We start from the raw sequence: 52,475 nt of genomic DNA, 5'->3' as shown, positions 1-52,475 counted from the left end.
GTTGACTTGTTAATGGGATGGAACTCACAACCTTCTGGTTGAAAGACGACTGCACTCCCTCGCAGCCACAGCCCCCACATTAGGCTTTGCTCTATCTTAGAATAACACAATGTAAAGATCCAGCTTAATTCAAAAGAATATAATGTGAAACTAACTTGTTTGCCAGTAGGCTGTATCTTGTGATTCCAAGCAGGTAAGACACCAGTCACCTCCCTAACCCTTTAACACATACGGTAACTGCCTGTGCTAACACCTGCAGTATTAACTCAGTGGGCTTGTGTGTCAGTGCCAAAAACACTAGCGGGAAACCATCTCTTGATATTTCCCTTACTGGGGGTGACAAGCCATCTCTGCAGTCCTTTGAGTCCCGGGATGCAAAACCTATTTTCCCCTAGCGGGACGCCACTTCTCTCCCTTTCATCCGCCTCGCTCTGGAAATTAGAATGACGTTCCACTAGTGAGGGGAAAGAATTCCCCGCCTTGGCGAGTGAGAGGTGCAACGCCGAGAGCCAATTGCCTAAATGAAATTCCAGTAGGCTGCGAGATGAGTGGGAAGTGTTGGGGAGCCAGGCTTCTGCAGCTGCAGGCCTGTGTCCTGTCCAAACCCTGAAAGACACTATCGCTTCTTTTTCTCTAGTCTGGATGGAGATATAGATCAAGGATGTTGTCTCAGTTGACTGCAACTGATGCTGTGCTCTGATACAGGTTGTTGTCGTGTGAGTGTGTATTATTGTCTACCCACATCTAGATCCAAACACCTACAGCAATTTCTTACTTACATAATCAGACTGTCCATCTCAAGCAAACAAAGGCGATTTCATTCAAACAGCCTGGAAGGGGAACTCTGCAGCAGATTTGTGAATATCCAGAGGAAGTGCACGAGACTGTGTGTTTCATGTTTGGATCTCACAGGAATAGACCTATTACTCAAAGGTAAGGTAGGTCCCTTGTTGTCAGAGTGATAATGTATTTTCCTGCCTGGCTGGAAGATGAAGGCACTTTTATCTGTGCAACCACTGGAAAGCTCATTTCCTGGTCCAGTTTTCTTTCCAGAGCCTCGGTCCACTCACCGGCCTGGCCGCCAGAGCTGAGTCTACAGGGAGAGGTAAAGAAAACTGAGGGAGGGACACAAAGTGGGGGGGATGGAGAAGATTGGAAGCAGAATTAAAGGGGGGAAGATCGTTTTGTTTTTGAGACACTACAGGTCACCAATACACTTTTTTTAGTGTGTTTATCCAAAAATGTTATATTGCAGAGCAGAAATTATTTCCCACTAAGTACAGGTGCTGAAACAGTTTGTGGGATTATGTGCCGGACAACCTGTGACAAACAATCCAAAACTTAGTCTCACAAGGTTTAGGTTCTCATGCCTCTTATATTACTCACCTTGCAAATATCTTTCCCCAAACACTTCACAGCTGCTTTCCGTTTAGACACACTTTCTTAATGTTGTCTCTAATGTCAAAACCTGGCTGATAGCAAAAACCATGCATGGTTGAACAGGAGGAACAAGGTCAGAGCTGTCTCAATTCAATTTTTCTGTACTTTTACTTTGAAAAAACCCCATTGCTAACTAGCCAAATCGCCATTTCCAAAAACAGCTTTTGTTTTGGATTTGTTCTCAAAAATAGCAACACGTCATTTATTTCATAGTGTACACAGTATAAAGTATAGCCTTCTACATTAAAGTGTTCTTTGGGAATTATCCACACTTAGCATTGGAGTCTACAGCCACACAGCATGGAAAAAACTGAAACGTTGATATTTAACTAACTGCATTAGTTCAATATCTAAACTAATGCAGTTATGTGACATTTGTTGACATACATTTTGTAAGTCAACGTTTCAGTTTTTTCAGTGTAGGGGGCTCTGCGAGGGCGACTTGTACTATGCATTAGCATGCTAACATGCACATACAGTAATGACAATGCTAAGATTATTATGTTAAACTGCTCTGTTTATATAGTCACCCTAGTAGCTTAATGTGTAAGCATTTGCTTATAAGACCAAATACAGAGCCGTCCCTAGAGCCATGACACTAGCATGGCTAACACAAGAGAACCAGGTAGGAAGTTTCGTCTACACATATCAAAAAGCACTTCATGCTTCTGAGGACCTACTATGGGAGTGAATGCAAGTGATAAATCCTAGATTTGCTCTGCGGTAAAGTGTCCAGGTTAATGAAAGCAATAGAGAGCAATATCAGAATCCCCAAATGTCTGTGTGTTTTCAGAGCAACAAAGAGCTGATGACAGGTCACATCTTTCACAGTGAGCTCATCTGTTGTTCAGAAATAGGCCTACTGCCAAGCAGAGGAGCTCAAAAAGAACATGCACGGACATGCATTACTATAATTAACATGTGGCTTATTTATTTATTAATTATTACTATGGAGAGGCATACATACATTACAGTGCAAACCATTCTTTGGCATACGTACAATACAATTGTCATGATAGGTACTAATATATATCCACATAGACCACTGGCTAAGGGACAGTGTAGGTAAAGCATGTTCAGTCTTGCAGAGCAGTGCATCCATTGATACTTTCTTGGGAGGAATAAAAAAAACAAGGGAACTATGATGAAAACAGAAGAGAAAAAAAAAGAACTAATACAACAGATATGTGACTACGCTGACAGGTAACATGAAAGCTCACAGTGCTTTGACAGCCAAAACATGGGACACTTGCCAAAATGCATTTAGCCTGACAGCCATTCATACACGTTTATGGATATAAATGAAAAATACTAAATTCATTAACATTTGAGCACAAGATGTGTTTTAGAGAGAAAATCAGAAAGTGATTGAGAGAGGAAAACAGATTTTAAAGGCTGTAAACACAAACCTGACCAGTACATTTCAACATTGATATGATAACAGTTCACCAGTGCTGCTGCCAGCCCAGTAATCCATGTGGAATCCTGCAGGGAAGATTCCAGAGAGCATTATCCCTGTTTAGTGACAGATGCTCGCTCAGGACATTACTCGGAAAGAAAACAATGGAAAGGAACCCTGCAGCCACTTCTCCAGAATTATGAGCGGATAAAAACAGGAAAACAAAAAGGTGACGCAGGCTTCACTGAGTGGCCAGTGCACGGCGTACAAAGGGTGTACAGTCTAAGTACAGTCCATGTGGGCGGTCAGTGGAATACATTTCACAATAGCAGGATGGTGGAGTCATGTTTTGATTGACACTGTATCCCAATCATGAGTGCCCCTCCCCCTACACTACCCTTGCTTCCCCTCTCATATGGCTTCCATTAGAGCGGAATGAGGGTCAGAGCGCTGGAGAAGGCTGCGCTCAACACATGCTCTGCTGAATGACGTCACCCCGGTCTCAAAATCTTCAACATGGCAGAGAAACATGAGCAGGACGAGCATTCCTAACCTATATCAACACTGAAGACGGTGCTCACAGGGGAAATCTGAACACACATGAGAAGAAACTTAGAAAAGGGAAAAGATTGAGTCAAAGCGGAGGCCTGAGAAAGGAATGCGTGCAAGCGTGTCCTTGTCTAAACTGGAGCTGCAGGTCCAGCACAGCGGAGAGGAACAGTCAACAGTTAATGTATGGTAGCAGTCCTTCAATAGTGTGTAGTCTGTGGACAAAACACTATACATGAATAACAACAATCTGTGACCAGGCCCAAAGGAGAATACTGCTGTGGTAGAGCTAGCAGTACCAAATCCTGACCTCATTACAACATTTGTACAGAGTATCATAGATAGACATGTGCTATTAATTTCATTTTAGAAGTAACTTAATCACGCATTTGAGACCGAAGAGAATACTGGGACATAGTTCTTGAGATTGCAGTGGTAAAAAAAAGGGATTTTCTCTTACTGCTTTCTGAAAGCAAAATGAAAGTTGGAAAGGAGCACAAATGTGCAAGAGCTGGTTTTGAGTGTCCTGCAATGGGGAGTGCTACACGGCTCCACCTCACTCAAGTTCAGGACAGCCGACAGGTTGTCCAGGTATAGAGGAGCAGTGATCAGTAGACATCTCTTTTGCGTTACAAACATTTTCCTAGGGCTTCACATTATCTTCATATGTAAGCATTTTAATATAAAAAGAGAGGGAAAAACATATTAATAACATGATATAAAGCACCTTGGATTAAAAGATGAAATCTCTATTTATAGAAAGTCTCAGTTTGAATGAAACCATCCTCTCATTTGTGATTTATTATAAAAAAAGGCATATACTCAGTGTATAAAGGTTGCTTTGTATACAAAAACAATACTTTTAAGGTTTGTATTTAGTGATTAAATCATGAATAAAAAAGGGGAAATAGCACCAGTTTTCGGCATCTAACCTGAGAAACTTGGGAGACAACAAGATGGCTGCCGCTTTTCAATCTACTTCCCTTTCCTGCTGGTCGACGGCGAGTGGCCCTGTGTTTTGTCACAAGTGTTATTGGCAGGAGAACAAACACAGCGGCTGTTTGTTACACTGAGCACAGGAGGAGAGGTTTGTCCGTCGTGTTTACAATCCACCCATTCATCCATCGGTTCAGGAAATAGATCCATTTAGTGATCTCTGGCCGGCTGCCAGACCATTTCAAACCGAGCCTCAGGCTGCTGGCCCTGGTGGGGGCAACAATCCAAACATTTAAATATAGTCACCCCCTTCCCCCATCAACGGAAATAATAATACAAAATGAAAAAACAAAACAAAAACTGAGGCTATTGGGTCAATTGAGGATATTGGTGGCAGTGGGTTGGCACACCTTCATGAGTCCCATCCTCTCTCTGTATGTCTGTGTGTGACTCTCAGCCACTAGAGTGTTGGCGGGTGGGTGGGGGGGGGGTCCTGAGGGTTTATTCGTGGCGGGTGTCTGCTTCTTGCCGCTTCTTAACATCAGCCTGTGGAAAGCACAGAGGGCAGCAGGCTCCTTTTAGCTTGACAGGCTGCTTGCACTCGGTCGGTGGACAGGACTCCACAAAGCAGGTCACCTGGATGCCCTGCAGTGGGGAGGGGGGGAGAGAGGGACAACAGGTCAATTACCTTATTAGATTAGACTGGAAGGAATGTCCCTGATTTGACCAGCTGCTGATACAAGATGTTAAAAAAAAAAAAACATTAAACATGACTAAAGCAAATGGAAACTGTTATACATAGCAAAACAAAAATATTGAATCACATGTATATATATATGTTCAAAAGGGGTTGTCACAGGCATACATAATGCAATTGTAAATGAATGATCTCAATAAAGTCACAAGCTGGCACTGTCTTGTGCATTGGTTTGGCACCGAGTTACAGAAAGTAAACGTTTCGCCTCTTGTAGATGACATAGCTGGACTGAACAATTAAGTGCTTTGTTTCAGAGCAACACCACAATGTTTTGAAGCAAAAACGATTCTTTCCCACACAGTCCTTATCACTGTGCAGATGCCTGGCAAATTCAATTAGAACAAAAAAAACCTCTAATCACAGTGAGGAGTGGAGGGGGGAAAGGGATAGTTATGTGGGGGCCAAGGCGAAAGAGAGAAACATAAAAGATAAAGTGATGTGGTTAGCAGAATAAAGGGCAACAAAATGTAAGTGAGGGAAAGGAGGGCATTCAGGTTTGGCATACAGAAAGTGAAGATAAGAATAGGAGAAGTAGCCTTGATAGAGGAGGTGAAACACTGGCAAGGAGAAACTGGGGCATTTTAATTGGGCTGACCATGTCCTCTATGAGAAACAGGGAGAATCCTAAACATAATCAGCACTTAGAGTGAAAACGAGTGCATTAGGGACTGTGCACGTGGTTATGTAAACCATTTGAACTCCATATTGATTTATATGTTGGACATACTCTGCATTCACATGTGGTGCAAGAGTCCTTTTTCCACCGATCTCCATCGGTCCGATCACGTCCCTCACTGTCAGTGCAGTCAGTCTTGCTCAGACGGCCCTCCAGCTTTTTAATCTGCAAAGACACAAGGACACATATACTCAGAGGAGCACGGCCACAAATACCTACTTCCAGCTACACATTTCACATGTTACAATATTTGAGTAAAATATACATCAAAGTGTCAATCCTGCAGGAGTACAACATCTACGATCAAGTGGAAAATATGACATATCTTTAATCAAACTTCTTATCAAAAACCCACCTTATCAATAACACAGTAATTCAGCACCCTCTAAAAGACTTTCTATACATCATGTCCCTTCACTTTAAAGTCTGCTGCTGACCAGAAGATGAAGTCAGGGTGCTGGGCCCCATCCTGAGGAATTAACTGTACCGCGGACACGTTAATGAAAAACATGTCTGTCTGGGGCTCTGAATGTGTCCATGAACTAGACTACAGCACAGCTTCAGTGCAGGCATTCAGCATATCAGAGATGAGACGAATAATGTGTGTGTGTATGTGTGTGTGTGACACTCACCTGCTTTCGTAAACTTGTGATCGTCTTCTGCATATCGGTAACAAAGCCCTGGAAGTCGTTCATTGATGGTTCAGTGCTTTTTTTGGAGGTCTCATCTACCTTCACAGGACTTTCTACAGCTTCCTCCAACAGTCTATAAAGAAAAACGTACATACATTAAGTCAGGTTCAATCTCACCCATCATTTCTCTATATGTCCTCTAGGACAGACAGTCTTAAAGCTCACCGAGAAAAGTAAGCTACATCTTATGAAAATAGTTTTTTTTTAACCGTCTGGGTGTCATGGTTGGGTGTAGCATAGATGTGTTGTTTTGAATATTTAATCAACTTCAAACTCAAACTTAGTTGGGTTTTGTTGGACATGTTTTGGTACTGGTAGAAGTGCCTGAAAATTGGAGTGCGACGATGGCGACGTAAAAAAACTGCTTTATGAACACTCAGCCTACTTAAATAATTATATTTGAGGCTTTTGATTTTGAGTTTTTTTTAGGGGGTTCGATGGTCTGTGATTTTTTATAGGGCAAGTGGTCCTTTGTTTGAAAACGTGTGAGAAACACTGCTGTTGGACTCAGTGGCGTTTTTATATGTACAAAAGTGGTGGGGCACGAACCACTTAGATGTGTATAAGGAAAACACAGACACTCATCACCGAGGTCACAATATCAATCGATCCAGCAGAGCAATAGCCTATAGGCAAAACACAGAAGATCAACAAAAGATATGACATAAAATGAACTTACCAAAGCTGAAGTAGATTCAACTTCATTCATTTTCTTTCCGTTTTACTGATTTGAATCGCTATACGCTGCTCTCTCTCGTCTCCTCTTTACAAACAACTACTATTTTTGCGGCACACGTACTTACAGCCAATCAGCTCTCTGAATTATGAGATGATGTTTGGTAGGTATGTCAGCACAGTGCCCCTATGGTGATTATTTTTTTGCCGCACACATTGAATAGAAAAACACTTGCGCAGTGTAATTTTTACAGCAACCATTCACTTTCACAGTGAGAGATAGAGGCTAGATCGGGGCTTGACCCACATCGCTCAAAGCGGCTCAATAGGCACACTGTAGACACTAATTAGAAGAACAGACTAAAACAGCAATTTACAGACGAATCAGATGACTAAATATGATCTTAAAATATATTTTAAGATGTATTTGTTTTGCATTTATTTGCATTTTTTGGGAACTATTATTTGAATGACTTTCTGCTGACACTAGGTGGGGCTGCCCCTAATGACCAGTCGCCACTGGTTGGACTATATTAACTACAGACTAACTTCTGATTTATTGCTGAAAAATCACAGTTATAGCTGCCATGCTGAATTCATGTCACACAGAGACAGGCTTCAGATTCAGAGTAGTATTCCAGTTTATAGTCACACCTTGAGACCAAAAAATATTCTTTCCAAACATTTCTTGTCCTTAAACCAATCCTTAATAACTAGAGTTTGTTATGCTGAGTGACTTCACCTGGTTTCCTGGACGCTGTCTGCGGGTGCCTCCTCTTTGTAGCTGTGCTCAGCTGACCGGCGTCCTCTGAAGTGGTACGACAGGGCGTTGAACTGACCCTTAGTTCTGCAGTCTGTTGGGGTCAAACATAATACAACATGCAGTGATTCACTAACAGAGACCAAATCAATAAGTGACATTTGCACGGAAATACATCTTAATTGTTAACTTTTCAGGATCAAGATATCACTTCTTATTCAATACGATAAAATAGCAACAATAAGCAACTCAGTGACCACACAGAATAAAGAATACTTGCGCAGGGCGATCAGGTTAATAATTGTTTGCTTATGCACAAACACCCATTCACATGCATACATTCTCAAAACAGTAAACCATGACTACTGATGCCACTTTCCTGCTGCTTCAGAGTGCTGATATATAACTCTAAGGCTTATTGTATTACCACGACCCACTGCTAGCTGTACTACTGTACCCAGATCAAAGAGAGTAAGAGGCACACACACAAGCCTGCTCGTGCCCTAGTACACACCCGGGGCATGCTGAGCACGAGTGAAGAGGAACAAGAGACAGTCCCTAATAAATTGGGGGGAGGACAGATGAATGGGATCAGGCCCTGTAGTCAGGAGGACTTCACCTCTATCTGTAAGAGTTTAGAGGCGGCTGCTCAGCCTCAGAGGGCTTTGATTTACCAGACAACAGTCAGTAAAAGACAAGGACTATCTTAACACAACAAGGCTTCCTATCTCATGCTGATGAGACACGCATGAGCACACAGATGCACACTCATCCCCTGCTGCCACACACACACACACACACCACACACACACACACACACACACACACACACACACAACACAAACACACACACACACACACACACACACACACACACACACACACACACACACACACACACACACACACACACACACACACACACACACACACACACACACACACACACACACACACATCACACCACACACACACCACACACACACACACACACACACACACACACACACACACACACACACACACACACACACACACACCTTACTGACAGTCAAGTGTGGTAACTTCCTCCCTCCCTCTTCTTTCTGGCAGGATATCGTGTTGTTTATTAGCTTAGCTTTTCCCTTGTACATTATGTCAAGCAAGGGTGAACACCGGGGTCAGAATCTGGGATGAAAGGAGAATAATTAAGTGGCACCATGTGCTGCTTATTAAAATGTTGTTTAAGGAAAATAATCCCTGTACGCTGTAGCTTGTTCCTCAAAGACAATGAATTGATGAGTGGGCTTCATTTCAGTTTAGTGTAGTCTTTTGTAAGTTGAAACCTTAAACTAGACCTACAATACATCTATCACATCATGGAAATTAATATTGCCTCTTAAAGAGTGTACTGAAACCCATTTCTTCGATCTTTTTAAAATACCAGAAATACCAAAGCAAAATTCTGAATTGAGAAAAAGTCCAACAGCCTCCAGATGATGACAGACATTCTGATGTGTTGACATATACACATTCTAACACACAAAACAAAACATGTTTTTTTCCATGAACCCAGTAACTTACAACTTGGCCTACTCAGGAAACAGGAATGACTCATCTTTTTTAATACTTCAAGCTCATTCAATTAAGTTCATAATTATGATTGTTCATATCAAACAGATAAATGACACAAGGAAAACAATCATTAAAAACCATAATGCACTTTGTCAGCTGCACATGGGTGGACTGTTTAAACAGGAAGTACAATCTCTTCCTCTGTACAATTACTGGGAGCAGTGTGTGAAAAAGACAACATTGGTTATGTCATGAGATTCAGAAAGAGGAGTTTAATGTTCCACTGAGGCTGTGATCCAGCGAGTAGCAACAGCATGACATTTCATGGCATTTGATTTGAAACGCTGTTTTACGCTGCTTTCACAACAAGACCAAATCTACATCTGACAGAGAAAGTTTGAGACAGAGGAATTATCCCAGACGCTGTATGTCTACAGTCAGATCCCTTTCCATTATGAGGTCCTGAAGCTGGAACAATGATTGTTATTCCCCTTTTCATGTTTTCCTCCAAGTATCAAACACGGTCCAGTGAAATTAACACAAATAAATGTATTTGAAATGAGCTGTACAGACAGCCAGGCCTGCCCCTCCCTACACCCAGATCATGCAGACTGCGTGGGGCCTCATCTTGCGGAGGGGGCCTCATCTTGCGGAGGGATCCTCATCTGATGCGGAATTTAAGCGCTGCAATTGTGCCTCATCACATAACTTTGCGTGGGGCCACAAGTTGGCCAGGGGCAGCCCTGCAGACAGCAGTGCTTTCACGTAAATTGCATTCAAAGAATAACGTTATTCCTTTCAAAGGGGTTGGTCTTAACTGATTATTGGGAAGCCAGGCTGCCTTGAGCACGATGTTATCAAAGGGAAACAGGAAAGAGGATATTGTCCAGCTTTTTATTTGACAAAAACCAAAATGAAATGAAAATGCCTCAACATATAAGTCACTAGTCCAGCATCTAGGCCCTAGATGCTGGACTAGTGACTTATATGTTGAGGCATTTTCTATGCTGTTACACTATTGCTCTCACCTTCACAGCAGTCCTGCCACATGCGCAGGTCGATCTGAGGGACGTCCTCACAGCTGCCGTAGCCGTGGGGCAGCTCGGCCACCCTGAAGACGTCGTGCTGGACGCGTGTGATGTTGTCCCCGTTGTCACACAGCACCCGTGTCAGAGAGGCCTGCTTCAACTGTGTCAGTTGGGCAGGAGAGAACACGCCCGCGTTTTCATACCAGAACCTGAACAAATTAAACAGAGGAAATGGTAGTGATGGAGAAACACCTGGTGAAGATGTCGTTATCTTTTATTTGAAAGATTCCTAAAATAAATAATGTCAGAGATGTAGTACTAAAGGTGCTGATCATGATTTTTTATCACAATACGATATTATACTGTCGGAGAAAGAAGCATTGGGATTGGATAAAGTGCAGCGGACCTTGAGATGATCAACGTGATTTTCTGACCCCAAAGCCAGATGGGAGCTAAGCTAACCAAGCTAGGACCTAAGGCTATTGTTTTACACAGACTGCTCCTGGTTGATGTGTGATCGTTGGAATATAAGGATGTAATGATTTTATTTATTTTACAGTGACCTGGCTGCATCGTGGTATTCTGGATCAAGCTATTGGACTTGATGGGATGACCAAAGAAAAGAGCGCAGGACTCCGGAGGGACAAGAGGAGGTGGATCAAAGTTGATGGAGATTGTTTCCCTGAATTTTTTCAAAGGATTCAACTCTTTGTTGCTGCTGTTTACTTTTCTCCCGAGGAACATGAATGCTCTACTGTTTTTGTCTGGTTTGGTTCTGTTTTTCTTGTGTAGCATAATCAAGTAAATAACTAAAAACTGCATTTCCTTGTGCAACCAAGTTTTACAGAATGACAAAACATGATATTCAAATTCTTTCAATGGTGAGGTGAGATGTTGCTGTACCTGTCTCCATCCCGTAGGCGCTTGAATTGAGTTGTCAGCAAACACATGAGGGTGGGCCCCAGTCTACTGCCAGGGACCAGATCTTCAGCCATCAGTGCAGGGAACAGATCGATGTTCAGAGGAGTGCCATATAGCCTGCCGCACAGGGAGGATCATTATTATAATGATATATTAATAATATTATCGTTGTTAAGTTGTCTCAAGAAAATGTATAGATAATTCCAACAACTATGAATAATCATCTTGAGTTTATAATTACCTCTGCAGTTTCTCTCTGACAGTAGGATTCTTAATCTCATTCCTAAGGTCATCAAACGTTTGTGCTGAGGTTAGGTTACAGAAGGTCCTGTAATCATTGTACGGTGGTATACCGTGATCCCTCCCTCTCTGAATATTCATAGCAGCCAGATCCAGAGCCACAGCGTGGACCATGGAGAACAACCTCTCCGTCAGCTCTGTATTCACCAGCTGAGTGGAAACCCTCATTTTACCAGCGACACCAAAGAGCCCGCGAAGGAGTGGGTCGATTCCGCCCTCATTCACGATGCGGAACGGAGAGAAGAAGGCCCGGTGCAGGGAGATGTGTCCCTGGGGGATGGGCTGGAAGTCCTCGTCTAACCTGTACAGTATTGGGTTGATGAGGGTGTGCCCGAAGCGGAAAGCAGCAGTGGCGAAAGCATTTAGGATGCCGGTGTTAATATTTGGGTTGTAACCGGTGTATGTGTCCATCAACTTCATGCCTGCATCACCCAGGATCTAGGAAAAGGAATGTAATAGTCACACTTCTTATCATTATCTTTAAAAATGCCCTTATATTTTTTATTTTTAAACAAAAGGCTGTAAAAATATCATAACAGAAAACCAATAAGATGACAGCTGTTACCTTTGGCAACCAGTGACTGTAGGTGATGTGCTGCATCTGGGCCCCCACTATCTTCCTGGCCTCGTGGTAGATGGTGTCTCCGTCCCAGTGGGGGTTCAGTCTCAGGAGCTCTGTGGCTATGCGGTTGTGTTCTCTGAACCACACCGTGTGCATGGCGGTCAGACCGAGCTGCTCATTGGCTCGGTGATCTCCAGCTAAGAAACATGGAATTGGACTCTCATTTTCGTCCTTCATGCACTCGGTGGGTGGTCCAGAAGCAAATGGAAGAAGAGGCTTCCCTGTTCGCTGGATGATACCTTGCCGGAGCAGACCCCTTTGGCTTGCCAAATCGCGGATTTCCTCTGACTCGTGCCGTGAACTGCCGTAGACATTTGAGGCGTCGATGTAAGAGGTCAGCTGGTTGATTTGCTCTCTCGGGTAAACGCTGTTCATGAGAAGGGAAGTCATCCCGCTGCCACACACAGGGCTGGATCGGACAAAGAACATGCAGCGGGCGCCACTCCGCAGCTGCCGAGGGTCATTGGGTGGAAACTGGATTGGGTAGCAGGGCGGGTCATTGGTGCAGACCTGCGTACACAGCTGGCCGTCAGAGAACCGCGACTGGCTGAGGGCTGCCACTGTCGAGTCCATATCGTGGTCTAGAAACTGACCCCATTGCATGAGCATGTGGGTGTATCGGTCATCAGGGGTGATGGTCTCTGTGCCCATCATGAAGGTGGAAACCAGCCTGGGCAGAGGCAGACTGTGTCCATTATGCAGCTGCCCAGTAGCACCTCTCGGCAGGTTGAAACCATTATCATAGACAGACTTCAGCAGGCGCACAAAGGCTGTGAGTGAAGCGCCCCACATGGGGTGCTGCAGGTTGTTGCAGGTCCCGTCGTGGCTGCGGTACTTCTGGTGGAAACAAATGTCAGAGCAGTTGTTGAAGCGACGGTGGGCCGTGCAGCCGGACAGGTTGGCAATGACCTCCAGGAAGTGAGGGGACACCAGGTCGTTGTAGCGAAATGCTGTGGGAGAGAACACATAAAGAGCAGTGTTAAAAAGCTTCAGAATTGTGACACTAAATTCACGTGAGACTTGCAAATATTTGGATTAAAATACATCATCCAAGCCATCAATTAGCAGCAACTGGTTTCAGGTAATATAATTCACAGACATGTATCAAATGTTTTTATAGTAGTCATAGAGTAGAAAGAACCTCTTGTCCCGGGGGCACAGGTTGCAGTATTTTCCTAACCTGCCCATACTGGCTTTGATATGCGAGCACTCCTCTGTTAAAGCTCCAATGTACTGCAGTGCATGTGTAGGTCTGTGATGTGTTAGCAATGTGCGGTCACGGTTATGCATGAGAACAAGTGTTAAGTGTGAGCGGCCAACCTCAATGAGGGTAAGGTGAGACTTCCTGTCTAACATTAATGGCAGAACCTACTTCTAGCTTCAAGCCTTCCCACCTCTTTTTATTATCATTGTATTGGTTTGTCGCGTGTGGTTCTGTATGTAAATGTGTGTGAAAACAAAAAGGGAAACCGTGGTGCTGCCATCTCAGATAGAATAAGAACGGTATGTGTGTTTCTGCTGACGGGCAAAAAACTGTTGGCTTGTTTTGGTGCCAATGCAACAATGAACACTTGATTGTTGGCATAAGTAAAGATAACACTGTCTCTCTCTCACTTTCTTTATATTTCACAGAGCTCAATTTCTCTTCACCTACCTCTTTTACTCAACCTTGCAACATTTTTTACATTGCCCAAGTTCACTCTTTTTATATTTTTTTAATCTGTTCTTTTTCTTTGAAATAGAAACATATGAGACACCATCCCCCAAAACACAGACTCTGTACACAATCAGCCATTTTGACTTTTGTGTTACTTTAACCCTCCATTACAATGAGTACCTTCATGTACCATACATAACTTTGTCCATGCTTATGTGAATGCAAATAAATAAGGCAAATCAGCCCATGCTTTCCCAATTTCCCCACACACATGTATAATTGAGACAATCGGTGTTCACCAACACACATCATTTTAAAATGTGTCCTGTGCTCGGCAGTGATTGCAGGTTAAGTGTTGTTGGGTGTGACAAACTGGAGGGCTTATAAAACTGTTTACAGGCTCCTTGTCAAATGCTCCATGATTATGACTCTACGCCTTGGGTCATGCTTAAGAGGAAATGGCATACAGATGGGGGTCCATCCACAGCCAAGTGTTGCTCATAATAACGTGGTCATTCACAGACTGGTTGAGAATTGAAATACTGGTTAAATAAGATTTTGCTTAGGAAGCTGAATGGGAGCTTCTCACTAAATCGAGAGTAAGATTAAAGTACAATGTTGCATGTCCAATGACAAAAATGCATATCTGTGTCAAGTTAGTCTTTTTAACGTGATTATAAAACAACATATAAAGAACATATACTAAGTTGACATACTTATTCACTCAAGCTTTTTAAAGACTTTGAAAGCCACAGATTGAATGAATCTTTTAAACAAACTGAATCTATATTATACATTTGTACTGATTTCCACCTTTATTGTGAGAGCAGGATGTTTGTCTTGATGACTTCAAACTCATTCAAATGTAAACACCTATTAATCATTTTTTCCAAACATAAATTATTTCCAGTAATTACTCCACTACAGCATATTTAACAACGATGGTGGGCCAAAGGCTCCGCCCTGCGACAGGACTGAACCGGAGAGCAGACTCCCAGAGGCCCTCTCAGGTTGTTCACGCCCTGATGCAGAGGTACTTGTCTTTATACAGCTACAGAGTGACACCTGATGCGATCAGGTATAAAGTAACAGCAGCAGCAGAACAGATATTTGGTTATCAGACTCACCGGTGCCGTTGGTGTCCACCATGAGACCCTGGTTGACGTGGTTCTGGATGAGCAGAAGCGTCTGCTCGAAGATCTCCCCGGCACGCGCCCGCTCCACTGTGTAGGGGTCTCGTGGATACCGGAAAAGGGCAAGCAGCTCTCCTGGGGTACGAGGCTGACTGGAGGGATGAGGGATAGAGAGATGATGTAGAGAAAGCAGGGGGACGAAGAAGAGTCAAAAAGAGATGCACGTGATGTTGTTTGTAGAGGAAAGATCAATTTAAATAGCATTCTGCCGGAAACTTGATTTCACTTTTTCTGAGGGGAGGAAAAGCAGACAGAGCTTTTCTCAGACAGGTCAGAGAGTTCAAACATAAGAAGCCCAAAATATGCACAACCATCATATTCATTTTACTTTAGTTATATCTTGTCAATCATTATTGAGTTTGTGCGCATGACTGTTTTTTTTGTACCAAAGTCTAATGGACTGGTTTACTTAAGCTGCTCTTATTAACAAGCAGTAACTTGTGAATCATTCAAATACAAACCGAATCCACAGGTTTACACAAAAAAAACATTCATTTTCTCATTTGTTAAGAACATTTCGAGCATGACATAATGCACATGTAAGCCAAGTTACTTTTAAAATATGAACACTTTATTTGACATCTTAATGTGTTTTCTTTTTGTTGGAACAAAAAGAGCTACGCTGCTTTTTATTGGATCTCTGCTACAGCAGCAACACTCTCCAAACGCATGTATTCTGTGAAAAACAACATAAATCACATGCAGGATACATTATTTGTGTTGTTAATGACATTTTTCGTCCTCCTACAGCTGCACACAATAACATTGGTGTGCAGCCGACGGATCGAAGGTGTTTTAACACTATTCTTTCATGTGGGAAAATGGCTGCCTTAAATCCAGTTTGGTTTGATAACTTGAAAAAGCTGGCAACACAGATGCAATTAGTTTCTATAATGAACAGCTGCTGCCATCAACAAACAACATGCGAGGTCTAACGGTCTGAGAGTTAGCAGCAACACCGCCAATATGCTTTATGATCCGAGTAACAAGTGCTACTACCTTCGATCCAGATGCGATCTCCGCCTCCAATGTCATTCTGTTTTTTTTGGTGTTATTTCTAAACCATGTTTAAAAAGTCTGGTGCCAACAGCCAAGGAGGAGGCTGCCTCTTAATCTGTGATAGTCATTAAAGAGAGCTGGAAATCCCCTCATCTGTGTGATCATGTGAGCCTTTCTCTTCTTTATGTGTCTATGCCTCTATGCGTTTGTGCCTGCATCTGTGCGCAAAGTGCGTGTGTGTGTGTGTGTGTGTGTACATGCGAATAAAAAACACAGCTGCTAACCACATCATTCAACAGGATGGAAACACTTATGAGAGATATTAAGGTCACTTACTGTACAACTCTAACAGGGACCGAGTGCAATGAAAGAAGCAGTGGTTAGACAAAGACTACATCATTTCCTTCATCATCCCAACAATGAGTATAATGATGCACTGATGTAATAGAGCTTTAAAAAACTGTAAACAAGCAGTCACAAATATTGACTGCAGCTGTCAGAATAACTGGCTGAATAAATGCCCGCCCCCAAGGCACCGTTTTTTAATTCAGGTGTTCTGATTTACAATTTTAAAACTGCAAAGTTCATTTTCCACTGAAAGAGGAAAGAGCAGTAATATCAGCAGCTCTTCTGAATGGCCACAGTCTTTCCCTGAAGGCTCTGACTCAGACTCAGAACTTGCAAGTCATGTGCCAAGCTGATGTGAGACAAGCCATTTCTGTATCCTAACTTAGGCCCCATGAGCTTGAGCTCTGGGCTGAGTCTGTACAGGGGAAATAGTTCACTAAGTCCAAATGTATAATGACTAATGATAAAAATGTTGAAGATTGTTGCTCTAATTTGCATAGGTAAATCTATATCAAAGATGCAATTATTTTTAAGATAATTTATGTTTTTGAAATGCTCTTTGCATAAAGAAATATTAAAAGCATGCTTGTTAGCTAGCCTTCTCACAGTGCAGATGCTTTTCTGCTTGCTCTTGCCTCTGCTTACTTTTTTATGCTGATTTTTCTATTTTTCTTTTCTGAAAACTTCGAGCAGCGGCTCCTGGACATTAACTTATCACTGGGACAGTTATTCTTCGTAAATAGACGGAGGGTTTCAGCCATATTTCAACATTTTTACGACGACCTCAGTCTTACAGTAGCGTGGCCTAGCAACATCTAAAGCCTGGTACTGCATGCTATTTAGCTTAAGCTAGTTAGCAGCAAAATGCCTCCGTTCTCTACAGATGACTTCCACAAACTTCTACAGAAGATGGCCGTGTTGGAAATGAAAATGCAACGGTTGGAAGTTAACGTGGAAGTGAATGGACTAGGTTGGAATGCCACCACTTTACCAGTGTTGCAAAAGAATGGACAAAGGCATGCTAACTCAAAGCTAGTTAGCAGCTACAAGGATTCCAAGGAACAGGAGGGCTGTGTACCGGGTAATATATCTACAAGTGGTAGTCCTCCCTGGAAATGTCTGGGTGCAAGGCCTAAGAGTAAATCATTTCCATGGGATTTGGGAGGACGAACAACAGGCAGAGCCCAGCGCTCTGAAATCTATGATGCGACCGGCTGGCCTGCATTGTTATCACCCAGGAAGAACCCCTATTCATACTAGGAAACAGCTGTGGACAGCTGCTAAAGGGAGAACTACAAACAACCCTCCTAAACCACTGAGTGTGCCAATCCAGAACAGATACGCTCTGCTGACCCAGAACCGGAGATCTCTTTCTGATGACCTGGATAACCTGGATAACCTGTCCTCTTCACACAGCAGGGTAAGGACCAATAGCTACTCCAAAAGTAAAAGGCTAGAGGGAAAGCTAACGACTGGGCCTGAAACTCTGATTGTGGGTGACTGCTGTAAGAGATGTAAAAAGTCTGTGTAGTAAGAACAACACCAAAGTACTCTGTTTTGCCAAGGATATGGTCTCTGACTTGGCTGAGAAGATCCTGCATATTGGGGCTAAACATCTGACTGTGAAAAATGTGGTACTGCATATTGGAACAAATGATGTTGTGAAACAACAGTCAGAAGTGCTGAAAGAAGACTTTAAATGTTTGTTGGAAACTGTCAGCTCTCTAAATGCAGAGGTGTTCATCAGTGGCCCCAGGGCCGTCCCTCCCTACAGGCCGATCATGCAGGCTGCATGGGGTCTCGGCTTATGAGCTCGGCTTGTGCGCAGTTCTCAGCGCAGTTCTTCGCGCACCCCCCCCCCCCCCCTCGCGGGAATGAGAGTGAGAGGTACCAAGGGGAGCACGTGTGTAGTTGTTGATACATTTGAATACAGTTTTGTCTTGACTATATTACAACTATATTATAATAAAATAATATAGTATTTATATTATTGAATTGATTATGATTATGATTATTAGTAGAAGTAGTTTATTTGCATTCATTATATTTTAATCTTTTTGAGGCTAGTATTTGGCAGGAAATGCAGACGTATTCACCTGTAAACGCATACTGAACGACATACATGCACATTTACCATTTACCTCACTGTATAAAAAAGTAACTGTGTTGATAATAATAATAAACAGGAATTATATTTGCAAAGTACTTTGTTCCCAAACATTTATTTTTCCCTCCTGTCGGTTGGGGGGGGCCTCATCTCACAATGTCGCTTGGGGCCCCAAGTTGGCCAGGGACGGCCCTGAGTGGCCCTCTACCGCCAATCAGAAGAGGAGTGGAGAGATACAGCAGATTGTTTGCACTGAACACCTGGCTTTCAACTGCCTGTACTGACCATTCTGTCAATTTTATTGACAACTTTAACTTTTTCTGGGGCCGCAGACATATTTTTAAGGCAAATGGAGCAAATGGAACAAGTCAGGAGTGAAATTGTTTATCTCTAACATATTCAACTGCCTGCGTCATCAATCTGTTCCCTCTGCCAAGGACAAGCAACAAGAGGAATCAAAACAAGAGAAAGACACAACACATCGCTCAGAAAACATTGAAAATATATCACTGCACCCGCCTGAGGAATGTCTTGATTATGGGAGACAAATGGAGGAGTCATAGAGTTATAGATGCCATTGCTCCAACTAAGGTAAAGGAAGTGACTGGCAAGAAAATATCTCCATGGAGAAAGGCCATGACCGTGAAAACAGAAAAAAGAGAGTGTCGAAAAGCTGAACGTAGGTGGCGAAAAACAAATCTCCAGGTTCATTTTGAAATCTATAAAGAGAGACTTGGCCTTTATAATTTGGAATTGAAAAATGCACGACAGTCTTTCTTTTCTGACATCATTACCAAAAACAAAAACAACGCACGTGCCTTGTTTGCTACCGTCGACAGACTAACTAACCCCCCAGTGTCAGTAGCCTCTGAATTTCTATCCACCAGGGCCTGCAATGACTTTGCCTCCTTCTTCAGACAAAATTCAGAAAATTAGACAAGCAGTCAGTGCCTCTGCATCAGGTACAGCAAATGTTTTGTCCCTGTGTCCACCTAATATCAATTCAAACACCATGACACAATTCCATCAGATTAATGATAAAAACCTAGAGGACATTATTCAACTTCTGAAATCCTCCTCCTGCTGCCTTGATATTATTCCATCAGGATTTTTCAAAGATGTTTTTCATTGCATGGCCTCAGATCTACTTCACATAGTAAACAAGTCTCTTTACTCAGGTGTTTTTCCACAGGCCCTGAAAACTGCAGTCATTAAACCGCTCTTAAAAAAAGAATAATCTAGATGCTTCGGTAATGAACAACTACAGGCCAATATCAAACCTGCCATTTCTAGGTAAAATCATTGAAAAAGTTGTTTTTCAACAGTTGAGTAATTACTTGCATTTAAATAACTGTTTCAATGTGCTCCAATCAGGCTTTCGACCAAACCACAGCACTGAGACTGCTCTTGTAAAGGTCTTCAATGACATCCACTTAAACACAGACAGTGGCAGAACTTCAGTGTTAGTATTATTAGATCTCAGTGCTGCGTTTGAGACTGTTGACCACAACATATTACTCGACCGACTACAAAACTGGGTGGGACTTTCGGAAACAGTTCTAAATTGGTTTGTATCCTACTTAAAGGTGGGGTAGGTAATTTTGGAGAAACCAGATCGAGTGCGCTAGAATTTGAAAATACACAACCAGAAAAAATCTGCCACTTCCTTACAGAGCCCCTCCTCCAACACACACGCGCACATGACCAATGAGGGCACGAGATAAGTTTGTGCACAGATGGAAGGCTGACAGGCAGGTAGGCCATCCAGTTATTTTAGCCGGGCCGGCTAAAATGATTGGTCGTGCTTTTTACAGCGCCACGGCTTCCACAGATGACATTTTTTAATGTATTTATTGTCAAAGCATTTAATATATTCATTGCTATCGGGATGTTAAGAGCATTCCATGGAATATAACAAAAAGTGTTTCTGAAATAAATTACATACCCCACCTTTAAAGGACAGAAAAAACGTTGTTTCTATAAGTAAATACACATCTGAGTTGACAAATATGACATGTGGGGTACCTCAAGGCTCCATCTTGGGGCCTCTTCTCTTTAACATCTACATGCTACCACTGGCTCAGATAATGAAAAACAACAAAATAAGTTACCATAGCTATGCGGATGACACACAAATGTACGTAACCATTTCACCAGGAGATTATGCTCCAACTCAAACACTGAGTAAGTGCATTGAACAAATCAATGACTGGATGTGTCAGAACTTTCTCCAATCAAACAAAGATAAAACTGAGGTAATGGTTTTTGGAGCCAAGGCAGAACGTATAAAAGTTAGCGCTGAGCTTCAGTCTGCAATGTTCAAAACAACAGATAGAGCCAGAAATCTAGGTGTAGTCATGGACTCTGACCTGAGTTTCAACAGTCACATTAAAACAGTTACTAAATCAGCCTACTATCACCTAAAGAACATATCTAGGATTAAAAGACTAATGTCACAGCAGGATTTGGAAAAACTTGTCCATGCTTTTATCTTCAGTAGACTCGACTACTGTAATGGTGTCTTTACAGGTCTTACTAAAAAATCTATTAGAAAGCTGCAGCTAATTCAGAACGCCGCTGCTCGAGTGCTCACTAACACTAAGAAAGTGGATCACATCACTCCTGTTCTGAAGTCCTTACACTTGCTTCCTGTGTGTCAGAGAATTGATTTCAAAAATATTGCTGCTGGTTTATAAAGCTTTCAATGGTTTAGGCCCAAAATACATTTCTGACCTACTGCTAAATTATGAACCATCCAGAACTCTCAGGTCTTCAGGGACTGGTCAGCTTTCTGTCCCCAGAGTCAGAACTAAACATGGAGAAGCAGCGTTCAGTTATTATGCTCCGAATATCTGGAACAAACTCCCAGAAACCTGCAGGTTCGCTGCAACTCTGACTACTTTTAAATCCAGGCTGAAGACTTTTCTTTTTGCCGCTGCTTTTAATTGAACTATTCACATCTTAAACGGCACTGTAACTTTTATCCATGTTTATTTTATTATCTTTTCTTTTTAATGACTGATTTTAAATGCCATTTTCTTAATGTCTTTCATTTTTTGTAAAGCACTTACAATTGCCTTGTGTTGAAAGGTGCTATATAAATAAACTTGCCTTGCCTTGTTTGCTCATACTATGAACACCATACACCAGCCTTATTCCTTACAGCTGAGACATAATGAACAGCATGGCGTTCCCATCACTTAAGAGACTTGAGTGTAAAGAGGCTGTGTGTTTGTTGTATGAGTTTCTCATAACTTACCCATCAAAGAGCCGTCTTCTTGTCGACTCAATAGCGCTGTCCACACTACGGATGGCTTGTTCGATGGAAGTGCTCACAAAGGTGTCTCCCTCTCTGCTGACTGCAGGAACTGCCGCACAGAGACAGATAGGAAAGCAGATTAGAACCAGGTAAAAATATCTAAAATGGTTTGACTTGCGAACGCATTAGTGCATACAAGGATGCTCCGCCTAACTAACAAAGCATTTCTTTTCCATTACTTTAACAGTTTAATCAAACTAAGTTTGATTAAACTGTTAAAGTAATGTTTAAAAAACAAGTATTTTTGCTATTTAAACCAGTGCTACTTGATTCTATGCTCTAACAAACCTCAAGTAAACGGAGATCAAAATGCATTTAAGTGATAAAACAAAAGATAGGATATAGAGCTAAGGCTACTGTAGTTTGACTTGAAGGTGCTGCACTTCAGCACAACACATTTCTGGAACACTCTTTCGCCTAAGTTTTCCATGAAATAGAGGGAGATTGTGACGTGAGGACTAAGAGTCCTACAACATCAAAGCGCATTGATACAGTTTATTGTTCACCAACAGAGTACTGAGGTCTGAGCTGAGGAGTCTCAGGAGGAAATATCAACTCACACAGTGAAAAGCTTACAAGTCACACAGCTTACAAAATATGTTCACTTGTTCTGCTTTCTATTCCCTTCCTTTTGCATGGTTATGTGCTGTTTGCATGAGATGTTTTTTACCTGTCACAGTGAGCACCATGCTGGCCACTTGGTAGCCGATTGGATTGCGGGCGACACATTCATAGCGTCCGGCATCAGCAGTGCCCACGTCCTTCACCTCTAGAAAACCTTCAGGGCTGATGTGGAACTTGCCGCTCTCTGTCACCTGTATACCATCCTGGAAAGAGGGTAGGGGGTGGGACAAGGCTGGAGTTCAGGACCCTGGGAGATAGCATGCTTAGGTGTGTATCAAACTACAAGACACCGATTAAGAGCCTTGCAGATGGGACCTGTTGTGTGGGCTGGTTCCTTTATACAAGACGTTTTTGGACGGAAATGTCAGCTTAAACTTAACCTTATTAATCAATGAGTCACTTAATAGTCATTATTTGCAATACAATACACAATATTTTAAGTTCTGCCACTAGGAGTCTCTCAAAACAATGTCAGAGAAGCCTTGGATGATGAGAGCTTGTCATTGCAGTTAGCATCTCCGGTTGATTGTTCAATCGTTCAAAAGGTTTCGCGGAGGTCTCCTCCTCTATAAACTTGTCCTAAGCCCATGAACTCTGTGGTGGTGAGGTGATAAGCACCTTACCCAGCCCAGAGGACCTTTATCATCTAACCTTGTTCCAGGTGAGCACAGGTTGAGGCTGGCCCTGAGCGCTGCAGGGAATCTGGACGTCCTGGCCAGACTCTGTCGTCAGGTCCCTTGGAGCATTTGTGAAAACAGGCGTTACTGAATGAGTTAAAACATACACACACATATGCATGTGTTAATGATTATGCACCAGTGATCAAAGTATGTACATTTCATTTCATCACACATTCATCAATCACAGCAGAAACTCTAAGACTTAATCTAGGCATTTGACTGTCTGCGTAGGCTATGAGATCATTCACATACACACTTCTTTCGTCTATTACAGGGAGCAGAACATTAAACATCTTAAAGTCAGCTTACAGATCAAAGAGAATGAAGACAATCTGTATTCTAAAACCAAATGATACATCTCTTTACACGGCAGCAAATAATGTAATGAGCAGTTGGAACATATTTTTCTGTAATTCATCAATTCATTTTCTATTTTTTCCCTTTTGACTTTTGTGTAAGTCTTTTACATGATAATGTTAACCAAACACATATATACGTTTTTTCTGACTACAGGGACAATGTACGTGAAAAGAGCTGTTTTTCCAGGGATTAAGTTGGTCAGCAATCACAAACCACTTAACTACCCCCCAACACACACATACACAGTTTTGAGCATTGTTACAGTGAGTCACTCTGTTATACTGTTTAAGATTCATAGCAGCTGAATCCCCCCCCCCCCCCCCCCCCACACACACACACACTATGATCAAATGCCTTCAAGGTTCCCATGTAGCAGGCAGCAGTCAGCCTGGGAAATCCCCTCAAGTTTTAGAAACACACGGTGGGATGGGAGGCAGTTTCCTAGCAGTCTGACACTAATTAACTGCTTTTAAACAAAGTTGAACTTTTTTTAAATACAGGGTTCACAGCATCAAAGCACAGATAAATCTGGGATGTGAACACAGCCATATTGAAAAAGTATTATTGGTATTTTAAGCATTTTCACCTTTAATGGACAGTTAAAGATCCACTACTGGTGAAGTTATGGTCATTTGGCATGTGCTGTAAATGTTCAGCTACCAAGTCCGTATCGAAACATCTTTTAATAAACTTAAAATCACTGTGGAATGGAAACAAGCTTTACTCCAAGAAAGGTAAAAAACCAGCCTTTCACTTTCTCCTGCACGTCGCTCTCAGAATAAGGCATCTATCACACACTGGCTGTGGGCTTGTTCTGTGCTTTAACAGTGTGGGGGCATTATGCAACGTGTACTTTGTGCCATGTTAACAGCCATTACTACATGGAAAAACATGGTGTCATCTCAGGATTACAGAGTGCCATGCTTTCCTGTGTCAAGCCTGTAATTTCAGCTACACACACACATATACACAGACACACACAACACAGCCATGTGCACAAAAGAAAGAAGCAGTGAGACACAGCAACTTAACTTAACAAAAACATGCACACACAAATGCACATGCAGTGTGTTAAGTTAACCACACAGGTAACTAAAGATGCATTACCTGCATTGTAAAAGTTCAATTGAAGCTTTGTGTGTGAACAAGTTGGCTTTGAATAGAGTTCTGCACAACTCATTTTGTCACCTACCACTTCCCTTCTACTCATCATGCAGTGTTGGAAGAGGGTCTTTTAGCAGTCACCCTAGCCTGTGTATGACAGCAATTCTATAGCCACCTGCCTTATGCCAAATGTGCACCTGGGGAGTGCTGCCCGCGGTGAGCCGCTGATTTACTGCTCATCAGCTTCAACTGCAACTACTTTTGTTCTACTGCAAAGTGTAGCCAAACTAAAAGTGACTACCATGCACTGCAGTGCACTATAACCAGCAGCTAAATGGCTCCTTCTTCTCTCCCACTTAAAGTGAACTGCACATTACATAATGTTGACCTGAAGCATTGTTTACATTCATTGTAAAGCCTCACCCTCCATCCTTACCTCTCTGCTGGATGCCGAGCTGCACGGCGGTGCGCACAGTCCCCACAGGGCTGACTGCCTGACACTCATACTGGCCCTCGTCATGGGCGGCCACTCGAGTGATGCGGAGAGTACCGGAAGACAGGACCACATGGCGGCGATCTATGGGTAATGGACTGCCCCCACGCGTCCAGGCAATCACCGGCTGGGGGTAACCACTTGCCTCACAGGGGAAGTCCACTGTGTGACCCTCCAGTGCTGATTGGTCCTGCGGCGTGACCGTGAACTGTGGGATTGCTGGGGGCAGAAGACAAAAAAAACGTTATTTCAAATAATTAATGCTGAAAATATACGACCAGGGATAAGTGGATTAATCAGTAGGAGAACATCTGACTGGTAACACGAGCCAAGAAAACATTCATTTTGTCAATATGAAATCTGAAACTGATGACACACTAATAGACACATTCATAATCAAACATGTTAGGTATATAAAGGCTATCAAATAAAAAGGTCCATACAAATTGCAAAAGGAAATTCATCACATTTGAGTGGCATGGAGATGCTTCTGTCATAGAACACTGTCCTTGCCGTGAGATGAGATAATGCAAGCGGAGTAGAGTCTTGAATTCTTATGACTTTGGATTGGGTAACATGAACTGAGGTGATTGGTCCGGATGTCTTAAAAGATCATGTGTGATTCTGTAAGATGCACTTTATTTGAATAAATACAAATTGGTTTAGATTGTTAATGGCTTTTAAAGAGTCCCAAGTTGCCGTTTCCTAAAGCATTTGAAGGAAAGTAAAACAGTCTCCACAGAAGAAGAAATCTGGTTCCTACCTTGTACGATGATATATGCTGTCGCGTGTATGGTATCAACATTATTGGAGGCAAAACAGGTATACTGTCCCCCATCCTCCTGGACCACTTTCTGGATAAAAAGCCCTCCAGAGGGTGTGATGTTGATGCGAGCGTCGTTGGGCAGCGGGGTCCGATCGCCCTTTGTCCAAGAAACACGGGGCTGCGGCTGGCCGGTGGCGCTGCATTCCAGGGTCACACTCTCTCCCACCAGCACCTCCGTGTTTTGCGGCTGGATCACAAAACTTGGCCGTGCTGAAAGAGAAGGGGGAGGGGAAAACGTGGGAACTGGGTTAGATCAATTAGGCGAGAGGTTATTTTTCATCTGGGTCTCTGGTTTAGTGTTTACACATTGATGAAAATAAAGCAATTGAGAAATGTGCATTTGAAGGGCCAGTTTATGCACAAAGATCATCTTTGTATATTTCTGTCAACAACGCCACTTTGAAAACTGCTAAAACAACCTCCCACATGTATGACAACATTTGTTGGGGTCCTGTCCATATTTGGCCAGTGATTACAGTGGAGTCAGAGGAAGTATGTATACAGTGAGAGGACCGGTGTTTACAGTCACACTGAGACAGGAAATGCACAACATCTGCTCTCAAACTGTTCCTAAACAAGGGGTCGTCACTAAGGCCATCCATCACCCCGGCGATGACCCTTGGGTCACTTAAAGACAGGCGTGCTAATCTCCCAGAGGGACAGATATGATACTGTGACTGGTGTGTGTGTGTGTGTGTGTGTGTGTGTGTGTGTGTGTGTGTGTGTGTGTGTGTGTGTGTGTGTGTGTCTGGACGGAGCTAGAGAGAAGGAGCAACAGAGGACAGAATGCACTTGTGTGAGTGTGCCTCTTAGTGTAAGTGTGTCAGAAGAAAATCTGACATGAAAGCCAACGTGCTTTGCTCACAGCTCAGTGAGACATCCCAGTTATTTGACCTGCTGAACTGTGAGGGTTGCTTAGGGGCTGCTCAACGTGCAGACACTTTGCTCTATTCTGATGACAGACAAAGATCAAACATGAAAAACTGATACAAGTTTTAAAAGAATCTGGCTCACAGGAGAGATGTTTAAATTAATTGTTTCACTTTTGTTGAAATTGAAAGATAAGACATTTGTCACACATTCAAGTGGTGTTAGAACAATAAAATAAAAAAAAGGTTCTCGACTATAAAAGTTGAGGTGAAAGTTTCCTTGAAAAAAAGCTATCAACATGTTGTTTAAACTCAATGAACTACAAGACATATTTTTTTTAGGGTTCATGTTGTTTACACATTATGACTCAGGCGCCGTTTACACGAGGAGAAAACTGCTTGTATCTGCATAGTTTCGCGTGCGTATAGCCCTATTATTTACACGAGGCCGATAGAAACTGACCCCACAAACGATAACGGGTCCCAAGGTGGATAGATTTGCAAACGAAACGCTCTGGGGGGTCAACCGAGTCCGTGTAATCACCTCTATACGAATATTTCCTGAAAAAATAACGATAGCCCCACCTCTCCTGCTCACTGCTGTAGCATGGCTGTGTTAATTAAACGCACAAGGGGTTCTTGAATGAAATAATATTATAAAAGGCAAACCAGAATTGTTAACGCCCAATATACTCCTTAAACAAAATAAACAGAGTCAGATTTCATGCATTGATCCATTATATTGACAAAGGAGGATCTCACCCGGTGTTTGTAGAGAATATCTCTCTGAGCGAGTCCTCTCCACGGAGACATGCTCCTCCTCCTGTCAGTAGCTACTGCTAGTGCTACTGCTACTGACCATGCTACAGATATTAGTGCAAAAATCTACAGCTCCTCTACCACAACCATCAGCAACAAGTGGACATGGAGAATTACATTAACTACATGTTGCTAAATCCACGGCGGGGCGTAAACAGAAGGATAGCCATGGCAACATTGCTGCGGGGCTGCTGCGGAGTCTTCTTCACTGCTTTTGGTGTATTTTGTGGCGGAAGTTACAGCGCCACTTACAGTCCCGGCATATGTACTACAGCGTTTCCAGCGGTCTCGTTTGAACAGACACGTTAAATGAAACAAATGCATGTGAACGGAAGACTTTTTTGAATACGCATACTGTGCATAAACGCAAACGTTCCCGTGTGAGCGGGGCCTCAGAGATCATGTACAAACGGAAGAGCGATTTTCCTGGCAGGGAAATGCAGCATTGGCCTTGGAAGAGGTCTGAGCCGTCCTTAAAGTGTGTATAGCATGACCCCCAAATGACACCACGATAAACCAGTTAACAAATGCAGTACATCAATGTTGGTATGTGGATCTGAAAGTAAGAGTCGATAAGGTTTTTGTCAAGAAGATCACTTTTCGGAGGCTAGTGCCCTTAATCTGAATTTTCCAGTTGAATCTGCAATGTAGGTTAAAAAGCCTTGACTCCGTCAGATTCAGATGTCTGCATGAAATGTTCACAATGCAGGTTTAGAAGTTAATACAATTCCCCTGTGATAAGCAGAGGTTGACATTGAAATCAGCAACTTACTTGGGGCTCCAAAATATCGCAGCGTGACCTCTGAAGTCTTGACCTCCCCAGCCACGTTTTTGGCCATGCACTGGTAGACCCCCTGGTCTGTCTCCCTGGTGTTCTGAATCATCAGCGTCCCGTCTTCCAGCAGGTTCAGACGGCTGTCATCACGCATGTTTAGAGCATTGCTATCAGGAGGGCACAGAGACACACACCACAACCAATGAGACATGAATCATTATATGTATACAGTCTATGTAAGTCACGGGTCCTAACTGGGAAAAGCTGACTTAATGAGAGCAATGCGTCGCACCAAACGTATTATTTTGTAATTAATTAGATGGACACGCTTATAACCAAACATTACATATTATGTGTGTTTCAGTGCCTTACTTGTTCCTGAGCCAGATGATTTGTGGTTTTGGGTTTCCTTCGGCCCTACAGGTGAAGTAAACAGTGTTCCCTGAGGTCACATCCACATCCCGCGGCTCCGAGGTGATCCTGGGTACCTCTGGAAGGGAAGAAAAGAAAAGCGAGAAGAATGGGAACATTATTATACACAGAATGTCCAATCATTTGTCCCTGTATGCTGTTTCAACCAGTCTGTCCTTTGAACTGAGCCTCTTGTGAATAGGTGTAGCCCTTTCCATGATGCTAGCAGGCAGTCTGTAGCTGAACAGCATGCCTAGGCAGACATTCAAAACAGTGAAGACAAATAGTAGACTATCCTCTCTGGGCATATTTCCTGAGCCATTGAGGGAAAGTGACACTGTCAGTTCATTAGCCAGAGCCGCAGAGTAGTCTAATTTATAATCCAATATAGTCAGCATGCCCTAACCCTTGAACCCCCTTCAAATATAAATCACTCTCGAGGAAATTATTGAAACGGCCTTCAATGTAAGGCACTTTCCTTGAATAGAATAGAATAGGGAGGGATGAAACCCTCTTTAATGGTCACACATGCAGAGCACACAGCACACACAGTGAAATTTGGCCTCTGCTTTTAACCCATCCTAGTACAAGGAGTCTAGTACTAGGAGCAGTGGGCAGCTATTGTACAGCGCCCGGGGAGCAATGGGAGTGGGGGGGAAGGGGGGTGTCCGGTGCCTTGCTCAAGGGCACCACGGCAGGGCAGGAGGTGAACTGGGACCTCTCCAAGTAGAAGTCCACACTCCATATTTAGGTCTGGTCGGGGACTTGAACCAGCGACCCTACGGCTCCCAGTCCAAGCCCCTACTGACTGAGCCACTGCTCAAGTGTATGTAGATGATCATTCACAATAGCAACTACACACAATCTTACAGCCATGTGTCCGAACACCCACAGACGCTGGGGTAAGGAATATGCACAAGTGTTTCCAGCTACTAAAACACGATACACATTAAGTTTGACTTCTGTCTCAAAAGGAAGTAAAGCTCCCACACAATGCAGCACACACTCTGTGGCTCCTGCTAAACACACTCACTGTACAGATGGTAGACACATTTCAGAACTACCTCTACAAACACTTACTTCCAATCAGCTTACATAAAGAACAAGCCATAGGATGTGGGTATATCTGTGTACAAACTCATAGGAAGCTTGTGAACTTCAGGCTACCCATCTCTCATCTTCCCACCAAATTACTCCAAATAACCCTGGGGATTGTAATTACAGTTTTGTGGTAGCCCACCCTCCATTGTGGTTCAATAAGGAGGCAAGCCTGGTTCATCAGATAAAACTTGTGCAGGGAGGTGGCACTTCATTTTTTAAGAAGGATGGCTGTTTTGACAGCTGCTCGACCCGCCATGCATTGTTCCACCTCGTTTACAGGAGGAAGAAGGGAGTACAAGGAGGGAGGGAGGTAGAGAGGGAGGTGTGGAATGACTTCCAGCGTGTTTTGAACCAGACATTCTTCCTCTGCTGCTCTGATATGCAGACAGATGGAGGGGGTAACATTGAGCAAGAACGGGCAAGTTGGTGCCATCAAATTAGCTGCTGAGAATTAAATGTGGTTGGCTTACAGTCAGCTGCCTGGCTCAGACTGAAGCGTTCAGTGGGAGCTGGAGGAAACACTGAGCTGAAGCAGTTAGATCTACTGCAGGAGCCAACCGCCGGGTATAGAAACCAACTGCCATGCAGACTTATAGTGATTTGGTTTCTATTGCAGTGTTTAACAGTACCAATACACTCAGGTCAACTTGTGGCCCCACGCAAAGTTATGTGATGACGCCCTCTGTGTTGCGAGCATTGACGGGGGGGGGGGGGGCGGCGAAACTGCATTTGCGCTTCGGATGAGGCTCACTCCGCAAGATGAGGCCCCCTCCGCGAGGTGAGGCCCCACGCACTCAGCGTGATCTGCGTGTAGGGAGGGGCGGCCCTGAATACACTTTACCCTGTGGTTAAGCATTCTTCCCTTTGGATTGAAAAGCTTGCAAAGGGTACTCCACCCAAGGTAAACTATTCAATATTAGTTCTGTTAATAGTAATTGTTAATATGCATTTTTGCTTTTCTCTCTGTGTGTAATGTTAGTTTTCATTATACTATTTTAACATAACATTTGCAGCAAAAGAGATAAAGGCAGACTTCCAGATGTCTATCTGTATTATCTTGCATTTGATGTCAGGTATCATCTGATCTTGGGCTATAGAAGGAATGTAAGCACAGGTATTTAGGATTGGCTGGGGGTATCCTGTAAAAGACGGTAGCAACCATTTGATAACCTTATCATCACTGTTTTTTCTTTACATCCTACTAATTCACATAAAAACACTTATGTTATGTGTCCTTGTGTGCCTTTCAATGTTGTGTGGTATATTGTTTTGTTCTGTTGTTTGGTCTGTACCCTGTATAAATAGAAAACTGTAAAAAAAAAAAGAACAAATGACAAAAGCTTAGGACCACCCCATCACACCCCATAACATGAGCACACATATCATACACAGGCTGAGCAGCTGCTGGTGGTCTGAGATCAGAGGGTCCTGAGTGACTTTTCACCCAGACCAGAGACACAGCTGGTGATGTATGAGAAGTGAAACAGCTGTGTTCCCACAGCCGTCAGACACAAAGAGAGGACACACCTGTGTCTGTGTCTGTGTCTGTACGAGTGACTCAGGGTGACTACATGCTATTTGCTGACAGGAGGGCTGCAGGATTTGTATGTGGATTTAGGATTAGGTTAAGATGTATAGAAATAAGAACATGGAAACCACATGCAAGCTGCTATGCAAACATGCATGGCTTCCTGTATGCTTGCCCTTAAATATGTGTTCTTCAGTTTCAAAACTAAACTTCCAATTTTAAACAAAACCAGGTTTCAATAAAGAGGCTTTTAATAAAAACATCTTGTGTTGCTTTGTGCTTTCTGCAAATGGTTTGCCAACTGTATTTGATTTTTACAAATGTGTCAGTTGGGCCTGATGTGGAGATATGTCATTAGAATGGATCATAAAAACCCTGCTTTTCTCTGACTTTATACACTATCTAAAACACATGGTCATTAGATTTCAGAATTGTCATGATCAGTGGGAGGTGTGGTTATTTTCTCCGTACCACAGTTGAGCTCCTGGGCGGTGAGTGTTGCCACCGATCTGCCCTGCAGGCGGCTTGGGTAGTCACAAGTGGCAGCAGCCTGGGCATTTCCCGACTCAGCATACTGCTTCAGCAGGTCAGCCAGCCACAGCAGCTCACAGTCACAGTTTAACGAATTGGAATCCAGTCGCCTTAACACATAAACAACATGCACAGACACATAGCAAGTGAGAAATTGGTTCACGTTAAAACTGTTATACTGTATATGAAATGTGAACTTGTACCAGCAGCGGTGTAAATGAACTAAAACCGGTCTGGCATGGCTAGGCCCCGCTCAGTCCAAACAGTGGGGCTCAGCAGGGACATGTTGGAAGACACTCTCCTTCTGCCGTGGGAAACTCTCTCTGTTTGGCCTCTTTTCTGATTAATGATCCAGCTTTCAGTTCTAGTACAATTTTTCTTTTATCCATAATAGGTTTTTCAGAAGATTTAGCTGTCTAAGTTTTACATTTGTGAAACCCTATTGGATAGTGTGTTCATTTGTGTACCGCTTCACTTTTAAGTTTCTTTGTGATCATTTATATATATTAAATATTTACTCAATAGTCAATTCAATGCCAGTCAGTTTAATTTATTATCTGTTTAAGTTCTGGCCTAGGATCTGACAAATACTTAAATGGTCCTTCATGGGATGTGGCCAAACTGTGGATTTGTCTACACTGCCTGTTGGCTGGATGAGGTTAGAGTTTAAAGATAATAGGCCTCATGTTGTAAGACCACAATTCTCATATTTCATGGAAGATTAAGCATATTTTGTGCTTAAATACATTTTACAATTTAAATGTTCTTTGCTTTTCTGATCATAACTTACACTACACAATCAATGTTTAATCCCCGCTGCAGCTGACTCAAAACTCTAAACTGCAGGAAGGGCTATGACTTGTGATAGAAAGCACCTTGCAGCCAAAGTGTGAGAACATGGCAGTGTGGTTATGTGGCATGAAACAGACAACAGGCCCCACTTGATAATGGGTGTCATGGGAGTAAGCTACAGAAATTGATAGAGACATGCGTTTCAACACAGCTGTTTGAGGGACTTTTTTTTTTTTACTTACAATCGCTTCATGGACTGAAGTTGAGTGAAGGTTCCCGGGACTAGTTGGGTGATTCTGTTGTTGTGCAAAAACCTGAGTGAAAGACAGACAAACTTTAAGATAAACATTTTTCAGAAATACTTTTTTTTGTTGAAATAGTGGAATAATAATGGAATATGTGCTTTTTGTTAATATCATGTTTCATTTATCATAATGGACAAAAACATGATTATTTTCCCAGACATGCAATGGAGGTTCAACGGGACGACCCCGGAGACTTATATTGTTCTGCTATAAGTAGACATCAAAACATTTCCGTGTTTATGTAAGGCTTTGTACCAAAACTTCCCCCCAAAACGTCTCATTCTTAAACAACTACAGAGGATCAGGAGAATCTTTGATGCATTACTTCATCTTCTATCCCAAGCTGTAGAAACCAACCTACAGATATGATCACTGGACACTTCTGCTTTGACCGTGACCATGGAGATATTCCCCAACAAGCCACTCTAGACTTTGCATTTGGGAATTCCTTCCCTCCCCCCCCCCCCCCCTGGTCTGCAGGTGTCTCTCCTTCTTCTTTCCCTCCTCAGTGACTGGGAAGTATGGATGAACTGGGCAGCCACTGGCCCATAAACAGGGATAATGAAACAGGAATTTAACAGGACTTCTTCAACCCTCAGACATCTGGTAGAGCGTTTTAGAAGCGACATCACATCTGCACGCTGTCAAGAAAACTCATGTCCAGAACGTATGCAGGCATTGCTGACAGCTTTACTTCGACTTCTTATGTTTGTATAAATATCTTGATTCTTTTTCATTTGATCTCTTTATTGCACATTCTTACTTTTATTGTTCTTTCATTCTTTTATAAAATGGAGCAACTTTTATGAAACCCAGTATGCTCCTGGAAAAAAGTAAACTGGTTCTGATGAAGATAATGGCAGTTGGTCCACAAAAGAACCACAGCTACATTATTTTAAACAATTGCATGCATGTGTTTATGTATAATTGTGGTCAGGGACAACAATATTAATATCACTATTTCATTTTGAAGAAGTAGCGTGCAGGATTTAAAATGGGATATATTTGTCACACTTTTTTCATTGTGTATAATCACCTTAAACTAATTATGGTTTTGTCTTAGTTAGCTTATAATAAGCAGGTGGCCATGTTGCTCCACCATGTTTCTACAGTAGCTCAGAACGGATAAACCAAGTACTGACTATAGAGAGTCTTTTAAGTTGTGACATAACCTGATAGCCAAAGATTATCAGCAGAAGGTGGGGTTTGCGATACAGCATTCGATATTCAATTCATAACCACGCCGCTGGATGCCACTAAATGTTACACACTGCTCCTTTAAGATGACCATATCAAGATTCCAAGGGGAAACTCTATATCTAGTACATTTAGATTGCCGAAGTTACAACTGTCCTACAGAGTTGGAGGAACCCATCACAATATAAGCGATATACTGCAGTATATAATCAGTGATGTTCAGATTGACATTCCTATCTGTGGTTGCAATTAGCTCAGCTCCGTGTTTAATGAGGCCAAGATGTGTCCTCGACCCCGCAGTCCACTCCATGACTCTGACTTGACAGTTGTGATCTCATTCAGCCCCCCTGGTTTGTTTTTCTCTGACCGATTGTCCCAATGAGAGTATTTTTGGAAGCAGCATGATTAGAAAATAACACAAACCCAATATATTTCCCGACATAGGTCTTAAGTCATCTGTTAAACAAATAAACCACTAAAGGACAATTGCATAATCTCACAGCTGAAACGGGACAAACTAATCAGCGTCATGGGAACCAAGTATAGGTTCAGAATCTTGACCTGCCTGATTTTTCATTTATTTTACAGTAAGTACATCTTGCCAGTTATTGCTTTATGGTTTCTATGAGTTGCCTTGGTGAACCCATTTGCTGTGTTGGATCTTTTTTAAATCAGTTGATTTCATTGAGCATTTAGGTTGAAATAGTCAGACAGGATGAACTTACAGTCGCTCCAGCTTTGGTAGTTGAGTGAATGATTCTGGTTCCAACGACTCAATGTTGTTGAAGTGCAGGTACCTGGAGAAGAACAGAGCATAGACAAAGCACAGTCAAACTGGATTAGGGATCCCTGTCTGACTAAATATAAATTCATCGTCCTGGAAGAGCCTAAGAGGTGTATCATTTAGAAAACTGTGAAAAAACTGTGTTTTCTAGTTTTTTCTGTTCGCCTGTCTATCCCTTAACACTTCAAAATGTTCAAAAGTAGTTTAAAAAAAGGAATTTGCGCATCCATCTTGGAGAGTTGATGTACAGGGTCTGAAAGTCTCTGGCTGAAGTTTGAAATGAGATTGCCCACAGGTGAAAAGCAGGAACAACGATTACCACATGGAATGCAAACACAATTTATGCTCCAAAAAGCCTGAGCTGAGAAAACATAAATCAAAGCACAGGCTACCAAATACAATGTCAGGGAAATCAAAGGGATGGCAGATCGATAGGTGTAAGGACTCAATTGGTTTGTTTGGACAGTGAAAGCAACAGACAAAGCAGCTGCAGCAACAAAACAGACACGCAGACAAACTAAAGCAGCATAGAGTGTACAATAAAATGCTAAATTCCTCTGGATGTGTTCAACACTAGAAAGTCAATTGTAGTTGTTTCTTTAAGTGTATCTCAACTGCTGATTTATTTCTGTATTTTTAAAAGCTGCACTGAACATCCAACATTTTGTCTTTGGGTGTTTTCTAGTGTTGAAAGGAGCCTGGACAGAAAACAACACAGATAAGCAGAAAGACACAATGGTTTAATGAAGACAGAACTAAGCTCATTTTAAAGCCACTTAAAACCCCTCTAGTTTTCAATTAACATCCTATTTTTTTTTTCATTACACCTTCAATAACATTTGAGATCAAGTTTTGCTGTCATAACAATTTTAGATGTGGATAACATTCAAATTAATCAGAATTGGTTTTAAATGTAAAAAAACTAGATAATGTCTTGCTTTGCATCCATGTTGTGACCAAGTGTGTGTGTTCCTTTGTGATCCCTAACAACCCAACTGGCATGTTGATAAAACAACAACAGAGAGAGCTGGGGCTATTACTAAGAAGCATGTGACTTAACGCTCCAGCGGTGATATAGAATAACTATTCAAGTATATTCAATCGGGCTCAGAACTTGTCACTCGTATATAAAACCCTTCATTATTGCGGCGAAACTCAAAACAGCTGCCAGGCATGGACCCCGATGTAGGGGGTGGTCTGACTTGGTGAATTCTGTATCTGTTGCTCTGTGAATCCAGTTTTAGAGAATAAGTAATCAGCTCCAAAAAGAGACCAAAAACCTTTAATCTGCTAGTCAACCATGTAAGTTATAATTATGGCTTTTTGACAAACTGTAAAAAAAATCTTGTACAATTTTATGATCACAATTCATATATCATCAAACAACATTTGCTAATGTGTTGTTATAGTCAAACATGGTATAAAGATACAACAGGGTTGTGTGTGTTTTAAGACTTACAGAAAGCAATTACATTTCATCACACAGACTTAACAGACATTATGCACTAAAGGGTTCTCAAAACACTTAGAGCAGCAAATTGGAGCACAAGGGACGTTTCTGCAGTAGCAGGAGACACGCATTGCAAGTCAAGCTTTGCTCTGAAGCACGAGCTCTGACCGAGCACAACACTACTGGCAGCACGAGGCTAGACGTCATGCTCTGGGCTTTGCATGGGGGTGGCAAATATCTGCCGTCCTGACCACAAGACATGCGACTCATGCAAAAGGGTCAAAGAGGGTCAGTGCGGCATACAAGGGTGGGTGCACACACGGCATGCATGGTGGCGGTGGAAAAGTGGATAGAGGGGCGCACGCAGGGGGTTGGAGGTGGAAAGTGACACGGTAATGACAACTGAACATCATGACAACTGTGTAAGGCCCACACAGTCATGTCATACAACGTTCATAACAGCTCAGTAATAATGCCAATATTTGTGAAATGCATCACATGACTTGTGTAACAATGTTGACCTTACCAGGGATCATGAATTGTTTGTTTGTTTAGCAATCTCTCAGGAAGGGGTGGGTGGGGGTGCGAGAGGTGTTTTACAGACGGGGAGACAGTAGGGGTGGGGAGTAGCAGTTTGGTCGAGCAGAAGGAAAGGTAAACGAGGAAGTTGGTCACTTACAGTTGCTCAAGAGAAACAAGCCCCTTAAATGCTTGTCTGTCAATTGATTGGATTTCATTCTTGTACAAATAGCTGGAAGGAGAGATAACCAGTAACATTAGTAACACACACACACTCACACAGGATCATCTGAATTCTGTCTGGTTATTATAAGAGAAGGTAGAGGGGATCTGATCACAATACAGTTGTCTGGTTGCCATTTTATGATGGTATGAATTACATATATGAACACTGTAGAATATGTTTTGAATGAAGTATATACTACACTTCCTGCTTCATTGACATCACTAGTCCAACAGTATAGGTTTACATTTACATAACACAATCCAAATCAAAGACTTAGATATGTGCACACGTCATGAGAACATGTGTAGCTGTTAACATGGTGTGTGCATCACATAAGATCATCAATTTGAACTTGAAATAATTGTGTAATATGCAGCATATACAGGATTATTATGGGATTGTAGCACACTGAAAGACAAATACCCTTGATGTGTGCATGTTTTCCATCCATCATACATGTTACAGACATGTGATACTAGAAAAGCAAAGATGTAAGGCTCTGCCCTTTACTCTCCCATATTTCTGTGTCACTTTCCAACACTGCACTCATGATGAGACACGATGAGAGATAGAGAGCTCCCCACAGTACAAGTGACGCAATGCATGGACAAATAAACATCCTCTTTCTATAGTTGCATGCCTTTCTCAATGTTAGAGCCTGTCTCTGGTAACGCTACCATGACAATTCATTTCCATGCCAAGCTATTCCGTACATACTGATGATGGTAAATGCAACTATAAGTGTCATTTCTTTACTTTGGTGACTTCTTTTATCACTGTTGTTGGGTTTAAGAACCAGGAGGATTTTTCCTGACTGCTGCTGATCACTAAACATCACAAAACCAAAAGATATACATTTACAGTAAACTAAAAAAAGATCAGTATGTAACTAAGAAATCTAATTAAAGTTATTTGATGCAGAATTAAATCTGTGTTCTGCACTGATTGACAATTACAGATGGATGTAAGGTAACAGAATAATAAAAAATAAAAGAAATACATTATTCAATCAAGGGTTCCCAGAAAGAGGTGCATTGAACTCTGTATGACTGTGCTGTGGAAGAGGGGGAGGGGGAGGGGGCACCCGGGCCATTAGGGTTTGGAGGACATGAAAGATGACAGGGAGTGGACTTTACAAAGGTTTAAAGGAAGTAAAGAGGAGAGATGGGGGGGGGGGATACCTTACCCTAATCACAAAGAGGAGACAATGGTGCAGGCTTAAGATCAACTCTACGTTTAACTGCGAGGGCCATTGTAATTAAAATAGCTACAGGATTCAATTACAACACAAAGAGGGAGGATAGATGACGCACGTTTGTGTTTGGGTGAAATGAGGAGAGAAAAAAGTTAAAAGCCAACTCACCCCCACTCTCTCTCTCTCTCTCTCTCTCTCTCAGAGTTGTTGTGTATGATCCTGTCTCATGTGTGTAGTGCTCGGCCTAAATATGATCTGGACAGTGATGTAACAGTATGTCACGTAGGGCTGCCCCCTGAGAGTCCATGTGTCAAACTATCGGAAGGCGACACCTCAGTTCATTTGAAATTCTTTAAGTTGAGACAGACCTTTTCTTTGTCAATAAGTGTGCATGACCTAATGTTCTTATATTCTAGCAGGGCGAGAGTATTTGCTTAATCCACAGGCAGTATAGACTTGATCTATATAAAAAGGCAAACATGTCACACCTAAAAAGCATGGTAAATGGCTGTGGTCCGTGTTTAAATACATGACATTCTTATCCAGTAAAGCCTTAATGTCACGCTACTTCTTTCACACAAACAGACTTTGATCAGTAGTTGTATTATTTATTTGAATATGGTACTTTATCTGCCATTATGCAGACACCTAGTCTAATCAGAGCTAAATGGAAAATAATGTTATTTTCAGTTCAAAATGTACACAAATATCACCAAACACAAGGCACTGTGCACATGTACTGCGTAGTTCCAGGCAGGGAAATCAGTCCATATCTAACTGTGAGCACAGACAGTGCTCTTACCGCGACTATAGCCTGTGGGATGATAATGTAAGTGACGAACAAAGGGAACAAACTGGCAATCCCACAGAAACCTTGAGGCTACACACGCCTCGACAATCTGTTCTCAACCCTGCCTCCAGGTCACGGCTTCCAGACACTTAAATACAGAGGATCAGACAAAGGGAGACTGTTCCTTGATGTATTTTTTGAACACTGCCCTGATACATGTATACTGTCTGAGCAGTCTAGCAACACCAGCCGTCTGAGCAGTAACCATCGATAAGTGTTGTTTTTTTGCAACAATAGTATCAGACATGTTTCACCATGCTCCCTCTTCTGTTGATGGAACAAATGTGAACTCCTTTAACAGCCAACTATCATGTTTGACTGTAAAGAGGTACTGCCACATATTCTTAAACTCTATCACTTGACCTTAAAAGCACAACAACATTGATATGAGGCAACTTACAGATATTTGAGGTTTTCCAGATCTTCAAATACCCCCCTGGGGATCCTTCGTATATGATTGTTGTTGAGGAGGCTGTGTAGAAAAGACAACAGGGGATATTTTTTACAAGATGGACAGTTTGTGTGGGTTAATTCGGAGAGGAGTGCAAAAAGCTATTTAAGGCAAAATACATTATAATGGAATTGAAAGGAATTTGAATCAATTGCCTCCTGACGTCTGTCACAGTATAGGTTCTGTTGGTCATCTTATAACACAGTTTCATATTTCTCTGCGATTTAAAAAACACCTGCAGTGTGCAGAGTTGTTATTCCCAAAGTGTTGTGATCTTTTTAATAAAGTAATATAGGACATGTCGCTGTACTTCAAAGACTGATGGTTTTTAGGTTATGTTGTTGTTCAGTCCGTGGAACTGCAGACTGAAACCAAAAAGAGCTGTTGGGGATATAAAGCTCTCAGCAGTCCACATAGCTGGCTGGCTGATAGGAAAAGCCCGGCTTTCTCCTGCTTTCAGGGACTGTTCTTTACTTTGAAACTAAATCTAAACCACTATGTTAATAGCCTGCAATGATTCTCATGTTTTTTTATCTATGGATATACAGTATATAACCGTATATACTACACATTCCATTTGTACTCTTCTTATTTTTGCATTTTTCTTCTACCTTTCTTTGCAGCTGCCACAGGAGAAAGCATTTTAATAATGTTAAGGTGTGTCTGATTTATTTGAGCAGTCAGCTGAACAGTGTAAACACTGTTATTACGGCATTGCTGAAACATGCACACATTTGTTCTTTATTTTAAGAAGGTTGCTAAACTAATATGTTGCCCAAGAAAAACACAAACACTTGAAACATTACAGGTCCTTAATTAGCTTAGCAATGCACCATGTAGCAGCCCGGACATATGACAAATAGCTCTGTGGGTGGAAGTGGAAAAGTAAATTCCTCATAGATTACGAGCTGACCTACATGTGTGAAACCATAGCAGAACAAGCCAGAATCTGCTTGTGTGTGTGTGTGTGTGTGTGTGTGTGTGTGTGTGTGTGTGTGTGTGTGTGTGTGTGTGTGTGTGTGTGTGTGTGTGTGTGTGTGTGTGTGTGTGTGTGTCTTTCCAGGGAAGTGGCAATCATTCTGCAGAGTGTTGTTTTAAGGAAATTGTCTAGATTTAATTCAAAAGTCTCATTAAATGCAACTAACAACAAAATGCTTATACTATGAAATATTATTCAGAAAACAAATTTGCGTCAAAAAAGAGGAGCAGGGACAAAGACTTACAGTGTATTGAGGTTCTTTAATCGTTTGAAGGAACCTGGTTGTAGATCCTTGATTTTGTTGAACCTGAGGTCGCTGTAGAAAAGAAGAGAAACATATTCATATTAAGGAGAGTATCAAAAGTTGTACATGAATACAATTGACTTGAAAGATCTCTAAATGTGTTGAAAGCATGCAATACACATCTGCATTAACTAAAGTCAACAGCAGAGCTTTCACATAATAATCCTGAAGGATAATTGGACACATTACTCATTTCACAAGAATGCCTTTGTGAAGCTTTAATCATGTGGGCAGATTTATATAACATTTGCCCCAAAGATAACAATCAAAGCCAGTCGCAGCAGTCAGCAGTTGTCAGGGTCTTTCTCCTTTAACTTCTTAATTTAAAGAGGCTGTGTAATGATAACAATAACTTTGACACGGCACTAATCACTCTTGGTCTACCAAAGAGTGACATAGCTTGACGAGGTAAAGACCCTAAAACTGCAAATATCCCTGTGAAGGTGAAATCATTCTTAAACCCACGAGGCGTTACTCAAAATTGGAACATGTCATCTGAACAGTGATGTTATGTTTATGGAACTTGGGCTGCAAGTCATCTGATCTTCAACTAAGCCGTTTGCTAAACGTATTTTAATAAGATATTCTGTAAGGGGAACCAGCTATTTAGATGACGAGGGGCATTTAGAGAACTCTTACCAGTGAGTGCATCCAGAAACACCATTTGTATCAAGGTCTTTAAGGTCTGCTTTAACCCACAACAACCAAAGAAGTGTAGCATTATTCAACAGAGCATGTCACCTGAGAGGAAAGTCTATTGAAAAAACCTCTGGCCAAAGAGATAAAGGGAGCATTCGGGTGGAACCACAAAGCAGATTTATCACTGCACTGAAGAAAGGAAGAACTACATCAGCCTTTTTCTCTAGAAAGCCTCACTCACTGGCAATGACCAAGTAAATAATCTTAGACCGGGTCACACAGACTTGTGATTGTGCAAAACTGTCACGGCACCAGGGTGATGAGAACCCTGGGATCAGTCTTATTCTCAGTTTGACTGCAACATTACAAAAACAGCTTTACTGTGGCTTTATGTTGGTGAAAGGATGAGTGACGTAATCCTTTGATTCATTTACATTGTATATACAGTATGTATTCATTAGCTAAGTATTTATCTTGTCCATTTCCCTTTATTCACAAAAAGCCACGCAGCGGTGACTCCTTACATTTCTGAAAAGATGACGTCCAAATAACCAAATCAACTGATTTCATAGCCGGTGAAATGTTTATGGGTCAGTGACTCTGTAAAAGCCTTCACATATGGGTCCAATCAGAGGGAGTCCAACTTTTTCATATGCTGACTTCCTTGACTGTGAGCTAGTGCAAGACTTCACTAGAAGAGCTTTTCTGTAGCTGACATGCTTTGTGTGGAACGTCCTTCAAACAGCTATTATATTGTTGTTTCTGGCAGCACCTTCTGTAACTTCAAAATAAAAATATTATTTTCAAATTAATCAACAGCTTTGACCAAACAATAAAACCTCACAATCAGGGAGATGAAACAGGAGTGCAAGTTTGATGCACTTGGAGCACTAAGGATACTTAAGGCTGTAATTGGATCAAATTGACTGTCAAAAAAAGAGAGGGTTGAGGGTCTTCCGTAAGAAGATCAGGGATCACTGTGAGGTGAGGAGGTACAGCACCCTTAGGAAGACTCCCCTCTTGAGGCAACAAGCCCAGGGTACATAATGCACTCCCCTGACAAGCTGAGGCAGGGGCTGCCAAACTGCCTCTAGCTCAGAGAGATGAGGGTGAGTGGGTGGGGAGGGGCGTCGACATGCTGGTTCAAGCAGCACCCATCTCAGGTGCAGAGATGAAAGCCCTCTTTCTCAATTCTGCTGAGGTAAGTCTAAAGTAAAATGAAGGGTCATACTCTAGGGTCAAAGCTTTACCTTGAACTGGCTCAACCAGTGTCCCCTACATACACAAACACACACTATGGACTGACAGCAGCACATTTAGAATAAACTGAAAAACTCACATTGTCATCATTTGTTAACTGAACTTTTTGTCATGGTTGGTTGCTGTTGTTTTGACTTTGTATGTCACTTAACGGTTGAGATGACCCTGTTTCTTTATAGAGAAGGCTATGTAAGGCCAAGCAGAGTGTTGTCTGTGTTTAAAGCAAAAGCATGAAGGGTTTGGAAAGGCTCAGCTGACTCAAGTCCTCAGCTGAGTGTCCTGAAGTATTGGGGTTGATGACATTACCATTGCCCAATAGTGCTCTCAGGCTTGCAAAAGTGGCTTTTGACCACATAATGGCAGCTCTGGCTCTCTGTACTGTGTGTTTTAATAATTATTTCTCTAGAACTGTGAATAAAAAACCTTATCTGTCGATGCATCATAACCCAAAAAACAATGATTTATTGTCACTTTTATAATTTTCGAATCATAAATCTAATCGATAGATTTATGATAAATAGATTTATGATTCGAAAATTATAAAGTAGGGTAGACATGTGGAGATTATCCGACTGAACAAAACGTGATCCGTTTCTTAAATGTGTGTCAACCACAGACCTTATTTCGAGCTATTATCCAAAATCCTGACACACACACACACACACACACACACACACACACACACACACACACACACACACACACACACACAACACACACACACACACACACACACACACACACACACAACACACACACACACCACAACACACACACACACACACACACACACACACAACACACACACACACACCACACACCACACACACCACACACACACACCACACACACACACACCACACACACACACACCCACAACACACACTACACCCACACACACACACACACCACACACACACACAGCACACACACACACACACACACACACACACACACACACACACACACACACACACATATTGTATGAGAAAGGTTCCAGGTTGAATTGAGGCAAATATTTGTAATGTTCAGGTTGTTGTGTTTAATATTCATGAGAATATTTGTCATTGTTCAAATGATAATAAACAAATATATAAAGCATATTTGTCCACTCATATGTTGATAAGAGTATTACAAACTTGAAAAATATCCCTCTAAGGTACATTTAGAACAGATAAAAAATGTGCGATTAATTTGCGATTAACTATGGACAATCATGCGATTAATCGCGATTAAATATTTTAATCGACTGACAGCCCTAATAAAAATATATAAAAAACATGTCTATGAAGTGTTTTGCTCAAAATACCAAACAGATCACCCATTCTAGCCATGCCTCATATCCCTCTATTTCACTTCCTGTTTCAAAAGTGCTGGTTTTGAGTATAAAGCTTTAAAAAAAATAAAAATTGATAACAAATAAAAAAGCTGAGCTGAGCTCATGCGGGACCCGGCAGCTGCTGTCTAAACTAAATACTGCCGTGATGAAACGCCATATCATGGATTATCAAGGATTATTTCTGAAACAGTATGGAGCTCAAATGCTTTCTCTCTTGCCGTTTATACCACAAGGTGAGTTCTTTTTTATATCCAGCTTCTTCACACACATGCTCTCCAGTACAGGTTAGCGTGTTAGCGATGCTAATGTAAATACCGACCATATTACGTCCAAAACAGTCGGGCATTGTTTCTGATAGCAACTTTCTGATAGTGCCGTGGGTCCACATTTCCGATATTACGTCATATCGGACGCAAATCTGGATCAGCTCCGTTGTACCCCCGTTTTTAGAGATTTGGGTACGGAGGAAAAGAGAGACGGTTTTATTTTCTGACGCTGCGTGAGTTCCCCGACACACCGGGGACACATATTTATGTATAAAAGACATAAAAAAGTGCATTTTGCATGATAGGTCCCCTTTGTCCGGCAGTGGCTCAGTCAGTAGGGGCTTGGACTGGGAGCTGTAGGGTCGCCGGTTCAAGTCCCCGACCAGACCTAAAATATGGAGTGTGGACTGCTACTTGGAGAGGTCCCAGTTCACCTCCTGCCCTGCCGTGGTGCCCTTGAGCAAGGCACCGGACACCCCCCTTCCCCCCTCACTCCCAATGCTCCCCGGGCGCTGTACAGTAGCTGCCCACTGCTCCTAGTACTAGACTCCTGGTACTAGGATGGGTTAAATGCAGAGAACACATTTCACTGTGTGTGTGCTGTGTGCTCTGCATGTGTGACCATTAAAGAGGGTTTCATCCCTCACAATTCTATTCTATATAATATAAATGCAGCTGTCGCTAACATCCACAATTGTTTCACTAAAATTAAACTGGAAGCGATGACTAATGTTTTTCAGTTGAACAAGATGGTCTATGAAGCTCTTTTGTGATGGTTTATCATCAAGGAACTAGAGAAAAGCAGCAGTATGTACTATATAGAGGACATTGAGTAGTTGAGGCATTTATGGGAAATTCCTCAGGAAATAGTTCAGAGAGTCCCCAGAGACAGCTCGGCTGTTGTCACAAAAAATGTGCACAGATTGCTGGACATTTTATGATATTTCTTCCAAGACATCAAATGAGTCTGTTAACTCCCATGATGTGTTCTGATGGCACAGCGCCAAAGGAAACTGTAAAAAAGGAAGGGTAACTACCCTGTACAGGGGCTGATAGACTAATTTGGATATTACTTAAACAAAAAGCCTGAAGCCATACATTTCTCAAACGTATTTAAATCTCCTATTCAATAAAGGCTACATTAACAATATGCCTTCGGGGTTTCTCAGATAGAACTCTAGGTTGAGTGGAAGCACTGAGGTGATTTAGGGACAGTGTAACTACGGCCCATCACAGGAAAAGGTTGGTACTTATTGGTCAACATCTTACCATATCCATTTGACATGCAAGCAACTCTACTCAGAATATTTACACATCAAGCCATCTACATTTTAAAATGCTGTATTTGCTGGAAAATATCGAAATCTTTTATTCTTCGCCTATTTGCTTGGCACAAACAACAAAACGTTGCATCACGGCCAAGCTAACATCTGGTAATGTCTGAGACAGGCAGCACAGCTGAAACTGAAATATTATTTCAGTTTTAGGGCATCCTCTGATTTCTGTAAAATCAACATAAATACAGTTCAATGACAACAGCTGTGCAACCTGTTAAGCCCCATAGCCCCCGCCGGCGGAAAAAATGCTAGCGCACTTAGCACAGAACTCTAGGTATAAATCGATCGATATACTTCTCGGATCTGCACAAACAACCTTAGCTAGCAAGCTGAGATTCCACAGATTCTATTCATATAAGTATCATCACTGAGCGATCAGAACTCGCGACAGGGGAAGCAAATACAGACAACACACAACGTAGCTTTAGGTAGCAAAACACGGAGATATGCTCACCTTTTGCTGTTATTATGATAAAAAGTTGTGTTCAATGGCATTAAAACGAGAAAAACGCAGCTGAAGGTTAATCCATAGGTTAATCCAATGTGTCTGTCACTTTGAAAAAATTATTGATAAATCCATAATTCAATTTTTATGTCAAAAACGGAGTTTTCATATTAGCTGCTAATGATAGCTTCCAGAGTGTATGACAGCTTCCTGTTTTGGCTATGTGTCACTCTCACTCCTTATTTGGTAACGTGTGTGTGTATGTGGAACTTCCCCTCGATTCCATTGGCTCTAACGGTTAAAAAGAGATCGACCAAGGGGGGGGGCCAGAGATAGGTCAAATCCACCCAAATTTTTTATTTTATTTAGCCTTTATTTATACAGGTGTAAAATCTCATTGAGACACAAGGTCTCATTTTCAAGAGAGACCTGTCAGTGGTAACACTACCACACAAAGTTACAGACAGACAGGACACTAAACACAGAGGCAATGACCCCAGAAGTGGGTTTTTTGTGCTAAATCTCTCTAAAAAGGTCACATTTCACTTGTTTTGCATCAATCTTGATACAGGGTACTTATTATATGTTATAGTTTGGATTCCTAAAGCTTTTAGTCTACTATCCCATCATTCAAAGGTGGTTTTCACTATAAGTAATGTTTTTTTCTTTTTGGACGGACACAATAATTTACATTTTTTTTACTATGTTCAATCTGAATTTACTTTAAAATAAAAAAAATCTATATTGATTCTGACTCTTCTACATCCAACTCACATGTTTGTCATTGCTTTGAGAAAAAAGATTACTAATTTACCGCTTTTAGAAGTGAAGTTATGGTCATTTGTTCTGGGAATGTCATTTTCGAGCCTGAGACCTGGAAAACAGGCTCGGGGCTTAACAGGTTAATAATCCGCTACGGAGGATAGAAAGTTGTCTTTATAACTTTGCTGCCCCACAATTCCCGGCTGTGACTGGATTTCTCACACAGCTGGTTACTCTGCTGAGGTATAACTGTTCAGTCCCCTGGTGCTCTCTTTATTGCAGCTAAAATATAGATTCATAAAGTTCTCATTTGTTGTCAGACAACTCAACAAGTATACATTTCTTATGAAGTCGCAGCTCATAAACAGCACACATTAATCAGCAGCCATTCCCACACTGCTGTGATACAAATTGTATTTCATAATGCCAATGCAGTCTGACAAAACCAACATAAATCCATGTTAATAACCAACTTATATCCAGCTTGATAAGCTGCTTTGTATTTAGCTTTGTTGGCTTTTGAAAGAACAATCGCTGAAAATTAGGTGACTAAAGGATTTCTTCTTAACTTAACTGGCACAAAACAGTAATGGTAATCGGGAAAAAATAAAGTGAAAACCTGCAGAAACCAGAAAACATGTCCAGTTGAACCACCAAAAGCAGATGGCTGTACCAAATTGAACTGGTTAATGGGAACAACATTGTGTGTCCACCCAATCCTGCACATAATGGTGTGAATGTAACTAAATTGATAAACCTCAACATCAGCACAAAGCAAGGCATGTACCAATAAACCTAAAACAGTCAATGGGTGGATAGATTAAGAATTAGGATGTTTCATAGTTCTGAAAATTAGCACTGGAGCTGTTGAAGGTTTGTGTTAGGATCAATATGCTTTAAAAGTGTGTTGCTAAACTGACAGGATTTTGTTTAGAAAACAATTTACTAAAGTGGCCGTCCTAAATATTGAACCATTCTCAAAGCACTGGAGCAAAAAGTATTTGGCACTGACAATGATGTGCACATCTGCAACCATAGCATTTACCATATTTTAAGTTTGTACTGATCTTTGTATTTACAAAGCAAACACATATACTATGACTCCAGACTTTTCAGATGAGGACTGTAGCTGCAAGGGGACATTTTAGAAGATGTTTCTCTAAATTTGAGTCTGAGCCAGGAAGACGAGTGAACCTGGCTGCTGCCCAATTCAACCAGCATCTGAGATCCATGTGTGGACCTACTCGCATTTTCTCTCTAGTCAGGGGAGTCATTTGGCTTTGTGACACATGCCCAAGTGAGCTTGCCAAGTACTCTCAGGCGTGCGTGAGTCATTCTTAGTTTAACAATCCATGGTCGGCTCCTCGCTTGGTTGGAGGAACCAGGACCTCCAAACATGGCTGCGATGGTTTTCTGGAAAGTACATCTCCTGGCTGCATCTCACTTCTCTTAAATTCAATCCTTGCGTCCCTCACTTGCATCTTTACCACGAGAAGGGAGAAGAAGCAGGGAAATTAGTTTTAAGAGCAATGGGACGTCCTTTCCTCCGGAGCGTCACGTGAAGCGACGTCCGTTTGTGATGACGCCACACAGCTGATCGTCTGACAGCAGCCAACTCTGTCCCCGTTTTTTTCACAAACACCCCCGCCTCTGTTAGTACACATTTACTGACATTAACATTTGGATCATCTGTTGTAGACCCAAATAAATGAAATAAAATAAAAACTAATTCTCAAAAAAGATAAACGCCATTCTTAAAATGTATAAACGAGCAATAGTTAATAGATTAATATTGATTTGAGTGCACAAAAGAATGAAAATTATTGAGAGAAGAAAAAGAGATATGTTATCTATCAAAACCCAGATTAACATTCATTGGATGTTTGTTGTTCAGATATATCACATATTTTTAACTAAATGATACATTAATTGAAACAAAACATTGTATAAACTGAGGAGTGAGTCCCGTGAGAAAAAAAAACCGGTTCCGAACTAGAAGAGCGCAAGCACGGAGCTAGAACGGGAACCGCGTTGGTGTGAAAGGGGCATAAGGGGCCAGTATAGTTCCTTTCAACAACTATCTTGGGCCCAATCTCCCTGTGCAAATTAGCGAAGCTTTGGGGATTTCTGGCTTTGCATTCCATAATGCTGCAGAGACTGAGCGCCTCACAAAGCCTGACTGCAGCAAATTCCACACAATGGAACTCCACTTTCCCTCCCTGACTTACTAACACTGTTACTCACTCAGACCAGGCCACTGTTCTGGGCCGTGAAGAGGGTGAGGGGTAAAAGACATTAAGACATTTAGAGTTTTAGACCATGCAGAGCCCAGAGGAGTCTGCCACAGAAATGTGTGTGCTTATCACAGCCATAGCAAAACCATGCTGTGCGATCAGTTATACAACCTGGTGACACTGGGTAATCAACCCCCACTGAATTGACTCGGCCATTCTGCACCAACAAATAGCCGATTCCACTCAAGATCTGAACACTCATTCCATTAATACTGCCATTGGTTCTCCCAACACACACAGCTACTGGTCTAAGGCTAGCCAAAGATTAAACACAAACTTATCTTTACATTTCTGGGTGATGTTTTCAGGGTACATTGTTGAAGTTTCTTTTTGTTTGTTACGTCCAAAACAGCACCATAAAAAGGACAAAAATATATTAGAAAATCCAAAAGTAAAAAGCCAATATGTAACCTGCTAAAGTAATACCAGTTCAAATAAACAGTTGGTATTTGATGTTGGCAACACAGTGCTAATGTAAAGTAATCATTTTTCAAACTCTAGCAAATCCCTGGGAAGATATGCAGCAATGTCATTACAGAGAGGAAACGCAATTTACTAAAATGCCTCAAACATAAAGTCCTTTGAGAAAACAGCTGAAAAACAAATGTAGGCCACAGAGAACAAAAACAACTGGGGAAAAAAACGTCCATGTTTCTTCGTCCAAGTGTCATGTAGAAAAGCTCTTGGCAAAAGGCCCACATGCAGTAATATGTCTGAGCCAATACTTTTTATTCGCTACTGCAGGCCCAGGAAACAGAATGAGATGTTTAGAAGTTAAAGATAATTATTGTTTGAAAAAAAGTGTCATTATCTATCATAAAAATGCATACTTTAAGTTTATAGTATAGATTCAACATTGATTTATTTTCTAATACACTCAACAGTTTTCCAGTCTATTGAAATATAAGCTCAGTAACCTAAACTAAAGGAGGGAAACTAACTTTGTTGTTGCTGAGGTTAACTTCAACAATACAGCACACAGCTATAGGTCAAGTGTCTATACAACAACAAACCCTCATTCACTTTGACTTAATCCTGCAAAGCTCTCAGGGTCTGAAGGGAGATCTTCAACCCTCAAGACTGCTACCTTAGCGGTTAAAATCTAACGTTAAGAGAAAACCAGTGGTGTGTTGCACATTTAATACAGCAGAATGAGGGAAGGCTGGGTAGGAACTAAATTCATGTCCTGACATGAGCCGAGCGGGAAAAAGCGACAAGTGGCTGCTGCTTCAAAGCTCAGCATGAAAGCTTCTGGAAAACCACAACATGTTCTCCTGCTGCGATCAGCCCTCTAACACATTCAGACACATCCTACAGAAGACCTAAACAATCCTTCAATCGCTGTGGCGAAGTGGCAGACTTTTATCTTTCCTTTTGGGGTATCTGGGCAGGGCTGCACCATGGGCTACTTTCAAGGCTGTGGGCTGACCCCAAATGACAAGAGGGCAAGGATACTTCATGCTACAGTGGTACAGACTGGCTGAGTTGCCCCTTTGTCCCCCTGCCAACAGGCTGAATGAAGCTATTTATAGGTCCATGCATTATGAACTGAAATGCACAACAAGATAGCAGGGTCAAATTAAAGACAAAGGATGTCACCTATATGGAAGAGTGAACAGATCTGCAGCTTTGTGTTCTCTCATTGCAGTTCTCAGAAACTGTGCCCGGCTAGATCAAAAAGGAAATTGTTTAGTTGGTAGACTGTAACAGAGTGCTCCTGACAACCTGGACACATTCACAAGTGCTGTCAAGTGAGAAGTATTTCCTCCCTTTCATGTCAGAGGGAAAGTCAAACATGGGAGTTAAACCTGAGCAACACAACTTCATCCAAGAACAGTAATAACTTTTCTGACTACCAAGTCACAATGTAGTAGAAAGATCCATTGTAAAAGAAGAAAGCCTATTGGGATTTCTTCTCCTGGAAATTAAGCACATACTTCCCCAAATATCACAACACACCCAATGAAATCTGCAGACTAGGGATGGTGGTTTTAATCAAACGCAACAGAAATCCATTTCTCATTAAATAGAATCCATATCTTTAGAATTCCTCTATACATGTCACCATAGAGATGTTAACACTTGCTGAAGCTCAGGAACCTCTCTGGAAGAGTCTGACCCTCCACATTGCTTGCGGCTGACTTCACCAGCTGTGTGACCCTAAAAACCCTGTTCATTAACCTCTACAGCCAACAGCTGAAATCACTGGCAGGTGTCCTAACTTAGTGAAAGACATTGCAAAAACCTGTGCACTACAACAGGAAATATACGAGTACCACAACCCTTTGTTTAAAACTAAACTGAAATCGATGATTAAACTTTTTTTAAAGTTACTTTCAACACTGAGATTAACCAATGCAAAGACTATAAACTGTTTTAACTTGACACCACAGGTATCAAACGTGAATGAAAATCCCAGGCTTTTAGCATTCATTGCATTCCCTCCCGTCCGGTGTGCCCAGAGGGCTGGTTCCCGTTAGATTTAAGGAGAAAAAGCTAGGCTACTTACAGGATGGTAGTCTGGAGAGAAACTGCTGGTACGGTTTCCAAGTTGAGATGCATACATCTCACGGTGGTTCGGAAACACAAACAGCGACTCGGACAACTAAGTACAAACTGTGGTCCGCTCGCGAGCAATAACAAAGCAACCGTGAGGAGCCACGGAGAAAAGAGCTGGCCAGCCCGCAGCGCCATTACTAGCAGTGAGCCGAGCCGAGCACAGACCGCCAGCTGCCCTCTCAAACAGACACACACAGAGAGAGGGAGCTGGGAGAGGGAGAGGGAGACGGGGAGAGAGAGTGCAGTCTATCACAATCCCAGACAAGTGAAGTCCAATAGAGAGCTGAGTAAATGAGCAGAGGTAATACAAGTACTCAGATCTTGCACCTAAGTCAAAGTAGAACTACCAGAGTGTAGAAAGTCCTGCATTGAAAAGGTAACTCAAGTAACAGCACAATAGTATTACCATCAAAATATACTCAAAGTAGCAGAAGTAGACGTATTTATGTTGCAGATTGGCCCATTTCAG

The 52,475-nt window shown here is 41.9% G+C and overlaps 1 protein-coding gene across 1 annotated transcript; it reads right to left on the bottom strand.

Moving 5' to 3' along the window:
* Positions 1-2,345: 2,345 nt before the first annotated feature.
* Positions 2,346-52,185, bottom strand: LOC117479231 (peroxidasin). Its single transcript, XM_034126256.1, has 23 exons — positions 51,957-52,185; positions 41,046-41,117; positions 39,772-39,843; positions 37,261-37,332; positions 35,073-35,144; positions 33,088-33,159; positions 31,994-32,163; positions 28,855-28,972; positions 28,480-28,649; positions 25,957-26,229; positions 25,137-25,412; positions 23,208-23,320; positions 22,603-22,759; positions 21,873-21,981; positions 15,094-15,251; positions 12,253-13,259; positions 11,629-12,125; positions 11,370-11,504; positions 10,467-10,675; positions 7,867-7,978; positions 6,390-6,522; positions 5,809-5,922; positions 2,346-4,969 (listed from the first exon to the last, which is right to left on the bottom strand). The coding sequence occupies exons 1-23, from the start codon at positions 52,139-52,141 to the stop codon at positions 4,826-4,828; spliced, it is 4,440 nt and encodes a 1,479-aa protein (XP_033982147.1). The 5' UTR covers positions 52,142-52,185; the 3' UTR covers positions 2,346-4,825.
* Positions 52,186-52,475: the final 290 nt, after the last annotated feature.

Source organism: Trematomus bernacchii, unplaced genomic scaffold (assembly GCF_902827165.1).
Source record: "Trematomus bernacchii unplaced genomic scaffold, fTreBer1.1, whole genome shotgun sequence".
Lineage (NCBI taxonomy): Eukaryota > Metazoa > Chordata > Actinopteri > Perciformes > Nototheniidae > Trematomus > Trematomus bernacchii.
This window is presented reverse-complemented; position numbering and strand designations above follow the sequence as displayed.

Excerpts from the sequence above, each read along its gene's own strand:
- LOC117479231 (XM_034126256.1), bottom strand. The coding sequence starts at position 52,141 with ATGGCGCTGCGGGCTGGCCAGCTCTTTTCTCCGTGGCTCCTCACGGTT. Across the intron at positions 39,844-41,045 it reads TTAAAGAACCTCAATACACT|CCTCCTCAACAACAATCATA; the intron begins GTAAGTCTTTGT and ends TTTTCTACACAG. Across the intron at positions 21,982-22,602 it reads CATGGTGCTCACTGTGACAG|TTCCTGCAGTCAGCAGAGAG; the intron begins GTAAAAAACATC and ends TCTGTGCGGCAG.